A 72,089-nucleotide genomic window follows, 5' to 3' on the forward strand; every position below is an offset into this window, starting at 1 on the left:
CCTCAGGTGAACACTGTAATAAAATAATAATAATTAAAACTGTGTAAAATAAGCCATTTTCTTGTCACCTTAAATCACAAAAAGTGTAATACCAAGCGATCAAAAAGGCGTATGCCCCCCACCAATTAAACTGCCATCTCATCCCGCAAAAAATGAGACCCTACCTAAGACAATTGGTCAAAAAATAAAAAAGCTATCACTCTCAGACAATGGAGATACTAAAATATTATTTTTTTTCTTCAAAACTGCTATTATTGTGCTAAAGTAAACAAATAACAAATAAAAATAAAGTAGACATATTTGGTATCGCCACGTCTGTAAGAACCTGTTCTATAAAAATATCACATGACCTAACCCTTCAGGTGAATGCCGTAAAAAAAAACAAAAAAAAAAACGGGTTATAAAAGCAATTTTTTGTCAACTTACATCAGTAAGTGTAATACCAAGCGATCAAAAAGTCATATGCACCCTAAAATAGTACAAATCAAACCGTCATTTCATACCCCAAAAAATGAGCCCTTTAGACAGTATCCCCCCAAAAAAAAACATAAGGAGAAACAAAAAAACTACATTTTAAATGCTTTTATGTAAAACTGAAACAAACCACCAAATTGTCATATTTGGTATTGTCGCGTCCGTAACAACCTTCTCTATAAAAATAGCTCGCGATCGAACCTGTCAGATGAACGTTGAAAAAAAACAAAAAATAAAAACGTTGCCAAAACAGCTATTTTAAGTTACCTTGCCTCCCAAAAAGTGTAATATAGAGCTACCAAAAATCATAGACCCTACAAAGGGCAACTAATGATACCAACCCTACAGAGGGCACCTGTGAAAAGGCCAACTGAATCCAGGGAGGCTATAGAGGGCAAGAAACGTACAGACATCCATGGAACCTACAGAGGGCACCTCCCGGGTTGGCGGAGCATGGCACGGTACTCACTCTGTTCCTTTCCTGAATGGCCTTGCACAGGGTCGCGGGCTTGTGCTGGATCTGCTGGGAGCTCTGGGGAGCATCGCTCTGTGCTCTGTACATCTACTCCTCCATGACAGGTACATAGTTCTCCAGGGCTTTCCTGGAGAAGGCTTGCACGATGACCCTCATGTGCTTGTGCTGGCTGTCATGCAGATTGGAGAGGCAGTCAGCCCCCAGGTGTCATGCCTTCTTCTTTTCCTCCCTTGTTGAATCAGCCAGCTAAGCGCATTGAGGCCCTAAGGGTAAGACTGCATGTACACAAGACTATACATCATCATCATCATCATAATGTGGTAGTGAACTAAAAAAACAGTGTGTGCGTATATATATTATATATATATATATATATATACAGTACATACCAAAAGTTTGGACACACCTTCTTATTTAAAGAGTTTTCTTTATTTTCATGACTATGAAAATTGTAGATTCACACTGAAGGCATCAAAACTATGAATTAACACCTGTGGAATTATATACATAACAAAAAAGTGTGAAACAACTGAAAATATGTCATATTCTAGGTTATTCAAAGTAGCCACCTTTTGCTTTGATTACTGCTTTGCACACTCTTGGCATTCTCTTGATGAGCTTCAAGAGGTAGTCACCTGAAATGGTCTTCACTTCACAGGTGTGCCCTGTCAGGTGTAATAAGTGGGATTTCTTGCCTTATAAATGGGGTTGGGACCATCAGTTGTGTTGTGGAGAAGTCAGGTGGATACACAGCTGATAGTCCTACTGAATAGACTGTTAGAATTTGAATTATGGCAAGAAAAAAGCAGCTAACAGTCTATTCAGTAGGACTATCAGCTGTGTATCCACCTGACTTCTCCACAACGCAACTGATGGTCCCAACCCCATTTATAAGCCAAGAAATCCCACTTATTACACCTGACAGGGCACACCTGTGAAGTGAAAACCATTTCAGGTGACTACCTCTTGAAGCTCATCAAGAGAATGCCAAGAGTGTGCAAAGCAGTAATCAAAGCAAAAGGTGGCTACTTTGAATAACCTAGAATATGACATATTTTCAGTTGTTTCACACTTTTTTGTTATGTATATAATTCCACAGGTGTTAATTCATAGTTTTGATGCCTTCAGTGTGAATCTACAATTTTCATAGTCATGAAAATAAAGAAAACTCTTTGAATGAGAAGGTGTGTCCAAACTTTTGGTCTGTACTGTATGTGACCAAGTATCACTCACGTTGGGAGGAAATGAGGAGATCTGTGAACAGACATTGGCCTGTCCTTCTAACTGATCCAGTTCTGGGAAAATTTGTTCCCTCAAGACCCTCTATTACAGCTCATAGAGCGAATACTCTACGAGATATCTTGGTTGACCATGGTCGACCGTGTGGTAAATGCGTTGCATGCCCGAACATGGAATGGGCGTGCGGATTTGTGGATTCGTCCAGGGAACGGACATTTCAAATTAGACACAATCTCACTTGCTCTAGCTCTAGGGTGGTCTATTATGCCTCATGCCCATACAAGAAAATTTATGTAGGGCTGACGACTCGCGAGCTGAAGGTTCGGGTACGCGAACATGTGAAAGATATTATTGCAGCAGCTGATATACAGGGAAATGAAGATCAAAAACCCATAGCTAGACATTTTAAGGAATACCATGCATGCAATCCCAGTCTACTTAAAGTGAAAGGGATTGACTGTATCAAGTTAAATTTAAGAGCAGGCAACATCTCAAAAAAATTGGCCCAGAAAGAAGGCCGCTGGATATGGACACTTGGAACTTTGCGTCCAAGAGGCCTTAATGAGAATCTGGGTTTTTCGTCGTTTCTCTGATCACCAGGACCACCATTTAAATATGGTTTTTAATATGATTTTCTCTGTTTCTCCAGCCCTAGGGCATTTATCAGTGAAGCTGTTAGTTGGTGGCAGTTCATGCCCCCTGTAATTGTTCTGCGTGGGATGTCACACAAGCACACTATTGGTTCTACGTTATCTCGGACTGTTAGAGGCTATATCGCCTTACTATATATGTATATATATACTTTATGCTCTGCTTAATATTGCCTTCATGAATTTCCTATGACATTTTTATCATAATATACTATGCATTATTGGTAGGTATTTATTTATTAGTGTGGCTCTAATATGTTCTCCACTTATTTCACGTGTGTTTCTTCACATATCTTAGCATGCTAATTCACACTTTTTTGGTATATAATTCTATTTATATATTCCTACATATATTCTTTCACATCCATCTCACAACTTGTGATCACTTTGTGTTTTTTTTAGGCAATAACCATATATCTTTGTGTATTTTTCACATTTATGTTCTCTTTTAGTCCCATCATCATGGTATTGTTTTTGATAGATATTCTGATTCCTTTTTTCACTGGAATAAATTCACACACCTTGACTCACAGACGCTCACACACCTTGACTCACAGACACTCACACACCTTGACTCACAGACACTCACACACCTCGACTCACAGACATTCACACACCTTGACTCACAGACGCTCACACACCTTGTCTCACAGACACTCACACACCTTGACTCACAGACACTCACACACCTTGACTCACAGACACTCACACACCTTGACTCACAGACACTCACACACCTTGACTCACAGACGCTCACACACCTTGACTCACAGACACTCACACACCTTGACTCACAGACACTCACACACCTTGACTCACAGACGCTCACACACCTTGACTCACAGACACTCACACACCTTGACTCACAGACACTCACACACCTTGACTCACAGACACTCACACACCTTGACTCACAGACGCTCACACACCTTGACTCACAGACACTCACACACCTTGACTCACAGACACTCACACACCTTGACTCACAGACACTCACACACCTTGACTCACAGACATTCACACACCTTGACTCACAGACATTCACACACCTTGACTCACAGACACTCACACACCTTGACTCACAGACATTCACACACCTTGACTCACAGACACTCACACACCTTGACTCACAGACGCTCACACACCTTGACTCACAGACACTCACACACCTTGACTCACAGACACTCACACACCTCGACTCACAGACATTCACACACCTTGACTCACAGACACTCACACACCTTGACTCACAGACATTCACACACCTTGACTCACAGACATTCACACACCTTGACTCACAGACATTCACACACCTTGACTCACAGACACTCACACACCTTGACTCACAGACACTCACACACCTCGACTCACAGACATTCACACACCTTGACTCACAGACACTCACACACCTTGTCTCACAGACATTCACACACCTTGACTCACAGACACTCACACACCTTGACTCACAGACACTCACACACCTAGACTCACAGACACTCACACACCTTGACTCACAGAACGCTCACACACCTTGACTCACAGACACTCACACACCTTGACTCACAGACACTCACACACCTTGACTCACAGACACTCACACACCTAGACTCACAGACACTCACACACCTTGACTCACAGACGCTCACACACCTTGACTCACAGACACTCACACACCTTGACTCACAGACACTCACACACCTAGACTCACAGACACTCACACACCTTGACTCACAGACGCTCACACACCTTGACTCACAGACACTCACACACCTTGACTCACAGACGCTCACACACCTTGACTCACAGACACTCACACACCTTGACTCACAGAAACTCACACACCTTGTCTCACAGACACTCACACACCTTGACTCACAGACGCTCCCTTCTGGAGTCTCCTTAATGATTCATTTTTGTGGATGTGTTTAGTGGAGTTCTTTTTAATATAATTTTTTTTATATTAATTATTTTATGTAATTTATTGTTTACACACTGTAACAATATTATTATTATTTATATGTGTGGTACCTGGGATAACTGCGAAGTGCTACCTACTGTATGACCTGTGGAGGCATTGACCCGTACGGTCTATACAATACGTATTCGATAGTTACATCATGCAGAGTGGTATGATATATATACACTTATTTTATATAAATATATAGATATATGCAGATGTTTGATTTTAACTTATGATGGTATTATGGATATTTGACAGGTTGATCTGTATATTAATATGGGATGATTGTATGTTCCATCTGATCTGTGTAAAATTCTGTATATTGTATCTGTATACTATAATAATCAGGGCCGGCGTCATAACCCGGCATCCCCGGGCAAGTGCCGGGGCCCAATGCTCCTGGGGGGGCCCACTGAGCTGCTATGAGCACTTCCATCAATACAGATGGGAGCTCTCACTGCTGTCATTTCACTTACGCAGTACCCCCCTGGTGGGCCCTCTGAGCTGCAGAGACTCAGAACACGCCCCCTCTACACAGGACACGCCCCCTCTACACAGGACACATGCTGCCTGAGGAGAGAGACCGCAGGGCTGGAGCTGGAGCAGAGAAGTGTGAAGACAGTCTGTGAGTGAGTCTGCACTGTGACTGTCTCTTGTCTTTGGGACAGAAGGAAAGGGGGGGACTCTTCGATCTGCTGCTGCTTCATTCTATTTAGTTGTGTTACTGTTTCATTAAGCAGTTTGTCTCCATGACACCTGCCCCCCCCCCCCCTCACATATCCTGTCCTATCTCATCCTCATGGGGCCCCTGCTGTCTCCTTTCCTCCCTCATGTATCCAGAGTTCCTGTTCCACCCTCCGATCTCCTATTGCTGCCCTGCACAGACCTCCTGCCCTTACATCTTGTATGAATCCCCCTCAGAGCCCCTTCCACCTACTTGCTGTGTCCACCCCTCCTGTCCACCCAGGGCTCCTGTCTCATTCCTCTGCCTCTCATTATGGTGGCATCTGAACAGCATTCACCATAAGGACCTTCTAACGTCACAGGGTCATGTGACTGTGCCCCCCACCCCGTACTGTGCCCCTTTATACCCTGCATTGTGTCCTCTTACCACACCCTGTGCAGTGCCCATAGTCATTCCCTGTACTGTGCCCTCTTATACCCTTTTATCCGGTCACTGTATGGTGGTTTTATCATTGTATGGCGGTGTTATCACTATATGGCGGTGGTATCCAATAACTGCATGGCCATAACTGTATCCCCTTCCATGCCCACACCACTTTTTTTAGACCTGGCATGAGCGGGAAAAGATACAGATTGCGGTGTTAAGGACCTTTGCGCCACAATCTGTGTCAGAAATACGCCTAACATAGATGTATTTCTATATAATAAATGACCCCCTAATTGTATTATTATTCGGGGGTAGGGCTAATATCTTTATATTATATACATTCTAGTGTATTATACTGTGCCCTGTATTTCCCAGTAGAAAATTATCCTTGGGAAGCACAGTCCTCATCCCCGACCACCAGGACCATGTAGCTCTCTGTCAGTACATGCCGGCCTCCCCTCTCCGCCACGCTGCTCCGCTGTGTACTGGGGCTTATTCTGACCCTAGGGCTGGGTTCACATCCCATTAGTGCCATCCATTTAATGCATACCAAAAATGTATGCGTTAACAGATGCCTCAGACTGATGGCGTACAGCGGCGTCCGGTCACCATACAATCCTCAGACTGATGCCGTACAGTGGTGTCCGTTCACCATACAATCCTCAGACTGATGCCGCACAGTGGCGTCCGGTCACCATACAATCCTCAGACTGATGCCGTACAGTGGCGTCCGTTCACCATACAGTCCTCAGACTGATGCCGTACAGTGGTGTCCGTTCACCATACAATCCTCAGACTGATGCCGTACAGTGGCGTCCGTTCACCATACAATCCTCAGACTGATGCCGTACAGCGGCGTCCGTTCACCATACAATTCTCAGACTGATGCCGTACAGTGGCGTCCGGTCACCATACAATCCTCAGACTGATGCCGTACAGTGGCGTCCGGTCACCATACAATCCTCAGACTGATGCCGTACAGTGGCGTCCGGTCACCATACAATCCTCAGACTGATGCCGTACAGTGGCGTCCGGTCACCATACAATCCTCAGACTGATGCCGCTACAGTGGCGTCCGGTCACCATACAATCCTCAGACTGATGCCGTACAGTGGCGTCCGTTCACCATACAATCCTCAGACTGATGCCGTACAGTGGCGTCCGTTCACCATACAATCCTCAGACTGATGCCGTACAGTGGCGTCCGTTCACCATACAATCCTCAGACTGATGGCGTACAGTGGCGTCCGGTCACCATACAATCCTCAGACTGATGCCGTACAGTGGCGTCCGGTCACCATACAATCCTCAGACTGATGCCGTACAGTGGCGTCCGGTCACCATACAATCCTCAGACTGATGCCGTACAGTGGCGTCCGTTCACCATACAATCCTCAGACTGATGCCGTACAGTGGCGTCCGTCACCATACAAATCCTCAGACTGATGCCGTACAGTGGCGTTCCGGTCACCATACAATCCTCAGACTGATGCCGTACAGTGGCGTCCGGTCACCATACAATCCTCAGACTGATGCCGTACAGTGGCGTCCAGTCACCATACAATCCTCAGACTGATGCCGTACAGTGGCGTCCGGTCACCATACAATCCTCAGACTGATGCCGTACAGTGGCGTCCGGTCACCATACAATCCTCAGACTGATGCCGCACAGTGGCGTCCGTTCACCATACAATCCTCAGACTGATGCCGTACAGTGGCGTCCGGTCACCATACAATCCTCAGACTGATGCCGTACAGTGGCGTCCGTTCACCATACATCCTCAGACTGATGCCGTACAGTGGCGTCCGGTCACCATACAATCCTCAGACTGATGCCGTACAGTGGCGTCCGTTCACCATACAATCCTCAGACTGATGCCGTCACAGTGGCTTCCGGTCACCATACAATCCTCAGACTGATGCCGTACAGCGGCGTCCGGTCACCATACAATCCTCAGACTGATGCCGTACAGTGGCGTCCGGTCACCATACAATCCTCAGACTGATGCCGTACAGCGGCGTCCGGTCACCATACAATCCTCAGACTGATGCCGTACAGTGGCGTCCGGTCACCATACAATCCTCAGACTGATGCCGTACAGCGGCGTCCGGTCACCATACAATCCTCAGACTGATGCCGTACAGTGACGTCCGGTCACCATACAATCCTCAGACTGATGCCGTACAGTGACGTCCGGTCACCATACAATCCTCAGACTGATGCCGTACAGTGGCGTCCGTTCACCATACAATCCTCAGACTGATGCCGTACAGTGGCGTCCGGTCACCATACAATCCTCAGACTGATGCCGTACAGTGGCGTCCGTTCACCATACAATCCTCAGACTGATGCCGTACAGTGGCGTCCGGTCACCATACAATCCTCAGACTGATGCCGTACAGTGGCGCCCGTTCACCATACAATCCTCAGACTGATGCCGTACAGTGGCGTCCGGTCACCATACAATCCTCAGACTGATGCCGTACAGTGGCGTCCGTTCACCATACAATCCTTAGACTGATGCCGTACAGCGGCGTCCGGTCACCATACAATCCTCAGACTGATGCCGTACAGCGGCGTCCGGTCACCATACAATCCTCAGACTGATGCCGTACAGCGGCGTCCGGTCACCATACAATCCTCAGACTGATGCCGTACAGTGGCGTCCGGTCACCATACAATCCTCAGACTGATGCCGTACAGTGGCGTCCGGTCACCATACAATCCTCAGACTGATGCCGTACAGTGGCGTCCGGTCACCATACAATCCTCAGACTGATGCCGTACAGTGGCGTCCGTTCACCATACAATCCTCAGACTGATGCCGTACAGTGGCGTCCGGTCACCATACAATCCTCAGACTGATGCCGTACAGTGGCGTCCGGTCACCATACAATCCTCAGACTGATGCCGTACAGTGGCGTCCGTTCACCATACAATCCTCAGACTGATGCCGTACAGTGGCGTCCGGTCACCATACAATCCTCAGACTGATGCCGTACAGTGGCGTCCGGTCACCATACAGTTCCATTGTAAAAAAAACATATACGTTAACGTCTGCATTTTTTTACTTGACTCTGCAGGATACAAAAACGTGGAGTGCTGCACATTTGTATACATCAAACCGATAGGAAAAACGTGATGTGAACACACATTGGGGGGGAGGGGCGTACTAAAATTTGCTGTGGGGCCCAGTCAGTTCCAGCTACATCACTGCACATCTCCTTCTCTGCTCCAGGCCTGGCTCACTGCTGCAGCGGCCGCCGGAGAGAAGGAGCGCAGGGAGCTGCGGTTAGTGATGGGCAGGACCACCAGCTCCCCTGCTCTCCAGCAATGATAGGTATGTGAGGGGGCCACTGGGGGGTCATTCATCACACTGTGAGGGCCCCTTACATAGTATAATGACTCCCAGTGCCCCCCACTTAGTATAATGATCCCCATTGACACTCCATTTAGCATAATGACCACCAGAGCCCCCATTAAATATAATAACCCCTCGTGCCCCCTCCATACAGTATAACCCCCAGTGTGGGGGCGATTGGGGGTCATTATTCTGAATGGAGGGTCACTGTGGGGTCATTATACTGTGAGGGCCCTTTACATAGTATAATGACCCCCAGTGTCCCCCATTTAGTATAATGATCACCAATGACCCTCCATTCAGTATAATGACCCCCAGAGCCCCCTCCATACAGTATTCCCCCAGTGTGGGGGCTACTGGGGGTCATTATTCTGAATGGGGGCGACTGGGTGTTATTATTCTGAATGCAGGGCCACAGGTGGTCATTATACAGTGGGGGGGGGGAATTGGGGGTTCATTATACTGTGTGAAGGGCCACTAGTAGTCATTATACTGTATAGGGGCCACTGGGGGTCATTATACCGTGTGGGAGCCACAGGGGGACATGTCAATGTAAAAAAATGCCTCATGGGGGCCCACTGGGATTTATCGCCCAAGGGCCCACATGAACCTGGAGCCGGCTCTGATAATAATAACTGCAGCAATAGCGGCTTCCTGCTTAATATGGTTTTGGATAATTTATACATCGTTTCTATATGTACATGCCTGTTCCAGATTCCTCGACTGACATGGTGCGCGCGGAGTCGCGGGGCCGTGCTCTGTGTCCTGCCCCTGGGCGTCTTTCTACGCCGGCTTGGCGCATCACGTGACTATGTCATGTGGCTCACTGCGTCATGGCGTGACGCCCATGGGCGGGGTAACGGAGCTTCGGCCGCCGCACTCGGTGCGCCCACGGATGTTCAGGTGGGGGTAATCATTATTAAAGCATGGATTGGCCAAGGGCTGGTTAAATAGCAATCCCCACAGTGATGGTGTTACCCCCTGACGAAGGTACGCGCTTTGGGGTAACGCCATCCCAGGTATTCAGGTCGCTGTTATCTCTTGGTGAGTCCATGTTACTTCCATCCACACTCATGGCTTTTCATATATAATCGAGACATAGCTCTGGTGGTATATCTGTAAAGAATAAATCAAGGCAACTGGACGTACTGTATATTTCTTGAAAACGTTTCACTCGTTCTTCCAACGAGCTTTCTCAATTCTGAGTGATTCTACAAAAATTCTGGGAATAAATATGTAACTGAATCCACATCTGGTAATTAGACCCAGCATTGGGTCAAATGTGTTGATTCCATTATCCTAATTGGAGTCAGTAGGTGATAAAGACTTCCCAGAAAAAGGTGTCAAGACAGCATTGTATGTGGCAGACAATAGATGTCTAACCCCCCCACCTCTATTCAAGCTTGGCTTCTCCATTTTTACGTAGACGGCCTCCTTCACGCCTCGTTTGTACCAATCGGCCTCCTTATCCAAAACATGTACTTGACTGTCTTCAAAGGTGTGACCTGTTCCTTTTAGATGTAAGTACACGGCTAAATCTTGACCCGAGGTTTTGGCTCTTCTATGCTGGGCCATACGCTGATGTAGTTGTTGTTGTGTTTAGCCGATATACAGTTCTGAGCATTCCTCCTTGCACTGGACTGCGCACACAATGTTGTCCATCTTGTGTTTAGGCCTTGGGTCTTTCGGGTGAACCAGTTGTTGCCTCCGTGTGTTGCTGGGTGTAAAGCAGACAGGGATGTGATGTTTATTAAAACTCTTTATTCTTTACAGATATATACCATGACCTGGATAAATGAGAACCTTCACAGACATAGCTCCGGTGGGTTTATACAGCCGCCTTTTGTTGCGTTTTTTTGTATAACACCTTTTGGGGACATTACTTGTTATAGGTACATTGTCTGCTAGTGACGCCTTCATACTAGGACTCGCTTCTATTAATTACCGTGTATGTCATTGTTGACGTTATATATGTGGACACTGTAATGCTGGTTGGTGTTTGTGCTCCTTATCCCCTTGTTTTATGGTATTTATTATCCATTCATTTTTGTAACTAATAAAGTAAACTATTTTTCATTATTGGACGCCGATGAGCTTTAGTCCTCTAGTTTGTTTTCTGTATTCAAAAGCTTGTCTAGTTATATACAATGCTGGGAAGTCTGTCTATATAGTCGCACTATAGTAGTGTGTATTTATTTGGCTACTGACACCCATGGTTGTTTTTTTTGGGGGGGTTTTATACAAGTATAAGGGTTGAAGTAATTGTCTAATATACACAAACAGCTCAGAACCAAAACGAATAATAATAATCAAGCGCTCAAAAAAACGTGTATATTCTTATGGGCCCAATAGTTTGTCTTTTGATAATTCCACCGTATATCCTTATGATTTATGATGACTTCGATAGGTAAGTAGTCATAGTATAGCACATATAGTCACTTTAAAATGTCTGTCAGTTAATTGTTGTTCTGAGATAAATGTCCGTCATAGATGGATATATACTGCACTTATATAGTGTATATACGACACGGTGGCAAATATCTTCAGTTGATGCCCATATAATGCTTTGCTCACCAGTCACCACTTTCCATAAGGTAAGTATGTTCTCCTTCAGGCATCATTAGTTGATTTATGGTGTTTATAGTGAATAATATCACTTACTTACAGTTAGTTGATATCTGCCATAATTCGTGGCATCCCACAAAATGGATCAATAGCTATCGGTTGGTGGTTATAGTGGTTATTGGTACCTGTCTGGTAATATACCATGCGCGATCTTGCTGCGCGATCTTCCTCCAGTCTCGGCGTCCCACATGTTGCTGGCGTGTCACGTGGTCAAACGCACTGGTTTTGATCTGTCAGCCTCTTCATATGGTGCGGGTCTTACGATATTAATAGAGCGCTCCAGAATTCTTTAATAGAATGGTACTCTTGTGTGGGCTGTAGTTAGTAATCCCATCACTCCTTCCTCAGTGGCCTTCCTAAAGGAGAACATACTTACCTTATGGAAAGTGGTGACTGGTGAGCAAAGCATTAAATGGGCATCAACTGAAGATATTTGCCACCGTGTCGTATATACACTATATAAGAGCGGTATATATCCATCTATGACGGACATTTATGTCAGAACAACAATTACCTGACAGAAAGTGACTACATGTGCTATACCATGACTACTTACCTATCGAAGTTATCATAAATCATAAGGATATACAGTGGAATTATCAAAAGACAAACTATTGGGCCCATAAGAATTTACACGTTTTTTGAGCGCTTGATTATTATTTTTCGTTCTGACCTGTTTGTGTATATAAAACAATTACTTCAACACTTATCTCTTACTAGCAGAAGGAGCCGGCCTCGCCCGGGTATATTTAATCTATTTCATTTCATGTTTCCATGTGTCGTAAAAATATATCAACAGTTTCCCCATGACAGTGATCTCCACAGTGCCCACCCCTTTAACAATGACCTCAAAAGTGCCCGTGCCTTTAACAGTGATCTCCACAGTGGCCGCCCCTTTAACAGTGACCTGCACAGTGCCTTCCCCTTTAACAGTGACCGCCACAGTGCCTGCCCCTTTAACAGTGACCTCCACAGTGCCCGCCCCTTTAACAGTGCCCACCCCTTTAAAAGTGACCTCCACAGTGCCCGCCCCTTTAACATTGACCACCCCTTTAACAGTGACCTTCATACTGGCCACCCCTTTAACAGTTACCTCCACAGTGCCTGCTTCTTTAATATTGACCACTTCTTTAACAGTGACTTCCAGAGTGCCAGCCACTTTAACAGAGACCTCCACAGTGGCTGCCCCTTTAACATTGACCTCCACAGTGCCCGCCCCTTTAACAGTGATCTCCACAGTGCCCACCCCTTTAACAGTGACCGCTTTTTTAACAGTGGCCTGCACAGTGCCTGCCCCTTTGACAGTGACTTCCACAGTGCCTGCCTGTCACGGCCTTTGCTGTGTGCGCTGTGACACTTTTGCCACGCTTGCAGTTGCCCTGGGCAACGTGTTGCTGTTTCGGCATGTGGTGGCAGTGTCTCTGCTTTTGCTGTGTGCTCCGTGACATGGTTGCCACGCATGCTGTTGCCTGTGGCAACATGTTGCTGTTATGGCATGTCGTGGCAGTGTCTCGGCTTTTGCTGTGTGCGCCATGACATGGTTGCCACGCATGCTGTTGCATGTGGTAACGTGTTACTTGTTGGCTGGTGTGTGCACTTCCTCTTTTAGTGGTATCCTCCCTCTGTCTGGTGCTGGAATGGTTAACCCCCTGACTGGGTGTGACCACTAGGGTTTTATCCCCTGTGGCTCCCTGACTGGAGTCAGTTGTACTTCAGCTCCAGTCCAGGGTATTCTATCTGCCCAGTCCTTGAGGGCCACCTTGTAGGATATACTGTCACGGGGGGAGTGGGGGAAACCCCCCCACTGTACAATGTCAAGTATAAAGGGGAAGCAGCTAGGCCAGGAGCCCAGGATCAGGGAGCAGGTCACCTCCTATTGCGTCCCTGATCCTGGGCTCCTGGCCTAGCTGCTTCCCCTTTATACTTGACATTGTACAGTGGGGGGGTTTCCGTCACTCCCCACCGTGACAGTATATCCTACAAGGTGGTCCTCAAGGACTGGGCAGATAGAACACCCTGGACTGGAGCAGAGCTCCAGCACCAACGACAGCTGAAGTACAACTGACTCCAGCCAGGGAGCCACAGGGGATAAAACCCTAGTGGTTACACCCAGTCAGGGAGTTAACCCTTCCAGCACCAGACAGAGGGAGGATACCACTAAAAGGGGAAGTGTACACACCAGCCAACAAGTAACACGTTACCACAGGCAACAGCATGCGTGGCAACCATGTCACGGCACATACAGCAAAAGCCGAGACACTGCCACGACATGTCATAACAGCAACACATTGCCACAGGCAACAGCATGCGTGGCAACCATGTCACGGAGCACACAGTAAAAGCCGAGACACTGCCACCACATGCCGAAACAAGTAACACATTGCCCAGGACAACTGCAAGCGTGGCAAAAGTGTCACGGCGCACACAGCAAAGGTCGTGACACTGCCCCTTTAACAGTGACCTCCACAGTGACCTCCACAATGCATGCCCCTTAACAGTGCCTGCCCCTTTAACAGTGACCTCCACAGTGCCCACCCCTTTAACAGTGACCTCCACAGTGCCCGCCCCTTTAACAGTGTCCTTTACAGTTCTGCCCCTTTAACAGTGACCTCCACAGTGCCCACCCCTTTAACAGTGACCACTCCTTTAACAGTGATCTTCATAGTGCCCGCCCCTTTAACAGTGACCTCCACAGTGCCGGCCCCTTTAATAGTGACCTCCACAGTGTCCGCCCCCTAAACAGTGAACTCCACAGCGCCCGTCCGTTTAATAGTGGCCCCTGCCCCCCATGCATGTAGCAGTGTAGTTGTGCCGTCATATGACTGAATATTTAAGGACCTGCGAACTGCTAAAACCTGTGATCAGTTGTTATGGCAACCTGGAGTAGGACCTGTGAGCTTCTATTGGCTGATAAGTGACATGTGACTGTGTAAATGGCAGTTCGGATTTAAGTGAAAGGCTTGCTGGCTTCTATTGGCTAATGCAGGTAATTTTTGGGAATATCTCAGGAACAGTAAGTCCTAGAGAGCTGAGACCCGGTCTAAAACCTTCCAGGACACCTGATGTACCTGTGTGCCGAACTTGTTGAAGATCGGTCCAGTCGTTTGGTCGCGCATAAAGAACGTCCAGACAGACAGAGATATATATAAAAATGAGTTTCTGTCTGTCTAAACGTCTGGACAATCTTTATGCACGACCAAACAACTGGACCAATCTTCACCAAATTTGGCACACAGGTACATCAGGTTTACGGGATGGTTTTAGACCAGGTCTCAGGACTTACCGTTCCTGAGATATTCCCAAAAAATGACCTGCATTAGCCAATAGAAGCCAGCAAGCCTTTCACTTAAATCCAAATGGCCATTTACACGGACACATGTCCCTTATTAGCCAATAGAAGCTTAAACAGTGACCTTTACAGTTCCGCCCCTTTAAGAGTGACTTCCACAGTGCCCGCCCCTTTAACAGTGACTTCTACAGTGGTCACCCCTTTAACAGTGAACACCACAGTGCCCGTCCGTTTAATTGTGGCACCTGCCCCCCATGCATGTAGCAGTGTAGTTGTGCCATCATACGGGAATATCTCAGGAACGGTAAGTACTAGAGAGCTGAGACCCAAACGACTGGACCGATCTCCACCAAATCTCTAAAACCTTCCCGGACACCTGATTTACCTGTGTGCCAAATTTGGTGGAGATCGGTCCAGTCGTTTGGTAGCGCATAAAGAACGTCCAGACAAACAGAGATATATATAAAAATGAGTTTCTTTATGCGTGACCAAACGACTGGACCGATCTTCACCAATTTTGGCACACAGGTACATCAGGTGTCCGGGAAGGTTTTAGACTGGGTCTCAGCTTTCTAGGACTTAACGTTCCTGAGATATTCCCAAAAATGATCTGCATTAGCCAATAGAAGCCAGCAAGCCTTTCACTTAAATCCGAACTGCCATTTACATGGTCACATGTCCCTTATTAGCCAATAGAAGCTCACAGGTCCTACTCCAGGTTGCCATAACAACTGATCACATGTTTTAGCAGTTTTCAGGTCCTTAAATATTCAGTCGTATGACGGCACAACTACACTGCCACATGCATGGGGGCAGGGGCCACTATTAAACGGACGGGCGCTGTGGAGTTCACTTTTAAAGGGGCAGGCACTGCAGAGGACACTGTTAAAGGGGCGAGTACTGTGTAAGTCACTGTTAAAGGGGCAGGCACTGCAGAGGTCACTGTTAAAGGGGCAGGCACTGTGGAAGTCACTGTTAAAGGGGCGGGTACTGTGGAGGTCACTGTTAAAGGGGCAGCCACTATGAAGGTCATTGTAAAAGGGGTGGTCAATGTTAAAGGGGTGGGCACTGTGGAGGTCAATGTTAAAGGGGTGGTCAATGTTAAAAGGGGAGGGTGCTGTGGAGGTCACTGTGAAAGGAGAAGGTACTGTGGAGTATTAGTGAAAAGGAAACAAATAGGTTGGGTACAGCAGGCTCGTGTTAACAACCAACTGAATACAACCTGCTCCAAACTACCCAAAGCACAGCGCCAATTCACTATTTTTAGTTAGTTCAGATCATAGGGCTAATAATATAAAATCCAAATTATGGGATCACCCCATGAGTTGGGTGGAGAGGTTGACGTACCCAAAGAATCTGTAGAGAAAGATCAAGCAGTAATAAATAACAGAAGAATTGTAAATTGAACAGATAAAATATCATGGAATAAAAGAAATATAAAAAATATATATATAAAATGAATATATTGGATATAAATTATCGGCTTTTACTCACTTACTTCACGGGGACGGGGGGGTGTTTATCTGGATAAACTCAATCCACCAGTAAACCTTGAACCCCCCTGTGCCTGGATCACCTGTAGGATGTTTAAGAAGATGAAGGCAGCCAACACCATTCCAGGTTTCTGTTCAAAATTCTTTAATTTGGAATCAAAATCTGGCTCAACACGTTTCGGGACTAGGAGCAGCTTACATAAACGTACATGGACAGAACATATATACCTTATTCTTGTCAAAAAGACTGCCAAACATAGTGGGAGTGTCATCAGGTGGCCGAGGTGGGGACGCCTGTTGCGATTCAGCGTGCATGTCCCGGAAGAAGGGCGGAAGTGCTCGCTCCAGAAGATCTGGAAAAATAGCCTCCGACGGTATGCGTCCTAGCCTGGAACACACTACAGTGCGCATGTACGGAAGTTCCAGCGTGATGCGCTCCAGACTGGAGCGCACTAGGATCTAATTTGCATATCCGGAAGTGGAGTTCCGGTGCTCTGCGCTCCAACTTGGAACGCATACTGATGCGGTTGTCGGGGGACATGCGAGGCCGCTGTTACGGTTCTCGGGGCGCAGCAATATAAACCTCTGGCAAGGGAATGTATTTCTATAGGGTATATGTCTTATATATATAAAAAAAAAACGTCTGTCTGTACGTTCTTTATGCGCGACGAAACGACTGGACCGATCTTCACCAAATTTGGCACACAGGTACATCAGGTGTCCGGGAAGGTTTTAGACCGGGTCTCAGCTCTCTAGGACGTACCGTTCCTGAGATATTCCCAAAAAATGACCCACATAAGCCAATACAAGCCTGCAAGTCTTTCTCTTCAAATCCCAACTGCCATAAACACAGTTTTACTCCAGGTTTCCATAACAACCCAGACATTTTTCTTTACAAATTAAAGGGGCACTGTGGAGGTCACTGTTTTTAAAGAGGCGGGCACAGTGGAGGTCACTGTTATTAAAGGGGCGGGCGCTATGAAGGTCCCTGTTAAAGGGGCAGACAATGTGAAAGTCACTGTTAAAGGGGCGGTTACTGTTAAAGGGGCAGTCATTATGAAAGTCACTGTAAAAGGGGAGGTCACTGTGACAGTCACTGTTAAAGGGGCAGTCACTGTGAAATTCACTGTTAAAGGGGTTGTCACTGTTAATGGGGCGGACACTGAAAGTCACTGTTAAAGGGGCGGTCACTATGAAAGTCACTGTTAAAGGGGCGATCACTGTGAAAGTCACTGTTAAAGGGGCGGTCACTATGAAAGTCACTGTTAAAGGGGCGGTCACTGTGAAAGTCACTGTTATAGGGGCGGTCACTGTGAAAGTCACTAATAAAGGGGTGGTCACTGTGAAAGTCACTAATAAAGGGGTGGTCATTGTGAAAGTCACTGTTAAAGGGGCGATCACTGTGAAAGTCACTGTTAAAGAGGCGGTCACTGTGAAAGTCACTGTTAAAGGGACGGGCACTGTGGAGGTCAGTGTTAAAAGGGGGGGAACTGTGGAGGTCATTTTTTAAGGGGCGGGTACTGTAGAGGTCACTGTTATGGGGGAAACTGTCGATATCTTTTTACGACACACGGAAACATAAAATGAAATAAATGAAATATACCCGGGCGAAGACTGCTTGTTTTTATATAAATACATATATAGTGTCCTATTAAAATATGGTTACTTAAAACATCTATATATTTGTACATTTATGCATTTGCATATAAAAATCAAAAAATATGCATAAGAAAGACTGATATTTAAAACCCATCTTATCCTGATGATAGTGAATACACAGTAAAATAAGGGATATGGTTATAAAATCTTAAAAGGAACATCTGGAAACAAATAGATACGTATGACTGTAGATGTAGATCAATGGGTTTGTTGCTCAAACCCTAAAAGTCATTATTATATGCTCTATATTCGTATGCCCTAACGAGTTCAAATAAAAACATTAAGACTAGTATGTGTCGATTTGGGTATGGGGCTAACATTGGGATATGAGGCCTAGGCTCTTGTATATATCATAAAATACACCAGTACACCGTACAAATAACGTACAAATAAAATGTAAATACAACTGGTGAATGGTAAGAGATATATTTAGATTAAACTAAAAAGAATTAAGAATGGCTTCTCTAATGAAGGGAGGGTGGAACATAGATGAATCGTATGTAGACGAGCTGGGGGCGTACGAGAATGTTGGGGTGTGTTTAATAATTGACATGTTCCAACGTTTCGTTAAGGCCGTAGGGTGTGAGGGTGTTCATCTGGTAAATCCAGAACATCTCCTTCCGACATAATTGTTGGAAGGAGGATGAGATCTGTTCATGCAAAATTACCTTGAGGTCTATAGGATTTCCCTGATGTATTAGTGAAAAATGGCGTGACACACAGTGGGTGATGACCTTCCTAATAATATTAGACTGATGCTCATTCATCCAAGGGTTTGTGTAGTGCGGCCTACGTGATAAAGATGACACGGCCATTGTAGTAGGTATATTACATTGTTACTTCCACATGTCATATGTTGTTGGCATTGTATTCTCCCTATAGGGGGCGATAACGGAACTTCTCCCTGGGCTGTAGTGATCATCTTGCAGCATTTGCATTTCCGTGCGCCACATTTAAATGCAATTGTAACAGAAAACTGCAGCGCTCTCCAGCCTTGATCCTTAATGCTTCATTTCACCAAAACAAATGCGACGTTTCGATCAGTGTGATCTTTCTCAAGCAATCTAACATTGTGAACTCAAAGCCAGATACATATACCCTACTAAGTTGGTCACCTGACCTGATCAATTATGCAAATACATCATTAAAAACGACTGTGCGTACCGCCCCTTCCTCTGTTCGTCTAACAGCGGGGTTAACCCGATCCACCATTCTTAAACTTTATCTATTGTGCATACATAAAAATAAAACTCCATCAACTTACTGTGATGTATGGCGTGAACCTGAGGAATTCGCCGCTGAGGCAACTACAACTATATGTAAGGCCGATCGCCTCGCTTCCTTCGGCATTCCTCCATGTCGAATGCGCCTGCGTGTCTACCTCATGACGTCAGCCTCAGGACGCTCAACCAGTACCATGGAGACCAGGCGCCTCTCATCCACGTCACTACCAGAATAGAGCGCGCATGCGCGCCTAACCTCAGTGGCGATGAGATCTCCCGTCACTGCGTAACGCCCCTACGGCCGTTGCCATGGTAATCCAAAACATCATACCCTATATAAAGCTTACAAGCCAGGCTTCCATGTTTATTATTATATGTGTTTCTACCAATTGTGTGGGGCAAATCGGTCTATGATTATTAATACTGGGGGTTGATTAAACATAGATGTTAACTTGAGTAACCTTTTTATAAGGAGTCGTAATACAGAAACCGAATCTTCTGGGGAAATAAGTGAAGACCAACATTTTTTAGACCAAAGATCGACACAAGGCGCCAAAAACCGCCAAGAAGAGGGGGGCGCAAGCACCAAAGGCGGAGGAAACGAGGCGTCGAGAGTGACTCGCTCAAAGAAACCTCCACTGGATTACAAACATGGACAGACGGCCCAGAGACAACAAATATAGTGAATACCACAGGACCAGAGAATGTAAAGACTTTAGTGGTAAATATATCATCAGCTACACTGTCTAATGATGAAATTTCACTGTTGGAAAGGGGGTTATCCTTCTGTCCGTATTCTGATATAGATTGGTTTAAATATGAGGTAGATCTGCAGAAGTTCTACAGGCGTATTAAACTGCAGGTTTTCTTTAAGGATTCCCCTAAAATGACCATTACAACAGGTGAACAGAAAATTGTCAATACTGATATGTTGTGTTTGAAGGAGACGGGTCTATTTTTACATAGTGATTTTCAACCACCTGTCATGAAAGATGCAGTGAACACATATATTGACCTAGTTAAAAAAGGTATAGAAAGAATTAAGAACAGTAGTAGTAGACATGGTAATAAGAATAATCTGAGCCAGGGAGAAAAAAGAGCACTGAGGGAGCTCAGTAGTAGAAAGCCGATAAAGGAGGGGCCACGGTAATTATGGACACCAATAAATATTTAGCTGAGATACAGCGGCAATTGGGGGACAGTGCGGTATACCGGGCACTGGAGGCCAACCCCAAATTTGCCATTCAAAGGAGACTTAAACTATTAATAGACAATGCTTTTGCATCGGATATAATAGATGAGAAGCTCCATGAATATTTATTGGTGGACAAACCAGTAACACCACTACTTTACATACTGCCCAAAATACATAAGAATCTGTTTGATCCACCTGGGCGCCCCATAGTCTCTGGGATAGGCTCAATTTTCTCTCCTGCAGCCATGTTTCTCGACAGATATCTCCGAGACTATGCCATGTCTACTAAGTCATATGTAAAAGACACTACAGACTTCCTCAAGAAATTGCAAACTCTACAGGTTGAGGAAGGGCAATACCTGGTTTCCTTTGATGTGGTCGGCCTCTATACGAGTATCGACCACATCAAAGGATTAGATTCGGTAGAATGGACCCTCTCTAGGGGTGGGATTAAGCCAGAGATCGCTAGGTTTATCCTTTCCCTCTTGGAGATCGTCCTGACATGCAACTACTTCCTCTTTGAGGACACCTACTATGTACAGCAGCGGGGGACCGCAATGGGGTCCAACGTGGCCCCAACTTATGCAAACATATACATGAACAGATTTGAGGAATGCTCTGTATACCCATCCAGCCATTTTACTTCGGTGAAAGGCTGGATGAGGTATATAGATGACATATTTTTGGTCTGGACTGGATCCCTTGAGAACTTACTTAAGTTCCAGGAGGAAATTAATTCGGTCCACACAGAACTACAGTTTACGGCCGTGTACTCCCAAACCAACTTGCAGTTCTTGGACACAACAGTTTATTGTGTAGATGGTAGACTTCATACCGATTTGTTTGTAAAACCCACGGACAGAAACAACATGTTGCTATTCCAGAGTGATCACCCTAGGTTTATGAAAGAGTCACTGCCATATAGCCAGTTACTCAGGCTAAAAAGAATAGTCACAGATAATGTCCAATCAGAGGTAAGACTCAGTGAGATGTGCAATAAGTTTTATGAGAGAGGCTATCCGAGGCCCATGGTACAGAGGCACAAACAGAGGGTGAATCAACTTAGAAGGGAGGACCTCTTGAAGAAAAAGCAACAAGGAGAGGAAAACAAGAGGGTTCCCTTTGTGTCAACACACACAGCGGTCAGTAAACCAATAACACATGTCCTCAGGAGTAATTGGCACATCCTCACTGAGTCTTTCCCCGAAATTGAGGCCTTTCGTAATACACCCCTCATGTCGTATAGAAGACCACGTAGTGTAGGGGACAAGTTAGTTAGTGCTGATACAAAACAGCGCAATCTACCCCTAATACAGAGAAAGGGTTGTTTTCCCTGCCTGGGCTGTTGTAATTGTAATGGGATCACATCCCAGGACAGGGAAAACTTACCAGATTGGGAATTACTACACATGCAGATCTGAGTACGTGATTTATGTGCTGCAGTGCCCATGTGGACTTTTCTATGTGAGAGAAACAACCCAAGAATTTAGAAAGAGAATAAATCAACATAGGTATGACATACGTAAACTATTACGGGGAATAAGGGAGGCCGACAGTTCCAAGACAGAGTTACCAGTCCCAGAGCATTTCCTCAAATTTAATCATAATATCTCGCAACTACGCTTCCGAATTATAGATGGAGTACCACCCCAAAGAAGAGGGGGGGGGATAGGGAGAAACTCTTAAAAAGGATGGAGTTGAGGTGGATCTACGAGTTACAAACACTCGAACCCAAAGGCCTCAACAGGGAGTTTAGGATTGGCTCACTCTACTGACTATGTGGAATCTAGTTGCCTCCACACTTGTTGATTAATACTATATTCTATCTAAGTATAATCGATTTTTAAAAATAATGAAGTTAGTACCCAACCTGAGAGGGTGAGTTTTTTATAATGATTTTGTAATTTTTTATGTCTCTTATATTTACACAATTTCTCTGTCTTCTGTTTATAGATGACTGTGTATGTGGGTGTGACCTGGGGACGTGGACTGAGGTAACAGAACATAGACAACCGAATGGAGTTATTATTTTTTGTTATTATTTTTGTGTTCACCCAATGAGGGGGCAAATTTTGGATCTATTTAAACACACTGGACTATAACATACTGGTTTCACTACTTGTTCCACATATGGGAGAATGAGATATACAGTCCCTGTGGAGCAGCCATATGATATATGTGTATATAGTGGAGGGGGTTGAAGTGCTTGAGATGACCTAGCGGTCGGAATTATGGATGTATACCCGGTGACGGGGATACCTATTATCCGACTAGGCGGGTTTGAATGGTTGGACATATAGGACGGACGTCCTTCCAGGTTGGAGGGTATGCCCCCCTAAAATTGTTTGGGGTGGTCTATGGCTACATTCGTTGACCCCATGACAGGGGAGACGCGTCGCCACTATGACCACCATGATTGTATTATGGGGGTGGGCACAAGCTCACTCCAGGACAAGGGGGATATTCACCCCTAGTGAACTGGATTGAATAGTGCCACTCTATGTATATGAGTTTATGGACCCCGAATTAATTATCATGAGGCTAAACTCAACTTAGCGACTGGGTACTCTAATCTTAAGATATGGACGAGTAGTGGACACCTGGTACATATAGCCACCCATCGTCTCCTTATAAAAAGGTTACTCAAGTTAACATCTATGTTTAATCAACCCCCAGTATTAATAATCATAGACCGATTTGCCCCACATAATTGGTAGAAACACATATAATAATAAACATGGAAGCCTGGCTTGTAAGCTTTATATAGGGTATGATGTTTTGGATTACCATGGCAACGGCCGTAGGGGCGTTACGCAGTGACGGGAGACTTGACGCTGGATCCCGTCACCGCTGAGGCTAGGCGCGCGTGCGCGCTCTATTCTGGTGGTGACGTGGATGGGAGGTGCCCGGTCCCCATGGTACTGGCTGAGCGTCCTGAGGCTGACGTCATGGGGCATTCGACATGGAGGAATGGAGAAACGCCGAAGGAAGCGAGGTGATCGGCCTCCCATACAGTTGTAGTTGCCTCAGCGGCGAATTCCCCAGGTTCACGCCATACACCACAGTAAGTTGATGGAGTTTTATTTCTATGTATGCACAATAGATGAAGTTTAAGAATGGTGGATCGGGTTAACCCCGCTGTTAGACGAACAGAGGAAGGGGCGGTACGCACAGTCTTTTTTAATGATGTATTTGCATAATTGATCAGGTCAGGTGACCAACTTAGTAGGGTATATGTATCTGGCTTTGAGTTCACAATGTTAGATTGCTTGAGAAAGATCACACTGATCGAAACGTCGCATTTGTTTTGGTGAAATAAAGCATTAAGGATCAAGGCTGGAGAGCGCTGCAGTTTTCTGTTACTATTGCACCTGGATTTGGGGAAGCATAGGACTGGCTTCTGACACAGCGAGCACCACCACAGTAAGGAACAACCAATATTATAGTGCTGCTACATTTCTTCTTTTTATTGCTCCACATTTAAAGGAACCCTTTGTCTCTGATATTATTTTGGGAAGTTGTGTTTGGGGGGTTTCTTTTTAGGACACGAGGGGGCCAACATGTTTTTGAGGGTTTTAGCTCTGCGGAAGGTTAATTTGGGTTGTCTAGGTATGTCTTTGCCCAGAATGGGCAAGTGAAGTGAGTAAAAGCCGATAATATATATCCAATATATTCATTTTATATATATTTTTTATATTTTTTTTATTCCATGATATTTTATCTGTTCAATTTATAATCCCTCTTAGTTTGGAGCTGAATTGGCGCTGTACTTTGGGTAGTTTGGAGCAGGTTGTCAGGGGTGGACATACCGCCTGTGCAGCTGGTTTAGCTGCACAGGGGCCCAACAAGGGAAGGGGCCCATCCCAGTGCCAGAAGATGCGTTTATTTTTTAATCTTATCATATTTTTCATTCCCTACCTCTGCCAACAGGGTAACCTGGGCACCTGGGTGTGGAGGTCGGGAGGGGGGCGGAGTTTTTTTTTTGGGGGGGGGGCTGATGAGCACTTACTGTGAATCTGCTGCCCGTTCTACCTACACTCTATAGCTGAAGGACCTGCGATGATATCATAGTCATGTGATCTTTTCAGCAGTGGAAGTGGAGGTAGGACCTGTGATGAGGTCACCGTCATGTGACCAGTGCAGAAAGAGGCGGCGCTCAGCAGTGGAGACCTGGGATGCCATGGAATGAATGTGAGTGTCAGAGAAATGCTGGGAGATGTGGTTCTCCCCATTATACCTTCTTCCTGCTTAGTGGGAGGGAAATATGTTATTTTACTGGGACTGTATGTTAGAGGGGCTGAAGGGAGGGGAGTCAGTTACATAGGACTGTATGTTATAGAATACTATAAGAAATATATGTTTTTCACATGGGACTGTATGTTATAGAAGATTGGAGGGAGATGACTGGTGTTATTTACATGGGACTGGATATTTTAGACTGGAGGGTAAGGAGTGATGTTATTTATATGGGACTATGTGTTGGGAGGGGGGTGAAGTAGGGGATTTAAGTAATTTACATTGGACTGGTGTTATTTACATGGGACTGGATATTTTTGAAGACTGGAGGGTAAGGAGCGATGTTATTTATATGTGTTGAGGGGGGTGAAGTAGGGGATTTAAGTTATTTACATGGGACTGTATGTTATAGAGAACTCTAAGGAAGAGAAGTTATTTACATGGGACGGGAGGCAGAGGACTGGTGTTATTTACATGGGACTGCATGGTATAGAAGACTGTAAGGAAGATAGGTTATTTACATGGGACTGTATCATATAGAAGACTGGTGGGAGACGACTGGTGTTATTTACATGGGACTGCATGGTATAGAAGACTGGAGGGAGAGGACGGGCATTATAATTTATGGGGGCACTACAGAGATGGTTATAACTCTGGGGGGTATGGCAGAAGTTATTATAATTACAGGGGGCACTGCAGGGGGCATTATAAATACTGTGGGCAGTGGTAGAGGGCATTACTACTACTGAGGGCTCTATAGAAGTGTCTTATAGATTATAAGAGGTGCCCTATAGGGAGGCCTTATTAGTACTGAGGACATTGTAGGGAGCCTTATTACCACTGTGGATACTTTTTGGGGGAGGCTTCCGCCTGGCAGTGAGCCCGGTGATGTCACTGTAAAAAGGCTAGGGCAGCACTAAAGCCCCCCATCAGTGCCGGTCTGTGTTGGGCTCATGTTCATACATGCCTGCATTATTAAGAAAAAAAATGAATATTTGAATATATGCAAATGATCCTCTAGGAGCAACAGGGGCGTTACCATTACACCTAGAGGTTCTGATGTCTCTACTCTGACAGGGCCTGGCAGTGAAAATGTCATCCCACCGGGCCATGTTACAGTGCAGAGGGCGTGGCAGTTACAGAGAGGGCGGAGCCTCTAGGTGTAATGGTAACGCCCCGTTTGTATATAATAAAACTTCACTTTTCTCAGCAATGCGGGGACATAAGAACATGGGACCAACACAGACGCCTTCAGCTGCCGAGCGCACGCGGAACAGGTCAGTCCTTTAATTGTCCAAGTGTCTGAGGGAGTCCTGAGGGATAGGTAAAGGCCTAGGGAGCATTTTACCATCAGCTATGGACTTCATTGGGGGGAGAAAGCTGGCACTAAAGTGCCTTGGGCAGCATCAAATCTAAATATGGACCTGGCTCCACAGCAGCAGCAGGATGTAGTGTCACCCATCACACTGCCGGTCTGTGTATGAGGGGGAGTGGCACATATCTGACCATTACTACTGTAAGGGGGCACATATCTGACCATTACTACTGTGAGGGGGCACATATCTGACCATTACTACTGTGAGGGGGCACATATCTGACCATTACTACTGTGAAGGGGCACATATCTGACCATTACTACTGTGAGGGGGCACATATCTGACCATTACTACTGTGAAGGGGCACATATCTGACCAGTACTACTGTGAGGGGGCACATATCTGACCATTACTACTGTGAGGGGGCACATATCTGACCATGACTACTGTGAGGGGGCACATATCTGACCATTACTACTGTAAGGGGCACATATCTGACCATTACTACTGTGAAGGGGCACATATCTGACCATTACTACTGTGAGGGGGCACATATCTGACCATTACTACTGTGAGGGGGCACATATCTGACCATTACTACTGTAAGGGGGCACATATCTGACCATTACTACTGTAAGGGGGCACATATCTGACAATGACTACTGTGAGGGGGCACATATCTGACCATTACTACTGTAAGGGGGCACATATCTGACAATGACTACTGTAAGGGGGCACATATCTGACCATTACTACTGTAAGGGGCACATATCTGACCATTACTACTGTGAAGGGGCACATATCTGACCATTACTACTGTGAGGGGGCACATATCTGACCATTACTACTGTAAGGGTGCACATATCTGACCATTACTACTGTGAAGGGGCACATATCTGACCAGTACTACTGTGAGGGGGCACATATCTGACCATTACTACTGTGAGGGGGCACATATCTGACCATTACTACTGTGAGGGGGCACATATCTGACCATGACTACTGTGAGGGGGCACATATCTGACCATTACTACTGTAAGGGGCACATATCTGACCATTACTACTGTGAAGGGGCACATATCTGACCATTACTACTGTGAGGGGGCACATATCTGACCATTACTACTGTAAGGGGCACATATCTGACCATTACTACTGTGAGGGGGCACATATCTGACCATTACTACTGTAAGGGGGCACATATCTGACAATGACTACTGTGAGGGGGCACATATCTGACCATTACTACTGTAAGGGGGCACATATCTGACAATGACTACTGTAAGGGGGCACATATCTGACCATTACTACTGTGAGGGGGCACATATCTGACCATTACTACTGTGAGGGGGCACATATCTGACCATGACTACTGTGAGGGGGCACATATCTGACCATTACTACTGTAAGGGGCACATATCTGACCATTACTACTGTGAAGGGGCACATATCTGACCATTACTACTGTGAGGGGGCACATATCTGACCATTACTACTGTAAGGGGCACATATCTGACCATTACTACTGTGAGGGGACACATATCTGACCATTACTACTGTGAGGGGGCACATATCTGACCATTACTACTGTGAGGGGCACATATCTGACCATTACTACTGTGAAGGGGCACATATCTGACCAGTACTACTGTGAGGGGGCACATATCTGACCATTACTACTGTGAGGGGGCACATATCTGACCATTACTACTGTGAGGGGGCACATATCTGACCATGACTACTGTGAGGGGGCACATATCTGACCATTACTACTGTAAGGGGCACATATCTGACCATTACTACTGTGAAGGGGCACATATCTGACCATTACTACTGTGAGGGGGCACATATCTGACCATTACTACTGTGAGGGGGCACATATCTGACCATTACTACTGTAAGGGGGCACATATCTGACCATTACTACTGTAAGGGGGAACATATCTGACAATGACTACTGTGAGGGGGCACATATCTGACCATTACTACTGTAAGGGGGCACATATCTGACAATGACTACTGTAAGGGGGCACATATCTGACCATTACTACTGTAAGGGGCACATATCTGACCATTACTACTGTGAAGGGGCACATATCTGACCATTACTACTGTGAGGGGGCACATATCTGACCATTACTACTGTAAGGGTGCACATATCTGACCATTACTACTGTGAAGGGGCACATATCTGACCAGTACTACTGTGAGGGGCACATATCTGACCATTACTACTGTGAGGGGGCACATATCTGACCATTACTACTGTGAGGGGGCACATATCTGACCATGACTACTGTGAGGGGGCACATATCTGACCATTACTACTGTGAAGGGGCACATATCTGACCATTACTACTGTGAAGGGGCACATATCTGACCATTACTACTGTAAGGGGCACATATCTGACCATTACTACTGTGAGGGGGCACATATCTGACCATTACTACTGTAAGGGGGCACATATCTGACCATTACTACTGTAAGGGGGCACATATCTGACCATTACTACTGTGAAGGGGCACGTATCTGACCATTACTACTGTGAGGGGGCACATATCTGACCATTACTACTGTAAGGGTGCACATATCTGACCATTACTACTGTGAGGGGGCACATATCTGACCATTACTACTGTGAGGGGGCACATATCTGACCATTACTACTGTGAGGGGCACATATCTGACCATTACTACTGTGAAGGGGGCACATATCTGACCATTACTACTGTGAAGGGGCACATATCTGACCAGTACTACTGTGAGGGGGCACATATCTGACCATTACTACTGTGAGGGGGCAACATATCTGACCATGACTACTGTGAGGGGGCACATATCTGACCATTACTCCAGTGAAGGGGCCACATATCTGACCATTACTACTGTGAAGGGGGCACATATCTGACCATTACTACTGTGAGGGGGCACATATCTGACCCATTGACTACTGTGAGGGGGCACATATCTGACATACTACTGTGAAGGGGGCACATATCTGACCATTACTACTGTAAGGGGCACATATCTGACCATTACTACTGTGAAGGGGCACATATCTGACCATGACTACTGTGAGGGGCACATATCTGACCATTACTACTGTAAGGGGGCACATATCTGACCATTACTACTGTAAGGGGGCACATATCTGACCATTACTACTGTGAGGGGGCACATATCTGACCATTACTACTGTAAGGGGCACATATCTGACCATGACTACTGTGAGGGGGCACATATCTGACCATTACTACTGTAAGGGTGCACATATCTGACCATTACTACTGTGAAGGGGCACATATCTGACCATTACTACTGTGAGGGGGCACATATCTGACCATTACTACTGTGAGGGGCACATATCTGACCATTACTACTGTGAGGGGCACATATCTGACCAGTACTACTGTGAGGGGCACATATCTGACCATTACTACTGTGAGGGGGCACATATCTGACCATTACTACTGTGAGGGGGCACATATCTGACCATGACTACTGTGAGGGGGCACATATCTGACCATTACTACTGTAAGGGGCACATATCTGACCATTACTACTGTGAAGGGGCACATATCTGACCATTACTACTGTGAGGGGGCACATATCTGACCATTACTACTGTAAGGGGCACATATCTGACCATTACTACTGTGAGGGGGCACATATCTGACCATTACTACTGTAAGGGGGCACATATCTGACAATGACTACTGTGAGGGGGCACATATCTGACAATGACTACTGTAAGGGGGCACATATCTGACCATTACTACTGTGAGGGGCACATAATCTGACCATTACTACTGTGAGGGGGCACATATCTGACCATTACTACTGTGAGGGGGCACATATCTGACCATGACTACTGTGAGGGGGCACATATCTGACCATTACTACTGTGAGGGGCACATATCTGACCATTACTACTGTGAGGGGGCACATATCTGACCATTACTACTGTAAGGGGCACATATCTGACCAATTACTACTGTGAGGGGCACATATCTGACCATTACTACTGTGAGGGGGACACATATCTGACCATTACTACTGTGAGGGGGCACATATCTGACCATTACTACTGTGAAGGGGCACATATCTGACCAGTACTACTGTGAGGGGGCACATATCTGACCATTACTATTGTGAGGGGGCACATATCTGACCATTACTACTGTGAGGGGGCACATATCTGACATGACTACTGTGAGGGGGCACATATCTGACCATTACTACTGTAAGGGGCACATATCTGACCATTACTACTGTGAAGGGGCACATATCTGACCATTACTACTGTGAGGGGGCACATATCTGACCATTACTACTGTGAGGGGGCACATATCTGACCATTACTACTGTAAGGGGGCACATATCTGACCATTACTACTGTAAGGGGGAACATATCTGACAATGACTACTGTGAGGGGGCACATATCTGACCATTACTACTGTAAGGGGGCACATATCTGACAATGACTACTGTAAGGGGGCACATATCTGACCATTACTACTGTAAGGGGCACATATCTGACCATTACTACTGTGAAGGGGCACATATCTGACCATTACTACTGTGAGGGGGCACATATCTGACCATTACTACTGTAAGGGTGCACATATCTGACCATTACTACTGTGAAGGGGCACATATCTGACCAGTACTACTGTGAGGGGGCACATATCTGACCATTACTACTGTGAGGGGGCACATATCTGACCATTACTACTGTGAGGGGGCACATATCTGACCATGACTACTGTGAGGGGGCACATATCTGACCATTACTACTGTAAGGGGCACATATCTGACCATTACTACTGTGAAGGGGCACATATCTGACCATTACTACTGTGAGGGGGCACATATCTGACCATTACTACTGTAAGGGGCACATATCTGACCATTACTACTGTGAGGGGGCACATATCTGACCATTACTACTGTAAGGGGGCACATATCTGACCATTACTACTGTGAAGGGGCACGTATCTGACCATTACTACTGTGAGGGGGCACATATCTGACCATTACTACTGTAAGGGTGCACATATCTGACCATTACTACTGTGAGGGGGCACATATCTGACCATTACTACTGTGAGGGGCACATATCTGACCATTACTACTGTGAGGGGCACATATCTGACCATTACTACTGTGAGGGGGCACATATCTGACCATTACTACTGTGAGGGGTACATCTTTTGCACAGGGGCCCTTTGCTGCCTGTGTCCACCCCTGCAGGTTGTTATCACAAGCCTGCTGTACCCAACCTATTTGTTTCCTTTTCACTAATATTGTTTTACATGCCGATCTTGTGTCCGCATGGTCAACCCATAAGCAGCCTCTTCATTAGATCTAATACATTCTACCTGTTTTTTCTTTCCCTCCTAATATGTTCTCCTAATCCACTGGCGCCTCTAGTTTTTTCTGGTCTTCTGGGTTACCTTTCCACAAGACCTGATTAAACTTCAACTCTCTTTTTATTACATATACACTATGGATCGTTTGAGGCTGCCACCCTCACCGATCAGAGGTAAAGAGGCTGACACCGGATGGAGCTCCATAAGGAACGATATCCAAGATATGACATTAAGAGTCAAAAGTAATGTTTCCCTACTCCTGACCCCCGGGGATGCTGAGACAGTCAGAGATATCCAAATGAATACTTGGTTGAACACCAAAAACGCTCCTTTGGAGGACTTGGACAATTCCAATAATAGTAACATTATCAATGACATCAAAGACTATATCCACAACGAAATAGACTGTTTATTTCTCAGCGTCTATTCAGATTGGCACTTAAACCCACTTTCCTTAATGATCCCTGTGGCGAAACTAACCTCGCCCCTGGGTGCTGGAGAAGCCTGGTTGCCAGCCTCTTGCCCCAGGATTATGGACCCTCTCATCAGCCCATGCTGAACTTAAACCCCATGGCGATTTGACTGTGTTTGTGGCATCTGAGCGCTGTTCGGATATATTGAGCGCGCAGATCCAAGCCATCTGGGGATATGTTAAATGTCTGTGTTTACTGTAATGGTTGGTATATTGTATATTTGAATAGTGATTTCTGTCCTATTGTCGCCACGTGTGTATTGGCGATTTCCCTTTGTCCTGAGAGATAATTGAATTACTCCTCGGTTACCTCCAGGACAGAAGACATTGTGTATAACTATGCATTCTCCTGCCTGTGATAATTACATCAACCCATTGTGTAAGGTAATTGTATCACAAGCACAGGGGAGGATTTTTGTATGGGAGTGTTTTACTGTATTGTACGTGTTTATTGGTTGTCTTACAAAACCCTGTGGGTGGTACTAATGTGTAACAATGTTATATAAGAACAATAAACCCACAGCTCTAGCTGTCCACTACTTTACCCTCAACACGGAGCTTGGTCTCTTTCTTGGGGGGATTCACTGTATGCTGTTAGAGACTGATTGCTAGGAGTGTAAGCCGGTTGGGTGCGTTTCCTATTCGTCTGCTAGCAGCTATTCATGAGGTTCCGTTCGGGAGTTTGGAGCATTCCCTTGTATGCCGTTACAATTGGTGGCAAGCGGCAGGATCGTTCCCACAGCCAGAAGGACAGCTACAAAGTAACATCATTCCCTGGAATTACAATTTTAGGGCAACGCATGTCCCAGTACAGTGACCCTGACAGCAGCAGGATGGAACCAGCAGTGGCATACGATGAGGATCTGGATGGCCTGGATGCATTAAGGAAAGGCATATGGTACCAGGCCCTGGATAATGTACAATACCAGCGAGGCGAGAGTCTCCCCAGTGAAGAGCAGCGGTTGCAGAAGCAAGTGGCCCTGCGGATGTCCTTCCTGGGAGAGCAGCCCCTGGAGGAATGGGTGAAGGAACTAGAGCACCAGGTATGGCAGGAGCTATGGCTGGAGGATGCCTACCAGGCGCTCTGGTAGTATATGGCACAGTATATACCCTGGACAGCTGAGCATGACAAGCCAGAGGGAGAGGAGTTTGATGGTCCTGGCTTGTTATGGGAGTCCTTTGCAGAGCCTGACTTCGGGAGCCCTGCACAGTCCAGACTTCAGGACATTTTCTACGAGAGGGAGGCTAGGCAGGATTTGGATGACCCCCATGAGGTAGAGAAAGACCTGGCTCACCTAGCAACCCTGGAGTGAGAACTGGAGCAGGACTACCAAGATCTCTTCCACTCCATTGGGAAGGCTCAGCAGGACAGCAAGATGACAGACCCAGATCCAGACCCATTCAGCTGGGCAGATATTGTGGAGTGTTACTGGGAAGAACCCCAGGTGGCCGGTGGAGATGGGACCGAGGTCTCTCCACCAGTCCTGCAGGGAATTGGGAACCCAGTCTTCATTCCCCAGTGGCCGTGTGATTTACAGGGAATTGGGAGCCCAGTCTCCATTCCTCAGCAGCAGAGTGTCCTACAGGGAATAGAGAGCCCAGTCTCCTTTCCCCAGCAACAGGACACTGTATTGGGAGCGGAGACAGTCGGTCTCCCTCCCCAGAGGCTGAAAGTATGTATGTAAGAGGAGCTTGTTACCCCCTCTCCCTATTGGCAGTGTGAATTGCAGCGAATTGGGAGCCCAGTCTCCATTCCCGAGCAGCAGGCTGAGTTACAGGGGGCAGAGACAGTCGGTCCTGTCCCCCAGCAGCAGAGTGTTTTATTGGGAGAGAAGAGCTTTGTACTCCCACCCCAGTGGCAGAGTGTCCAGCAGGGAATAGAGAGCCCAGTGTCCCTTCCCCAGCAGCAGGACACTGTATTGGGAGCGGAGGCGGTCGGTCGCCCTCCCCAGTGGCTGGAAGTATGTATGGGAGAGAAGCTTGTTAACCCCTCTCCCCAGCGGCAGCTTAACATACCAGGGGGAGACAGTAAGCCTCAGAACAGTGCAAATGGGACCGTGGTCTCTGCACTTACAGCCCAGGGGGTAGGGACAGTCGGTCCTGTGCCCCAGAAACAGGGCTGTTTAGCCAAAGGGGAGACAGTTGGTCTCCCCCTCCAGCAGCAGAGCTGGGTATCCAAAGGGGAGACAGTCGGTCTCCCCCTCCAACAAGCAGGCTCCAACCAGGCTTCTTCTGTGGTAGTGCTGGCACCAGGGCAAAGTACCGCTGGTCTCTGCCCACTCAGCAAACCCACCAAGGCTGTCTACCAGTCCCCCACACAGCCGTAGTGAGGCACATGGACAGGTTTATCCCTTGCTCAGGTGTAGTAATCATTTATTGTGAGTGGGCTGTACTGCTGTTTCTATTTTGTGGGTGGCAGAAGGTCAGATACCCTGTTAGTCTGTTTGGAAAAGGGGAGAAATGTGGCAAAACCAACCTTGCCACTGGGTGCTGGAGAAGCCTGATTGCCAGCCTCTTGCCCCAGGATTATGGGCCCTCTTATCAGCCCATGCTAAACTTAAACCCCATGGCAATTTGACTGTTTGTGGCATCTGAGCGTTGTTTGGATATATTGAACGCTCAGATCCAAGCCATCTGGGGATGTGTTAAATGTCTATGTTTATTGTAATGGTTGGAACATTGTACAGTCGTGGCCAAAAGTTTTGAGAATGACATAAATATTGGAAATTGGATAAGTTGCTGCTTAAGTTTTTATAATAGCAATTTGCATATACTCCAGAATGTCATGAAGAGTGATCAGATGAATTGCATAGTCCTTCTTTGCCATGAAAATTAACTTAATCCCAAAAAAACCTTTCCACTGCATTTCATTGCTGTCAGTGAAGGACCTGCTGAGATCATTTCAGTAATCGTCTTGTTAACTCAGGTGAGAATGTTGACGAGCACAAGGCTGGAGATCATTATGTCAGGCTGATTGGGTTCAAATAGCAGACTTGACTTGTTAAAAGGAGGGTGATGCTTGAAATCATTGTTCTTCCATTGTTAACCATGGTGACCTGCAAAGAAACGCGCGCAGCCATCATTGCGTTGCATAAAAATGGCTTCACAGGCAAGGATATTGTGGCTACTAAGATTTCACCTCAATCAACAATTTATAGGATCATGAAGAACTTCAAGGAAAGAGGTTAAATTCTTGTTAAGAAGGCTTCAGGGCGTCCAAGAAAGTCCAGCAAGCGCCAGGATCGTCTCCTAAAGAGGATTCAGCTGCGGGATCGGAGTGCCACCAGTGCAGAGGTTGCTCAGGAATGGCAGCAGGCAGGTGTGAGCACATCTGCACGCACAGTGAGGAGAAGACATTTGGAAGATGGCCTGGTGTCAAGAAGGGCAGCAAAGAAGCCACTTCTCTCCAAAAAAAACATCAGGGACAGATTCAATAAAGAAATAAATATATCACCCGTCCGCAATAATGCTATGCAGCAGGTCTGAAAAAGTGATGTGGGTTCAATCACGTAAAAGACAGGTACAATATATGGGGTTCGGACCGTGCTTCTGGTCCAGGTCAGTATGCTAGTTCTTAATCCTTCTTACTTCCTTGTTTGCAGAGAGAGCCGAGGGCTGCAAATATCCCTCTAATAGATATCCTGCAACCAATGGATTTATAATAGTGTGAGTCCGTATGTAACAGTAACCTGCATTAAACCGGTTATACTCACAGGATGCGAAGAAAACAGGGCATGAATGTAATCCCTTCGTGGTAAATAGTTCTTGTTCTGTCGAAACAGCCACGTTCCTATTCGATCTGGTTAGATCTCCGCACGGACTCAAATGGTATATTCCTCAGACAAATCTGTGTTCCTCTTCTTCAGATTCCTGCAAATTTTCTGTGGACAAGAATGGCTTCTGCAATAGTGAAGCTCCGTGTATATTTGTTTAAAACTTTTTATTTGTCCGTACTTACAAGACAACTCTTTTAAAAAGCAATTGTTTAAAACGCATAAAATTCCCAGCGTCTGCTACTTCTGCCCTGGGCGTTTTATGCGTTTTAAACAATTGCTTTTTAAAAGAGTTGTCTTGTAAGTACGGACAAATAAAAAGTTTTAAACAAATATACACGGAGCTTCACTATTGCAGAAGCCATTCTTGTCCACAGAAAATTTGCAGGAATCTGAAGAAGAGGAACACAGATTTGTCTGAGGAATATACCATTTGAGTCCGTGCGGAGATCTAACCAGATCGAATAGGAACGTGGCTGTTTCGACAGAACAAGAACTATTTACCACGAAGGGATTACATTCATGCCCTGTTTTCTTCGCATCCTGTGAGTATAACCGGTTTAATGCAGGTTACTGTTACATACGGACTCACACTATTATAAATCCATTGGTTGCAGGATATCTATTAGAGGGATATTTGCAGCCCTCGGCTCTCTCTGCAAACAAGGAAGTAAGAAGGATTAAGAACTAGCATACTGACCTGGACCAGAAGCACGGTCCGAACCCCATATATTGTATCAGGGACAGATTGATCTTCTGCAGAAAATATGGTGTATGGACTGCTGATGATTGGGGCAAAGTCATATTCTCCGATGAAGCCTCTTCCTGATTGTTTGGTGAGCGCTACCATCAGTCCTGTGTCATGCCAACAGTAAAGCATCCTGAGACCATTCATGTGTGGGGTTGCTACTCATCCAAGGGAGTGGGCTCACTCACAATTTTGCCCAAAAACACAGCCATGAATAAAGAATGGTACTAAAACACCCTCCAACAGCAACTTCTTCCAACAATCCAACAACAGTTTGGTGAAGAACAATGCATTTTCCAGCACGATGGAGGACCGTGCCATAAGGCAAAAGTGATAACTGAGTGGCTCGGGGACCAAAACGTTGACATTTTGGGTCTATGGCCTGGAAACTCCCCAGATCTTAATCCCACTGAGAACTTGTGGTCAATCCTCAAGAGGCAGGTGGACAAACAAAAACCCACTAATTCTGACAAACTCCAAGAAGTGATTATGAAAGAATGGGTTGCTATCTGTCAGGAATTGGCCCAGAAGTTGATTGAGAGCATGCCCAGTCGGATTGCAGAGGTCCTGAAAAAGAAGGGCCAACACTGCAAATACTGACTCTTTGCATAAATGTCATGTAATTGTCGATAAAAGCCTTTGAAACGTATGAAGTGCGTGTAATTATATTTCACTACATCACAGGAACAACTGAAACAAAGATCGAAAAGCAGTTTAGCAGCAAACTTTGTGAAAACTAATATTTGTGTCATTCTCAAAACTTTTGGCCATGACTGTATATTTGAATAGTGATTTCTGCCCTATTGTCTCCACATGTGTATTGGCGATTGGCGATTTCCCGTTGTCCTGAGAGATAATTGAATTACTCCTTGGTTGTCTCCAGGACAGAAGACATTGTGTATAACTATGCATTCTCCTGCCTGTGATAATTACATCAACCCATTGTGTAAGGTAATTGTATCACAGGCAGAGGGGAGGATTTTGTATGGGAGTGTTTTACTGTATTGTACGTGTTTATTGGTTGTCTTACAAAACCCTGTGGGTGGTACTAATGTGTAACAATGTTATATAAGAACAATAAACACACAGCTCTTGCTGTCCACTTGTTTTATAAATACATTTCTTGGATGTGACTCTGATTGGTATTCCAGGCCAGGTAATATGCACTCGAACTTATCGCAAACCCATATCTGGAAATACAGTATTAAGAGCCAACAGTCATCATCCACTCCATACAATAAAGGCTATTCCAGTGGGTGAGATGATCAGAGCCAGACGCAATTGCAGTAAAGATTCTGATTTTTATGAAGAGATGCAAATAATCACTGATAGATTAAGGGAAAGAGGATACCCACTGTGGATGACTCAAAGAGCAAAAAATATAGCAGAAAGAAAAAAAAGGCAGGATTTGTTGTTTGGAACCCCCTTGACTGATAAAAAATGTAATAGAAAACAAATGGATAAGAACAAATATAGTGAAAATAGGGAAGCAAAAGAAAATGAGATTAAATCATGTTACAAAGATAAATCCTCTAATATTCCAACACTTGTACTTACTTTTAGCAATCAATTTTCTTTGATAGAGAAAGCGGTCTCCAGATGTATCCCCATCCTGTATGAGGATCCACAGTTATACAAAATACTGAGGGGAGGACATAGAGTGGTATCCAGGAGACCCATGTCACCGGCCGCCTCTCTGTCTCCAGATGTATCCCCCGTCCTGTATGAGGATCCGCAGTTATACACAATACTGAGGGGAGGACATAGAGTGGTATCAAAAAGACCCATGTCACCGGCCGCCTCTCTATCTCCATCTCTTTTTAGTCAAAAATCGGAGGGACAATTGTGAACATGTTGGCTGCGATACACAGGTTTTACACAATGCGGCAATTCCCCATTAAAGCTTGCAGTTATGTAACCCCCAAATTTTTTTTTCAAGATTCTGATGGTATTAATAAATATCCGGTCAAAACTTACATTAATTGCAACACATCGGGAATTGCCTACATCATTGAATGCAAAGCTTGTCAGTTAATATACAGGGAGTGCAGACTTATTAGGCAAATGAGTATTTTGACCACATCATCCTCTTTATGCATGTTGTCTTACTCCAAGCTGTATAGGCTCGAAAGCCTACTACCAATTAAGCATATTAGGTGATGTGCATCTCTGTAATGAGAAGGGGTGTGGTCTAATGACATCAACATCCTATATCAGGTGTGCATAATTATTAGGCAACTTCCTTTCCTTTGGCAAAATGGGTCAAAAGAAGGACTTGACAGGCTCAGAAAAGTCTAAAATAGTGAGATATCTTGCAGAGGGATGCAGCACTCTTAAAATTGCAAAGCTTCTGAAGCGTGATCATCGAACAATCAAGCGTTTCATTCAAAATAGTCAACAGGGTCGCAAGAAGCGTGTGGAAAAACCAAGGCGCAAAATAACTGCCCATGAACTGAGAAAAGTCAAGCGTGCAGCTGCCAAGATGCCACTTGCCACCAGTTTGGCCATATTTCAGAGCTGCAACATCACTGGAGTGCCCAAAAGCACAAGGTGTGCAATACTCAGAGACATGGCCAAGGTAAGAAAGGCTGAAAGACGACCACCAGTACTGGTTTGGGCTGGTATCATCAAAGATGAGCTTGTGGGGCCTTTTCGGGTTGAGGATGGAGTCAAGCTCAACTCCCAGTCCTACTGCCAGTTTCTGGAAGACACCTTCTTCAAGCAGTGGTACGGGAAGAAGTCTGCATCCTTCAAGAAAAACATGATTTTCATGCAGGACAATGCTCCATCACACGCGTCCAAGTACTCCACAGCGTGGCTGGCAAGAAAGGGTATAAAAGAAGAAAATCTAATGACATGGCCTCCTTGTTCACCTGATCTGAACCCCATTGAGAACCTGCGGTCCATCATCAAATGTGAGATTTACAAGGAGGGAAAACAGTCCACCTCTCTGAACAGTGTCTGGGAGGCTGTGGTTGCTGCTGCACGCAATGTTGATGGTGAACAAATCAAAACACTGACAGAATCCATGGATGGCAGGCTTTTGAGTGTCCTTGCAAAGAAAGGTGGCTATATTGGTCACTGATTTGTTTTTGTTTTGTTTTTGAATGTCAGAAATGTATATTTGTGAATGTTGAGATGTTATATTGGTTTCACTGGTAAAAAATAAATAATTTAAATGGGTATATATTAGTTTTTTGTTAAGTTGCCTAATAATTATGCACAGTAATAGTCACCTGCACACACAGATATCCCCCTAAAATAGCTAAAACTAAAAACAAACTAAAAACTACTTCCAAAAATATTCAGCTTTGATATTAATGAGTTTTTGGGGTTCATTGAGAACATGGTTGTTGTTCAATAATAAAATTAATCCTCAAAAATACAACCTGCCTAATAATTCTGCACTCCCTGTATGTAGGATGTTCAACCAGAAGGTTCAAAGTAAGGTTACTGGAGCACATTAATTATATAATAAATCCGGCATATGGAAACATCTCAAGTGCAGCAAAACACTTTATCATGGTCCATAATAGAAGCTTGTCATCATTCACAGCTTATGCCATAGAACGAGGGTTTCTGCCTGCAAGAGGTGGAGACCTCATAAAAATTGTAAACCAAAGAGAAGCCTTCTGGATTCTAAAATTGAAGTCCAGAAGCCCTGCAGGATTAAATTTGAGAAAAGAACTCATGTATATTTATTAGTAGCTATTAACGATCACATCATGCTACAACCTTAAGAAAATAAAAAATGTATTGTATAGTCTGAATGGTCAGAGTCAGATTGCAGCCAGCAAGTATTGAGGAGTGTTCACATGGAGCGGTTATTTTCTGCTGCTCACTTATAGTTATGTTTATTCACTTATTTATATATTTATTCACAATGCTATGTTACTCCTCAATTTCTGCTGGGTTTAATGTCCTGAAATGTCTGTTCACGGGGGCTCATGTTAGATTTTAAACTTGTTTGGTGCATTTACATTTCTGCTAGCACTTTTGATTGCAACACCTGGGATGGCTTGTACCGCCAGCTAGTTTAAGGGGGGAGGGATTTTCTATGTTCACTCCTATATATACTTCCTTAGAAATTTATTATGAAGGTCATGATTAAGAACCATCTGGTTTGAAACACGTAGACCGTATTGGGGCTTGTACCTTGAGGATTTTTCACCGCTGTATATTTGGTTTTGTGGAATAAAACATCGTTAAGCACGAAAAATCGAGGTGCTGGATTTTTTCCTTTCAAGTATGTCCACTGCTTTACCCTCAACACGGAGCTTGGTCTCGTTCTTGGGGGGATTCACTGTATGCTGTTAGAGACTGATTGCTAGGAGTGTAAGCCGCTTGGGTGCGTTTCCTGTTCGTCTGCTAGCAGCTATTTGTGAGGTTCCATTTAGGAGTTTGGAGCATTACCTTGTATGCTGTTACAATCCAGTTTTTTACAATGAGTGGTTGCGCATTAGCGACAATTGCTCGGAATTGTTTATGAAAACACTTGTAGCCAAAACATAAGAATACAGGTTTAAACCTGGCTCTTAAAAAGAACACAGCTGCCCCTACAAAAAGCCCACCTTTGGCCAAACAGAGGGAACATCTCAGAATATACGAATATAATGAAGTCAGATCAAACGGCACTAAATTATCAAGGGATCTGAAAGACTATATCACTAACTTGATAAGGGCCTGGGAAAGAAAACTCTTCCATCGACATAATAAACCAAAACCCACCAATCTCTCTACTTCTCCTTACAAGAAGGACACCACATTTACCAATACATTTACAAGAAGATGGAGCCCCCATTCTGCAGATTTGGGGAGAAACCTGAAGGGCCGACAAACCAATCACTTATGCTGAGGCAGTTAAAAAATCAACCAAAAAACCTAACAGGAAAGATAGAACGATATACAACAGTAAATATAATTTGAACCATCAGCCAACCAAAGGCACCCTTTCCAAAAAAACACGCAAAAATACACACAATATCCCCTGTCCACAGGACCAACCACCTTACGCACCCAAGTACCCCTAAACACCAGTCCCCTTGCCCTCTGTTTATTCAATACATTCAAATCTCAAGAAAACTCCAGCTGACATTGATATCGACATTTCCATTTACAATGCACCTGTGTCATCAAATATACCGAGACTTCTGACAACTGCAAACAAACTAATACATAATCCATCTCAACCAACTCCTGTCGTACCAATAGTTTCAAATATGACTATCCCATCACCTCAACCCGTCCAAGAACAAGTCAGCATCATTAATCTTCTCCTCACTAAATATCACTACCCATTCAGTTTCCTCATCTTGCCCGAGCCCCAAACATTTTTTTGAATTACCCCCCAATCTAACCGAGAGTCCTCTTCTAGAACACATCTCTTCGTTCTGCAAGACAGGACACCAGGTGCACTCACCTATACCCTTACAACTCCCACCCCAACCAAATCTATCCAGCACACAGATTCTAAATACATTAATGTCCATGCCAGGGCCTTCCCATCTGATTTCCCCAAAATCCTAAGAGCCACTGAAAATCACTTTTACAGTCCAATTCCAAACCCGAAAAAAAGACCAAACCCCACTATAGAGGATGTAGAGGGGGCCGAAAACGGAACACCAACAAACAAAAAACCCAAACTAAAGACCTCACTTTCCAAGAAACAGATACCGATAAATTAAAATAAAAAGGTATAAGTAACCTATCGAGCTATATTTTAAAAGAAAATGAGATAAAACTGTTGAGCAAGGGCTTGTCCTTTTGCCCCACCAATAAACCGGATCTTTTTGAGCTCTTTGTGGACTTAATATCAGTTTATCAGAAGATTGACACTTCAACGCCACTTCAGCATAAAAAACTCTGGGTAACAAAACCCCACAATCAGCTAATCCTCCAATAGAAAGCCCCAATGCCCCTACTTCACTAACACAAGACGAATATGCATAAAAAACCATAGACACATTAAGTATCATAAAACCACTAATAAAAAACAAATCATCTTTCTATCCTTTAGAAAGCAGGGGCCCCCATCTAGAAAGTTATTATAAAATGGTATTGGGGGACCTCAAAGAAGCTTTTCCTACCTTGAGCCAAAAATCAATACTATTCAAACCAGAATCCAATAACCTTAATTCCGAACTAAAAAAAAGCCCTAAAAAACCTTGAACAAAATAAAAATAGTTATAAAAAATGCAGACAAAGGTGGCGGAATAGTCATTCTTGACGCTAGTTACTATGAGAACGAAGCTCTGAGAATTCTCTCAGACACCGATTATTATAAGACCTCTCATGAATGACCCCACTAAAGACTTTAAGAACCAACTCCATGAATTAATAGATCATGGGTCTCTTACAGGGGTCCTTGACAAAAAAGAAAATTTGAAGGTATCACATCCCACTGTTGCATGCTACTATTTTCTCCCCAAAATACACAAGTCCCTAAGGAATCCGTCCGGTAGACCCATAATCTCTGGTATAGATTCTCTCACCTCAAATTTATAGGAATACATTGATGCAATCCTCCAAAGATATGTCAATACACTACCTTACTACCTAAGAGACTCGGCACATCTGATTCAAATCCTGGAGGATGTGGGCTGGCAAGATGACTAAGTTTGGGCAACCTTAGATGTTATGTCACTATATAGTAATATAGCACATTCAATAGGCTTAAAAGCCACTAAAGAATTCCTAGATGCGGACATTGCCATGACCCCCACACAGAAAGACTTTGGGACAGATTTATCATTAGCTCAGGTCAGAATAATGGAGTGAAAAAGTCCCCAAAAAAGTCCCAAACGCTAAAACTGCGCACAAATTTGCAACTTTTTCCTGCTCTGCACTATGCTCGCCAGTTTTCAGAAAGTGGGCGTGTTTTCTTATGTAAATGAATCTCTAGACAGATTTACTATTGGGACTATTAAAAAAGTCGCAATTTCACTCCAGTGAGGACCATGCTTATCTTATGAGACTTTTTAATAGAACATGCGACTTTTTCACAAAAACATGCGACTTTTTCATAAAGATGTGTGACTTTTGTAAAGCTGCTTACCGACGGATAAACTGCTACCGTCAAACCACTTTTATTACAGTCTTAAAGGGCCGATCATAAATCTGACTCGGCTAAAACTGACTTTAGCCATATGTTAAAGTGGAGTGAGCTGTCAGAGTCGTGATAAATCTGGCCCTTTATTCTTAAATCTATAGATTTTATTTTACGGCACAATTACTTTTCTCATAATGATACATTTTATATTCAAGTAAAAGGTACGGCAATGGGCACAAAGTTTGCGCCGTCATGTTATTCTCATCTGGCAGGGGAATAATGACGAATTAAGGGAATACATTAAGACAATAATGACTGGAATTTACACTTCACTCTAGAGTCAAACCCCAGAGAAGCCATTTTCTTACATCTCCATCGTACTAACAATATGATTTCAAGCAGTGCACATTTTAAAAATGTTGATGCGAATAGTTTTTTAGATTTTAGAAGCTGCCATTATCATAAATGGTAAACCAACATACATTTAGCCAGATGAAAAGGATCAGACGCAACTGTAGAGATGACGACACCGTGAAAAAACAAATAGATATCCTTGGCACAAGGTTCACTGATAAAGGATATCCCCCACAGCTTATCAATGAATCAAAGAATAGAACCCTACAAATAAATCAAAAACAAAGTCTCCAATCAAAAATGAGCAAAAAAAATTCAGGGAATCCATTCAGACTGGGCCTGATACGATACAACTGTAATCCTAAAATAATTAGACACAATCGTAACCAAACATTGGTCAGTATTGTTAAAAGACCCCATTCTGGGCAAAGACATACCTAGACAACCCAAATTAACCTTCCGTAGAGCTAAAACCCTCAAAAACATGTTGGCCCCCTCATGTCCTAAAAAGAAACACCCCCCAAACACAAATTCCCCAAATAAAGGGTTCCTTTAAATGTGGCGCATGGAAATGCAAATGCTGCAAGATGATCACTACAGCCCAGGGAGAAGTTCCGTTATCGCACCCCATAGGGAGAATACAATGCCAACAACATATGACATGTGGAAGTAACAATGTAATATACCTACTACAATGGCCGTGTCATCTTTATCACGTAGGCCGCACTACACAAACCCTTGGATGAATGAGCATCAGTCTAATATTATTAGGAAGGTCATCACCCACTGTGTGTCACGCCATTTTTCACTAATACACCAGGGAAATCCTATAGACCTCAAGGTAATTTTGCTTAAACAGATCTCATCCTCCTTCCAACAATTATGTCGGAAGGAGATGTTCTGGATTTACCAGATGAACACCCTCACACCCTACGGCCTTAACGAAACATTGGAACATGTCAATTATTAAACACACCCCAACATTCTCGTACGCCCCGAGCTCGTCTACATACGATTCATCTATGTTCCACCCTCCCTTCATTAGAGAAGCCATTCTTAATTCTTTTTAGTTTAATCTAAATATATCTCTTACCATTCACCAGTTGTAGTTACATTTTATTTGTACGTTAAAGGGGCAGACACTGTGGAGGTCACTGTTAAAGGAGCAGACACTGTGGAGGTCACTGTTAAAGGAGCAGACACTGTGGAGGTCACTGTTAAAGGAGCAGACACTGTGGAGGTCACTGTTAAAGGAGCAGACACTGTGGAGGTCACTGTTAAAGGAGCAGACACTGTGGAGATCACTGTTAAAGGAGCAGACACTGTGGAGGTCACTGTTAAAGGAGCAGACACTGTGGAGGTCACTGTTAAAGGGGCAGACACTGTGGAGATCACTGCTAAAGGGGCGGGCACTGTGGAGATCACTGCTAAAGGGGCGGGCACTGACAAAGTCATTGTTAAAGGGGCGTGTACTGTAGAGGTCACTGTTATGGGGGAAACTGTTGATATCTTTTTACGACACACAGAAACATAAAATGAAATAGATGAAATATCCCCGGGCGAAGAAGAGTCCTTCTGCTAGTCTCATATATTATAAAAATGAGTTTCTGTCTGTCTGGACGTTCTTTATGCGCGACCTAACGACTGGATGGATCTTCACCAAATTTGGCACACAGGTACATCAGGTGTCCTGGAAGGTTTTAGACTGGGTCTCCGCTCTCTAGGACGTACCGTTCTTGAGATATTTCCAAAACAATGACCTACATTAGCCAATACAAGCCCCAACTGCCATAGTCTCCACACACACAGAGTTTTATTCCAGGTTTCCATAACAACCCAGCCATTTTTCTTCACTGCAATAAGTCAGCTTTAGACTAGGGCTACACGACGACATGCACAGCTGTAGCTAAGATTAGATACACAGCTCAGCAGACAATATCACACAGGATAGGATTAGATACACAGCTCAGCAGACAGTATCACACAGGACAGGATTAGATACACAGCTCAGCAGACAGTATCACACAGGATAGGATTAGATACACAGCTCAGCAGACAGTATCACACAGGATAGGATTAGATACACAGCTCAGCAGACAGTATCACACAGGAGAGGATTAGATACACAGCTCAGCAGACAGTATCACACAGGACAGGATTAGATACACAGCTCAGCAGACAGTATAACACAGGATAGGATTAGATACACAGCTCAGCAGACAGTATCACACAGGATAGGATTAGATACACAGCTCAGCAGGTCATGATTAAGAACCATCTGGTTTGAAACACGTAGACCGTATTGGGGCTTGTACCTTGAGGATTTTTCACCGCTGTATATTTGGTTTTGTGGAATAAAACATCGTTAAGCACGAAAAATCGAGGTGCTGGATTTTTTCCTTTCAAGTATGTCCACTGCTTTACCCTCAACACGGAGCTTGGTCTCGTTCTTGGGGGGATTCACTGTATGCTGTTAGAGACTGATTGCTAGGAGTGTAAGCCGCTTGGGTGCGTTTCCTGTTCGTCTGCTAGCAGCTATTTGTGAGGTTCCATTTAGGAGTTTGGAGCATTACCTTGTATGCTGTTACAATCCAGTTTTTTACAATGAGTGGTTGCGCATTAGCGACAATTGCTCGGAATTGTTTATGAAAACACTTGTAGCCAAAACATAAGAATACAGGTTTAAACCTGGCTCTTAAAAAGAACACAGCTGCCCCTACAAAAAGCCCACCTTTGGCCAAACAGAGGGAACATCTCAGAATATACGAATATAATGAAGTCAGATCAAACGGCACTAAATTATCAAGGGATCTGAAAGACTATATCACTAACTTGATAAGGGCCTGGGAAAGAAAACTCTTCCATCGACATAATAAACCAAAACCCACCAATCTCTCTACTTCTCCTTACAAGAAGGACACCACATTTACCAATACATTTACAAGAAGATGGAGCCCCCATTCTGCAGATTTGGGGAGAAACCTGAAGGGCCGACAAACCAATCACTTATGCTGAGGCAGTTAAAAAATCAACCAAAAAACCTAACAGGAAAGATAGAACGATATACAACAGTAAATATAATTTGAACCATCAGCCAACCAAAGGCACCCTTTCCAAAAAAACACGCAAAAATACACACAATATCCCCTGTCCACAGGACCAACCACCTTACGCACCCAAGTACCCCTAAACACCAGTCCCCTTGCCCTCTGTTTATTCAATACATTCAAATCTCAAGAAAACTCCAGCTGACATTGATATCGACATTTCCATTTACAATGCACCTGTGTCATCAAATATACCGAGACTTCTGACAACTGCAAACAAACTAATACATAATCCATCTCAACCAACTCCTGTCGTACCAATAGTTTCAAATATGACTATCCCATCACCTCAACCCGTCCAAGAACAAGTCAGCATCATTAATCTTCTCCTCACTAAATATCACTACCCATTCAGTTTCCTCATCTTGCCCGAGCCCCAAACATTTTTTTGAATTACCCCCCAATCTAACCGAGAGTCCTCTTCTAGAACACATCTCTTCGTTCTGCAAGACAGGACACCAGGTGCACTCACCTATACCCTTACAACTCCCACCCCAACCAAATCTATCCAGCACACAGATTCTAAATACATTAATGTCCATGCCAGGGCCTTCCCATCTGATTTCCCCAAAATCCTAAGAGCCACTGAAAATCACTTTTACAGTCCAATTCCAAACCCGAAAAAAAGACCAAACCCCACTATAGAGGATGTAGAGGGGGCCGAAAACGGAACACCAACAAACAAAAAACCCAAACTAAAGACCTCACTTTCCAAGAAACAGATACCGATAAATTAAAATAAAAAGGTATAAGTAACCTATCGAGCTATATTTTAAAAGAAAATGAGATAAAACTGTTGAGCAAGGGCTTGTCCTTTTGCCCCACCAATAAACCGGATCTTTTTGAGCTCTTTGTGGACTTAATATCAGTTTATCAGAAGATTGACACTTCAACGCCACTTCAGCATAAAAAACTCTGGGTAACAAAACCCCACAATCAGCTAATCCTCCAATAGAAAGCCCCAATGCCCCTACTTCACTAACACAAGACAAATATGCATAAAAAACCATAGACACATTAAGTATCATAAAACCACTAATAAAAAACAAATCATCTTTCTATCCTTTAGAAAGCAGGGGCCCCCATCTAGAAAGTTATTATAAAATGGTATTGGGGGACCTCAAAGAAGCTTTTCCTACCTTGAGCCAAAAATCAATACTATTCAAACCAGAATCCAATAACCTTAATTCCGAACTAAAAAAAAGCCCTAAAAAACCTTGAACAAAATAAAAATAGTTATAAAAAATGCAGACAAAGGTGGCGGAATAGTCATTCTTGACGCTAGTTACTATGAGAACGAAGCTCTGAGAATTCTCTCAGACACCGATTATTATAAGACCTCTCATGAATGACCCCACTAAAGACTTTAAGAACCAACTCCATGAATTAATAGATCATGGGTCTCTTACAGGGGTCCTTGACAAAAAAGAAAATTTGAAGGTATCACATCCCACTGTTGCATGCTACTATTTTCTCCCCAAAATACACAAGTCCCTAAGGAATCCGTCCGGTAGACCCATAATCTCTGGTATAGATTCTCTCACCTCAAATTTATAGGAATACATTGATGCAATCCTCCAAAGATATGTCAATACACTACCTTACTACCTAAGAGACTCGGCACATCTGATTCAAATCCTGGAGGATGTGGGCTGGCAAGATGACTAAGTTTGGGCAACCTTAGATGTTATGTCACTATATAGTAATATAGCACATTCAATAGGCTTAAAAGCCACTAAAGAATTCCTAGATGCGGACATTGCCATGACCCCCACACAGAAAGACTTTGGGACAGATTTATCATTAGCTCAGGTCAGAATAATGGAGTGAAAAAGTCCCCAAAAAAGTCCCAAACGCTAAAACTGCGCACAAATTTGCAACTTTTTCCTGCTCTGCACTATGCTCGCCAGTTTTCAGAAAGTGGGCGTGTTTTCTTATGTAAATGAATCTCTAGACAGATTTACTATTGGGACTATTAAAAAAGTCGCAATTTCACTCCAGTGAGGACCATGCTTATCTTATGAGACTTTTTAATAGAACATGCGACTTTTTCACAAAAACATGCGACTTTTTCATAAAGATGTGTGACTTTTGTAAAGCTGCTTACCGACGGATAAACTGCTACCGTCAAACCACTTTTATTACAGTCTTAAAGGGCCGATCATAAATCTGACTCGGCTAAAACTGACTTTAGCCATATGTTAAAGTGGAGTGAGCTGTCAGAGTCGTGATAAATCTGGCCCTTTATTCTTAAATCTATAGATTTTATTTTACGGCACAATTACTTTTCTCATAATGATACATTTTATATTCAAGTAAAAGGTACGGCAATGGGCACAAAGTTTGCGCCGTCATGTTATTCTCATCTGGCAGGGGAATAATGACGAATTAAGGGAATACATTAAGACAATAATGACTGGAATTTACACTTCACTCTAGAGTCAAACCCCAGAGAAGCCATTTTCTTACATCTCCATCGTACTAACAATATGATTTCAAGCAGTGCACATTTTAAAAATGTTGATGCGAATAGTTTTTTAGATTTTAGAAGCTGCCATTATCATAAATGGTAAACCAACATACATTTAGCCAGATGAAAAGGATCAGACGCAACTGTAGAGATGACGACACCGTGAAAAAACAAATAGATATCCTTGGCACAAGGTTCACTGATAAAGGATATCCCCCACAGCTTATCAATGAATCAAAGAATAGAACCCTACAAATAAATCAAAAACAAAGTCTCCAATCAAAAATGAGCAAAAAAAATTCAGGGAATCCATTCAGACTGGGCCTGATACGATACAACTGTAATCCTAAAATAATTAGACACATCGTAACCAAACATTGGTCAGTATTGTTAAAAGACCCCATTCTGGGCAAAGACATACCTAGACAACCCAAATTAACCTTCCGTAGAGCTAAAACCCTCAAAAACATGTTGGCCCCCTCATGTCCTAAAAAGAAACACCCCCCAAACACAAATTCCCCAAATAAAGGGTTCCTTTAAATGTGGCGCATGGAAATGCAAATGCTGCAAGATGATCACTACAGCCCAGGGAGAAGTTCCGTTATCGCACCCCATAGGGAGAATACAATGCCAACAACATATGACATGTGGAAGTAACAATGTAATATACCTACTACAATGGCCGTGTCATCTTTATCACGTAGGCCGCACTACACAAACCCTTGGATGAATGAGCATCAGTCTAATATTATTAGGAAGGTCATTACCCACTGTGTGTCACGCCATTTTTCACTAATACATCAGGGAAATCCTATAGACCTCAAGGTAATTTTGCTTAAACAGATCTCATCCTCCTTCCAACAATTATGTCGGAAGGAGATGTTCTGGATTTACCAGATGAACACCCTCACACCCTACGGCCTTAACGAAACGTTGGAACATGTCAATTATTAAACACACCCCAACATTCTCGTACGCCCCGAGCTCGTCTACATACGATTCATCTATGTTCCACCCTCCCTTCATTAGAGAAGCCATTCTTAATTCTTTTTAGTTTAATCTAAATATATCTCTTACCATTCACCAGTTGTAGTTACATTTTATTTGTACGTTAAAGGGGCAGACACTGTGGAGGTCACTGTTAAAGGAGCAGACACTGTGGAGGTCACTGTTAAAGGAGCAGACACTGTGGAGGTCACTGTTAAAGGAGCAGACACTGTGGAGGTCACTGTTAAAGGAGCAGACACTGTGGAGGTCACTGTTAAAGGAGCAGACACTGTGGAGGTCACTGTTAAAGGGGCAGACACTGTGGAGATCACTGCTAAAGGGGCGGGCACTGTGGAGATCACTGCTAAAGGGGCGGGCACTGACAAAGTCATTGTTAAAGGGGCGTGTACTGTAGAGGTCACTGTTATGGGGGAAACTGTTGATATCTTTTTACGACACACAGAAACATAAAATGAAATAGATGAAATATCCCCGGGCGAAGAAGAGTCCTTCTGCTAGTCTCATATATTATAAAAATGAGTTTCTGTCTGTCTGGACGTTCTTTATGCGCGACCTAACGACTGGATGGATCTTCACCAAATTTGGCACACAGGTACATCAGGTGTCCTGGAAGGTTTTAGACTGGGTCTCCGCTCTCTAGGACGTACCGTTCTTGAGATATTTCCAAAACAATGACCTACATTAGCCAATACAAGCCCCAACTGCCATAGTCTCCACACACACAGAGTTTTATTCCAGGTTTCCATAACAACCCAGCCATTTTTCTTCACTGCAATAAGTCAGCTTTAGACTAGGGCTACACGACGACATGCACAGCTGTAGCTAAGATTAGATACACAGCTCAGCAGACAATATCACACAGGATAGGATTAGATACACAGCTCAGCAGACAGTATCACACAGGACAGGATTAGATACACAGCTCAGCAGACAGTATCACACAGGATAGGATTAGATACACAGCTCAGCAGACAGTATCACACAGGATAGGATTAGATACACAGCTCAGCAGACAGTATCACACAGGAGAGGATTAGATACACAGCTCAGCAGACAGTATCACACAGGACAGGATTAGATACACAGCTCAGCAGACAGTATAACACAGGATAGGATTAGATACACAGCTCAGCAGACAGTATCACACAGGATAGGATTAGATACACAGCTCAGCAGACAGTATCACACAGGATAGGATTAGATACACAGCTCAGCAGACAGTATCACACAGGATAGGATTAGATACACAGCTCAGCAGACAGGATCACACAGGAGAGGATTAGATACACAGCTCAGCAGACAGTATAACACAGGATAGGATTAGATACACAGCTCAGCAGACAATATCACACAGGACAGGATTAGATATACAGCTCAGCAGACAGTATCACACAGGACAGGATTAGATACACAGCTCAGCAGGCAGTATCACACAGGACAGGATTAGATACACAGCTCAGCAGACAGTATCACACAGGAGAGGATTAGATACACAGCTCAGCAGACAGTATCACACAGGATAGGATTAGATACACAGCTCAGCAGACAGTATCACACAGGATAGGATTAGATACACAGCTCAGCAGACAGTATCACACAGGATAGGATTAGATACACAGCTCAGCAGACAGTATCACACAGGATAGGATTAGATACACAGCTCAGCAGACAGTATCACACAGGACAGGATTAGATACACAGCTCAGCAGACAGTATCACACAGGATAGGCATTAGATACACAGCTCAGCAGACAGTATAACACAGGATAGGATTAGATACACAGCTCAGCAGACAGTATCACACAGGATAGGATTAGATACACAGCTCAGCAGACAGTATCACACAGGATAGGATTAGATACACAGCTCAGCAGACAATATCACACAGGACAGGATTAGATACACAGCTCAGCAGACAGTATCACACAGGACAGGATTAGATACACAGCAAAGCAGACAGTATCACACAGGATAGGATTAGATACACAGATCAGCAGACAGTATCACACAGGATAGGATTAGATACACAGCTCAGCAGACAGTATCACACAGGATAGGATTAGATACACGGCTCAGCAGGCAGTATCACACAGGACAGGATTAGATACACAGCTCAGCAGACAGTATCACACAGGACAGGATTAGATACACAGCTCAGCAGACAGTATCACACAGGATAGGATTAGATACACAGCTCAGCAGATAGTATCACACAGAATAGGATTAGATACACAGCTCAGCAGATAGTATCACACAGAATAGGATTAGATACACAGCTCAGCAGACAGTATCACACAGGAGAGGATTAGATACACAGCTCAGCAGGCAGTATCACACAGGAATAGGATTAGATACACAGCTCAGCAGACAGTATCACACAGGATAGGATTAGATACACAGCTCAGCAGACAGTATCACACAGGATAGGATTAGATACACAGCTCAGCAGACAGTATCACACAGGATAGGATTAGATACACAGCTCAGCAGACAGTATCACACAGGATAGGATTAGATACACAGCTCAGCAGACAGTATCACACAGGATAGGATTAGATACACAGCTCAGCAGACAGTATCACACAGGATAGGATTAGATACACAGCTCAGCAGACAGTATCACACAGGATAGGATTAGATACACAGCTCAGCAGACAGTATCACACAGGAATAGGATTAGATACACAGCTCAGCAGACAGTATCACACAGGACAGGATTAGATTACACAGCTCAGCAGACAGTATCACACAGGACAGGATTAGATACACAGCTCAGCAGACAGTATCACACAGGAGGATTAGTACACAGCTCAGAGACAGTATACACGGAGATAGATACACAGCTCAGCAGACAGTATCACACAGGATAGGATTAGATACACAGCTCAGCAGACAGTATCACACAGGATAGGATTAGATACACAGCTCAGCAGACAGTATCACACAGGAGAGGATTAGATACACAGCTCAGCAGACAGTATCACACAGGATAGGATTAGATACACAGCTCAGCAGACAGTATCACACAGGATAGGATTAGATACACAGCTCAGCAGACAGTATCACACAGAATAGAATTAGATACACAGCTCAGCAGACAGTATCACACAGGATAGGATTAGATACACAGCTCAGCAGACAGTATCACACAGAATAGGATTAGATACACAGCTCAGCAGACAGTATCACACAGAATAGGATTAGATACACAGCTCAGCAGACAGTGGGGCGGGGCGCTGTAGAGGTCACTGTTATGGGGGAAACTGTCAATATCTTTTAATGACACACAGAAACTTTAAATGAAATAGATGAAATATACCCGTGCAAAGCCGGATCCTTCTGCTAGTCTTTTTTGTATATAAAAATGAGTTTGTCTGTCTGTCTAGACATCTGTCTGGATGTTCTTTATGCGCGACCAAACGAAAGGACCGATCTCCACCAAATTTGGCGCACAGGTACATCAGGTGTCCGGGAAGGTTTTAGACCGGGTCTCAGCTCTCTAGGACTTACCGTTCCTGAGATATTCCCAAAAAATGACCTGCATTAGCCAATAGAAGCCAACAAGCCTTTCACTTAAATCCGAACTGCCATTTACACGGTCACATGTCCCTTATTAGCCAATAGAAGCTCACAGGTCCTACTCCAGGTTGCCATAACAACTGATCACATGTTTTAGCAGTTCGCAGGTCCTTAAATATTCAGTCATATGATGCATGACCGCACAACTACACTGCCACATGCATGGGGGCATGGGCCACTATTAAACAGATGGGCGGTGTAGAGTTCACTGTTAAAGGGGCGGGCACTGTGGAGGTCACTGTTAAAGGGGCAGGCACTGCGGAGGTGACTGTTAAAGGGGCAGGCACTGCGGAGGTCACTGTTAAAGGCACAGGCACTGTGGAGGTCTCTGTTAAAGTAGCGGGCACTGTGGAAGTCACTGTCAAAGGGGCGGGTACTGTGGAAGTCACTGTCAAAGGGGCGGGTACTGTGGAGGTCACTGTTAAAGGCACAGGCACTGTGGAGGTCTCTGTTAAAGTAGCGGGCACTGTGGAAGTCACTGTCAAAGGGGCGGGTACTGTGGAAGTCACTGTCAAAGGGGCGGGTACTGTGGAGGTCACTGTTAAAGGGGCGGCCACTAGTGATGGACGAACATCTGCCGGGACGGTTCGCGATCAAATGTTCGCGAACCACAAGCTCGCGGCAGGTCCCATTCATTTTAATAGCAGGCGAACCTGAAAAACCTTCAGCTCATATTTGCAGCCAAGAAATAATTACTAGAAGTGCACAAATAGTCCCACAACATGGACAGTGACACTAGATGTAGTATTCGAATTTGCGATCTCCATTTATAATTTTTTTCAATGCGAAATATCGGCAATATAATTTTCGCGTACGCGCATGCGCAAATGCACTATACAGTCCCCAAATGCACTATAAAGAAAGTATATTGGTATATAACACCCCGCTTCAATCAGACGACTGGTATATCACACCAGTAGAAATTATTTGTACCAATAACGCTTGTCCCTCTATATACCTGCAGTATCTCAGCAGAACCGCACACGACTGCCGCACAATACAAATGCACTATAATATACCGTCTAACATAGAAAGTATATTGTAACATTGTACACGGAAGGCAATCCATTAGAATATTCATAAAGATAAAACGTAACCTTTAATAATGTTACTATGAGGGTCCATTCACACGTCCGTAAGTTTTTTTCGGATCCGCAAAACACGGACACTGGCAATGTGCACTCCGCAATTTGCGGACCGCACATCACCGGCACTATAATAGAAAATGCCTAATCTTGTCTGCAATTGCGGACAAGAAGAGGACATGTTCTATGTTTTTGCTGAAACGGAAGCACAGATGCGGAAGTGCGGATCCGCAAATGCGGATGTGGACAGCACATTCCGACCCCAATTAACATGAATGGGTCTGCACCCATTCCGCAAAATTGCGGAATGGATGCGGACCCATTTTGCGGACGTGTGAATGGAAAAGATATCCCTCAAAATGAAAATTAATTTAATTATTAAAGTTAAAGGGGTTCTGCGCTTTGTTTTAACTGATGATCTATCCTCTGGATAGATCATCAGCATCTGATCGGCAGGGGTCCGACAACCAGGACCCCCGTCGATCAGCTGTTTGAGAAGGCAGTGGCGCTCCAGCAGCGACGCGGCCTTCTCATTGTTTATCGCTGGCCCAGTGACGTCATGACTAGTATCAACTAGCGTGGGCGGGGCTAAGCTCCATTCAAGTGAACAGAGCTTAGCCCCGCCCACGCTAGTTGATACTCGTCGTGACGTAACTGAGCCAGCAGTAAACAGACCGCTGAAGCACCGCGGCCTTCTCAAACTGCTGATCGGCGGGGGTGTCGGGTGTCGGACCCCCGCTGATCAGATAATGATGATCTATCCAGAGGATAGATCATCAGTTAAAACAAAGTGCAGAACCCCTTTAAGCAAAAAGCATAGATGTGGTCGGCAATAACAAGTGCTCGGCGGCACCAAATCAGAAACCATATGTCCTACCACAATCCGGGGGGTTCCAGTGCACATCCATGAATCCCGGAGGGAAAGCAAAAACCATCTATCCCTGGTCTAGATGATGATGTGGTATTGAAGGACAGGGTGGGCAAAGAACTGTCCCTGATATTCCCCTACAGGGGGTGCTATTCTGGCCCTGATAGCCTAATCACAGACCACACGCCCTGATAAGAGCGACCCCATCCGGAACCTTACCCTATATAAAAATGGCCCTAGTAAGCCCATAGCCCCTGGGCCCCTGACTTCCAGGTCATCACTATATAGATCTATGTGTTTTTGACTCATTATAAAAGTATAAGTATATCGCACCCCTCTGTGTATCACACCTATCGATAGCACACCTATACCAGTCCTTAAAATGACTTTTGTGGCCCTATTAGCTAGCGCTTGGTGTCCCAAACAGCCTGTCCCTGCTCCACACAGCCTCCTCTCCCTACACTGGCAAAAGACTGAATGTAAAATGGCGGCCAGATCGGGTTTATTTATAAGGTAGGGGGCGTGTCCATGTGCTGAAATGTCTCAATTGGCTATCCTGTACCACCTGATGGATGTGTCATGGTTCAAAGTTCTTCATAATGTAAAAGAATATGGCGGGCGCGAATTTCTCCATATGTTCGCATGTTCGGTAAATTGCGAACACGCAAAGTTCACTGCGAAACGACCGCCGGGCGAAGCGCAGGTCATCTCTAGCGGCCACTATGAAGGTCACTAATAAAGGGGCGGCCACTATGAAGGTCACTGTTAAAGGGGTGGGCACTGTGGAGGTCACTGTTAAAGGGGCGGGTACTGTGAAGGTCACTGTTACAGGGGTGGTCAATGTTAAAGGGACGGGCACTGTGGAGGTAATTGTTAAAGGGGTGGGCAATGTCAAGGTCACTGTTAAAGGAGCAGGCACTGTGGAGGTCACTGTTAAAGGGGCAGACACTGTGGAGGTCACTATTAAAGGGGAATTAACTATTCAAGGGACGTGCAATTTGGAGGTCACTGTTAAAGGAGCAGGCACTGTGGAGGTCACTATTAAAGCGGTAGGCAGTGCGGAGGTCATTGTTAAAGGGGCGGGCACTGTGGTAGTCACTGCTAAATGGGCGGGCACTGTGAAGGTCACTGTTAAATGGGCAGCCACTATGAAGGTAACTGTTAAAAAGGTAGTCAATGTAAAAGGGGAGGGCACTGTGGAGGTCTCTGTTAAAGGGGCAGTTACTGTAAAAGGGGTGGTCACTGTGGAGGTCACTGTCAAAGGGGCGGGCACTGTGGAGGTCACTGTTAAAGGGACAGGCACTGTGAAGGTCACTGTTAATGGGGCAGGCACTGTGCAGGTCAATGTTAAAGGGGCGGGCACTGTGGAGGTCATTGTTAAAGGGGCAGGTACTGTAGATGTCACTGTTATGGGGGTAACTGTTGATACATTTTTATGACACGGAAACATACAATAAAATAGATGAAATATGCCCGTGCGAGGTCGGGTCCTTCTGCTAGTCTCTTATATATATAAAAATTAGTTTGTTTGTCTGTCTATCTGTTCTTTATGTGCGACCAAACGACTGGACCGATCTTCACCAAATTTGCCACACAGGTACATCAGGTGTCCGGAAAGGTTTTAGACCGGGTCTCAGCTCTCTAGGACGTACCGTTACTTTAATATTTCCCAAAAATGACCTGCATTAGCCAATACAAGCCTGCAAGTATTTCTCTTCATATGCCAACTGCCATGCACACGGTCACATGTCCCTTATCAGCCAATAGTAGCTCGCAGGCTCTGAGTCTCCACATGCACGCAATTTTACTCCAGGTTTCCATAACAACCCAGCCATTTTTCTTCACTGCTGTATATCAGCTTCAGTCTAGGGCTACACGACGACAAGCACAGGTCAGCAGACAGTATCACACAATAGACTTAGATATACAGCAGACAGTATCATACATGACAGGATTAGTGTCACGGTTCCTCCCGTGACAGAGGTGAGAAGATCGGAGAGTCTTGCTGCACGTGAGGCTATCTGACAGGTCTCTCTGTTTTCCTTTTTGTATGTTGTTGTTTGGCAGGATCTCACCTCTCCTCAGGTTCTGCTCGTTATCAGTGATGAGGCTCTATTTAGGTCCGTCTCACACTGCTGACCATGCAGTTGATATTTCCTGTTGAGGTTGCTAGAGCTTGTTTGTTTTGGATCTCCTGCTTCTCCAGACTTCCCAAAGCTAAGTGCTTGTTGCCTTTTCTGTTTGTTGTTCGCTGATGTGTTTTGTTCTAGGCCTCAGGGAGACGCGGGTTCCTTCATCTGTGAAAGAACCAGCTGTCTCGTCTCCTGCTACCTATCCTAGGGCTCATTAGTTTCAGCAGGGCCTAGGTATCCGGCATATGAGCATTTCCACCATCAGGATCTGCTCATACTGGCAGGAGTTAGGGAGAGACCTAGGGATTACTAGGAGGTCACCATCTCTCTTCTTTAGCTTTTGAGGCCTAGACTGTTGTCTATTTCTTTTGTGTGCATCTGGTGTTTTCCCCTTCCCCATTACCTGTGACATTATCAACCGCCCCCAAAAAATTATCCTTTGTTTTGTCAGTGCAGCTATGGATACTGTTTCTGCACTGGTTGATCGTATGCAGGGGCTGTCTTTGGAGGTGGCTGACCTCCGCATGGCCGTTGCACAGTTTCAGTGACCACAGGTGGTGGGTTCCGGAAGCTGGAACCAGGCCTGCCCTAAACCTAAGGTCGCTCTCCCGGATAGGTTTTCCGGGGGAAGTGACAACTTTGTTCGGTTCAGGAAGTCGTGCAAATTATATTTTAGACTACATCCTAACTCTTCTGGGGACAAGAGTCAAAGAGTGGGAATTATTTCATTACTGAAAGGTGATGCTCAGTCTTGGGCTTTCTCTTTGTTCTCAAAATCCCTTATCTACGATGACCCAGACCGGGTTTCCCTGGCCGAATCTAAGTTACATGGCTTGAGGCAGGGAGAGCGTTCTGCGGACTCCTATTGCTCTGAATTTAGGAAGTGGGCAACTGATACGGAGTGGAATGACCCAGATCTCCGTAGTCAATTCTATCAAGTGCTGTCTGAGAACCTGAAGGACGCCTTGGCAATTCCCGAAAATCCTGAATCATTGGAGGCGGCCATGTCTCTAGCTGTATGTATTGATAGAGGGAGAGATCTAAAGTTTCTCTTGCCTGGGACGTACTATCATATCTGGAAGCGGGCGCTTCTGACACTCTGGGTAAAGAGACACTCGAGCTAATGTCTGGTGAGCCAATGCAATTGGGGCAGGTGACTCCTGGACCAGGTAATAAAAACTTTAGGGTCAAGAAAAGACTTTTCTTTTCTGTGGTAGAGGGGGACATTTTGTTAACGTATGTCCTTATTTTAAACATCAAGGAAAAAAAAGTCTAATGTGTTTAGTCCTCTTCTCACTCTTGGTAGTGTGGGTGGGGAATCTGAGAATGTACTTTTGTCATTTACCGGTAGTACCCGATTTCTCCTGCCCTGCAAGGTGGCACTAGACTCCAAAACTGTGGAATGGAAGTATTTATTGACAGTGGGGCAGGGGTTAACCTGGAGAATGGTCAGTTTGTCCGTATGCATGGTTTGACAACAAGCGCATTAGACAAAGATATTTCTGTTTTTGCGATTGATTCCACCCCTCTCTCTCAAAAGTGTCTTTCTCAAATGATGCAGGACATTCGCCTTAAGGTGGGAGATTCTCATATTGAATCCATTTCATGTTTTGTGCTGGAGGGTTTGCCTGCTCTTCTGGTGCTAGGTTTACCATGGTCAACCAAACATAACCCTACCATTGATTAGCAAGTGAGACAGATTCTCTATTGGAGTGATTACTGCCTTGACAACTGTCTTAGCACGTTGCTTTCTGTTGTAACTACTAAAATGTTACCTTCTTTCCTTTCAGATTTTTCTGATGTTTTCTCTGAGGTTGGAGACCAGGAGTTGCCTCCTCATCGGGAGTATGATTGCCCCGTCAAACTTTTTCCTAGAGCTAGATTGCCAAAGTCTCGGTTGTATAATCTTTCTGAACCCGAAAGAGTAGCCATGCGAGAGTATATCACCGAGAGTTTGGCTAAAGGTCATATTAGACCATCCAAATCACCAATGGCTGCAGGCTTCTTCTTTGTAAAAAAAAAGGATGGAACTCTTAGACCATGTTTGTAGTTCCGTGAGCTTAATCGCATCACTGTTCGTGATCCCTATCCCCTTCTTTTGATCCCAGATTTATTCAATCAGATTGTCAGCGCCAAGGTGTTCTCTAAGTTGGATTTGAGGGGGCATATAATCTGGTAAGAATCAAGGAAGGGGATGAATGGAAAACGGCCTTTAATACTCCTGAGGGTCATTTTGAGAATCTGGTCATGCCTTTTGGTTTGACCAATGCTCCTGCTGTTTTTCAACACTTCATCAATGGCATCTTTTATCATCTGGTGGGCAGGTTTGTGGTGGTTTATCTGGATAATATTTTAATTTATTCCCCTGATATGGAGATGCATGAGGATCACGTGAGACAGGTCTTACAGATCCTAAGAGAGAATAAATTGTATGCTAAGATGGAGAAGTGTGTGTTTGCGGTCCCGGAAGTGCAATTTCCGGGTTACCTACTCTCATCTTCGGGTTTTCATATGGATTCGGAATAAGTCCGTGCTGTATTGGACTGGGATCGACCCAAAGATCTGAAGGCACTCATGCGATTTTTGGGGTTCACCAACTACTACCGTAAATTTATCTTGAATTACTCAATTGTTGTTAAACCATTAACTGATACAGTCCTGATCAAAAGTTTAAGACCACTTGAAAAATGGCAAAAAATCTTATTTAGCATGGCTGGATCTTAACAAGGTTCCAAGTAGAGCTTCAACATGCAACAAGAAGAAATGGGAGTGAGACAAAACATCTTTTGAGCATTCAATTTAATGAAAACAACAAATAAACTGTAACAGGCTGTTTTTCAGCTGATCAAAAGTTTAGGACCATACCTCCAAAAAAAAAAACGAAACCCCCCCAAAACAGAAATCCAACTCCAAACATGAACTCAGTAATGAGTAGCTCCGCCGTTATTGTTTATCACTTCAAAAATTTGTTTCGGCATGCTTGATGCAAGCGTTTCCATGAGGTGAGTGGGAACATTTCTCCAAGTGGTGAATACGGCCACACGAAGGCCATCTACTGTCTGGAACTGTTGTCCATTTTTGTAAACTTCCCTTGCCACCCATCCCCAAAGGTTCTCAATTGGATTTAGATCAGGGAAACACGCAGGATGGGCCAAAAGAGTGATGTTATTCTCCTGGAAGAAGTCCCTGGTCCTGCTGGCATTGTGTACTGTAGCGTTGTCCTGTTAAAAACCCAGTTGTTACCACACAGACGAGCGCCCTCAGTCATGAGGAATGCTCTCTGCAACATTTGGACATAGCCAGCGGCCGTTTGACGCCCCTGCACTTCCTGAAGCTCCATTGTTCCACTGAAGGAAAAAGCACCCCAGACCATTATGGTGCCCCCTCCACTGTGGCGCGTAGAAAACATCTCAGGTTGGATCTGCTTGTCATGCCAGTAACTTTGGAAACCATCAGGACCATCAAGGTTACATTTTTTCTCATCAGAGAATAAACTTTCTTCCACCTTTGAATGTCCCATGTTTGGTGCTCTCTTGCAAAGTCCAAACAGCAGTTCTGTGGCGTTCAAGGAGACAAGGTCTTTGAAGACGTTTTTTGTTTTTGAAGCTCTTCAGTCTCAGATGCCGTCTGATGGTTATGGGGCTGCAGTCAGCACCAGTAAGGGCCTTAATTTGGGTCGAGGATCGTCCAGTGTCTTGACGGACAGCCAATTGGATCCTCCGGCTCAGTGCTGATGAATTTTTTTTGGGTCTTCCACTTGACTTTTTTGTTCCATAACCCTCAGGATCATTTAAGAATTTAAGAAATTCCAAATGACTGTCTTACTGCGTCCCACCTCAGCAGCGATGGCGCGCTGTGAGAGACCCTGCTTATGCAGTTCAACAACCCGACCACGTTCAAAAAGGGAGAGTTTTTTTGCCTTTGCCATCACAACGTGTGACTACCTGATAGAAAATGACAATGAATCCACATCTTTGCACCGATTTGGCCTTTTAAAGGCATGTGGTCCTAAACTTTTCAGTTTATTCGTTGTTTTCATTAAATTGAATGCTCACAACAAAAAAATGTTTTGTCTCACTCCCATTTCTTCTTGTTGCATGTTGAAGCTCTACTTGGAACCTTGTTAAGATCCAGCCATGCTAAAAATGTTTTTTTGCCATTTTTCAAGTGGTCTTAAACTTTTGATCAGGACTGTATCAGTTAATGGTTTAACAACAGGTGAGTAATTCAAGATAAATTTACGGTAGTAGTTGGTGAACCCCAAAAATCGCATGAGTGCCTTCAGATCTTTGGGTCGATCCCAGTCCAATACAGCACGGACTTATTCCGGATCCATATGAAAACCCGAAGATGAGAGTAGGTACCCGGTAACTATCTACTGCCGAAAGACATTATGATGTAGGTAATAGAGAGTTGCTGGCCATTAAGTTGGCTTTTGAGGAATGGCATCATTGGTTGGAAGGAGTGATTCATCCAATTATGGTAATTACTGATCAAAAAAATCTGACTTACCTGGAGTCGGCTAAACGTCTGGAACCAAGGCAGGCCAGATGGTCGTTGTTTTTTACTAGATTTAATTTCACTGTCACTTATCGCCCGGGGATTAAAAACATCAAAGCGGATGCCTTGCTGCGTGCTTTCCCGGGGGGTGGGGGGGTGATTCGGAAGATCCTGGTCTGATATTGGCTGATGGGGTGGTTGTATCTGCCCTTTATCCAGAAGTTGAGACAGAGGCGTTGGAGGCCCAGAGAGAGGCACTTGATTCCTGTCCTTCAGGGAAGTTTTTTGTCCCTTCTGAACTACGGCACAAGGTGTTTAAGGAACATCACGGCACTGTTCTTACGGGACACCCTGGGAGCAGATCCACTGTGGATCTCATTTCCCTGAGATTCTGGTGGCCAGGGTTACGTAAATGTGTTGAGGGCTATGTGGCAGCTTGTGAGACTTGTGTGCGTGCGAAGGTGGCTCATACTCGGCCTTTAGTATCTCTACTTCCCTTGTCTATCCCATCCCAACCCTGGACTCATTTGTCCATGGGCTTTATCACAGATTTGTCTAATTCCTCAGGGAAAACTGTGATTCTGGTGGTTGTTGACCGCTTCAGCAAGATGGCGCACTTTATACCATTATAAGGTTTACCTAATGCCAAAACTCTCGCTCAAGTGTTTATCGATAACATCGTGAAACTACATGGCATTCCCTCTGATGTGGTGTCTGATAGAGGGACTCAATTTGTTTCCAGATTCTGGAAGGCGTTCTGTACTCGCCTGTGGGTACAATTGTCCTTCTCTTCGGCATTTCATCCTCAGTCGAATGGACAGACTCAGCATACTAACCAGAATCTGGAGACTTATTTGAGATGTTTTGTCTCTGAGAATCAGGAAGAGTGGTCTTCATTTTTGTTGTTGGCCGAGTTTGCCATAAATAACCGTAGACAGGAGTCCACTGATAAGTCGTCGTTTTTTGGTGCATATGGCTTCCATCCGCAGTTTGGCAAATTTTCTGGTACTGAGATGTCTGGTATACCTGAAAAGAAAAGATTCTCCTCTTCATTGTAATCTATTTGGCGGAAGATTCAAAACAACTTAAAAAAATGGGCAAAAAGAATAAACGTATGGCTGACAAGAGATGTGGTCCGGACCTGAGAGCGGGTGATTCTGTGTGGTTGTGTCACGCCCTGCCCTGTCGGTGTTCTGAGACGATCTGTCAGAGTTGCTGCACGTGACTCTATCTGACAGTTTGTTTTGTTTTGGGTTTGGTTGATCGCATGCAGGGATTGTCTTTGGAGGTAACTGACCTCCGCAATTCGGTTGCACCGTGTCAGAGTACTTTGGCGTCTGGCGCCGCCGGGGAAAACCAAGTCTGCATGGAACCTAAGGTCGCTCTCCCTGATAGGTTTTCCGGGGGAAGTGATAACTTTGTCCGGTTCAGGGAGTCCTGTAAATTGTATTTTCGTCTGCGTCTGATTTCATCTGGAGACGAAAACCAGAGAGTTGGGATTATTATTTCTCTGTTAAAAGGTGATGCTCAGTCCTGGGCTTTTTCTCTGCCGGCCGCTTCACAGTCCCTCCGGTTGGTGGATGAATTTTTCAGAGTCCTGGCTCTGATTTATGATGACCCTGACGGGGTCTCCATGGCTGAATCTAAGTTGCGCAGCTTGTGCCAGGGAGAATGTACTGCTGAGTCATATTGTGCTGAATTTAGAAGATGGGTGACTGATTCGGAATGGAATGATCCTGCACTTTGTAGTCAGTTCTGTAAGGGGCTATCTGAGAGATTAAAAGATGCCCTTGCGTTTCATGAAAAACCTGATTCTTTGGAGGCGGCCTCATGTCTTTGGCTGTACGGATTGATAGACGTCTTAGGGAGAGATGCAAGGTTCCCTTCGGGCAGGGGGTGCTGTCTGGTGGGGAATCAGTCCCTCCTGTCCCTTGGGGTACTCTGACACCTGAATTAGGGGCTGGAGAGGAGCCTATGCAATTGAGTCACGTTACTTCTTGCTCTGGTAATAGAAATTTTAGGAAGCTGAATAGACTGTGTTTCTTCTGTGGTAAAGAAGGTCATTTCGTTAATGTGTGCCCTTTTATTAAACCTCGAAGTGGTAATAAAAAACAAATAGGGGATCCCTTCAAAGGAAAAAAAAACTCCCTTACTCTTGGTAGTGTGAATGGGGAGACAGAGCAGGCATATTTGTATCCTACCTGCAGTACCCAATTCCTCCTGCCAGCCATGGTGGTGCTAGACTCTGGAAATTTTGAGTTAAAGGTATCTGTTGACAGTGGCACAGGGGTTAATCTTATTGATTTTCAGTTTGTTCAGAGTCATGGTTTTAAAACTACCGCAATAAGCAAAGAGATACCTGTGTTTGTTATAGATTCCACCCCCCTCTCGCAAAGATGTCTAGCTCATATTGTTCAGGATATTCATTTGATGGTGGGTGATTCTCATGTTGAGTTAATTTCTTGTTTTGTTATGAAAGGTTTGCCTGCTCCAATGGTTCTGGGTTTACCATAGTTGATAAAACATAACCCTACCATCGACTAGCAAACAAGACAAATCTGGAATTGGAGTGAATTTTGTATGAACAACTGTCTTAGTGCCTCTATTTCGGGGTGGTCACTAAGGTGTTTTTTTGGACGTATTCTCAGAGGGCGGAGCTCAGGAGCTGCCCCCTCACCGGGAGTATGATTGTCCGGTCAAATTTATCCCCGGAGCAAAATTGCCCAAATCTCTGTTATATAATCTTTCTCAACCCGAAAGAGTAGCTATGTGGGAGTACACTTTGCGGAGAGTTTGGCAAAGGGACATATTAGACCATCTAAGTCTCCTATGGCCGCTGGCTTCTTTTTCATAAAGAAGAAGGACGGATCCCTAAGACCGTGCCTACAGTCCGTGATCCTTATCCTCCTTCCCTTGATTCCAGATCTTTTTGATCAGATTGTTGGTGCTAAGGTATTTTCTAAGTTGAATTTAAGAGAAGCTTATAATCTGATCAGAATCAGGGAAGGAGATGAGTGGAAAACGGCCTTCAATACCTCCGAAGGTCACTTTGAGAACCTAGTCACGCCCTTTGGTTTAACTAATGCTCCAGCAGTCTTTCAGCGCTTTATCGATGACATTTTTCATCATTTGGTGGGGGAGGTTTGTGGTTATTTACCTCGATGACATACTAATTTACTCTCCCGATATGAATACCTACAGGTCCTTCTAAAAAAATTTGCATATTGTCATAAAGTTCATTATTTTCTGTAATGTACTGATAAACATTAGACTTTCATATATTTTAGATTCATTACACACCAACTGAAGTAGTTCAAGCCTTTTATTGTTTTAATATTGATGATTTTGGCATACAGCTCATGAAAACCCAAAATTCCTATCTAAAAAAATTAGCATATCATGAAAAGGTTCTCTAAACGAGCTATTAACCTAATCATCTGAATCAACTAATTAACTCTAAACACCTGCAAAAGATTCCTGAGGCTTTTAAAAACTCCCAGCCTGGTTCATTACTCAAAACCGCAATCATGGGTAAGACTGCCGACCTGACTGCTGTCCAGAAGGCCATCATTGACACCCTCAAGCAAGAGGGTAAGACACAGAAAGACATGTCTGAAGGAATAGGCTGTTCCCAGAGTGCTGCATCAAGGCCCCTCAGTGGGAAGTCTGTGGGAAGGAAAAAGTGTGGCAGAAAATGCTGCACAACGAGAAGAGGTGACCGGACCCTGAGCAAGATTGTGGAGAAGGACCGATTCCAGACCTTGGAGGACCTGCGGAAGCAGTGGACTGAGTCTGGAGTAGAAACATCCAGAGCCACCGTGTACAGGCGTGTGCAGGAAATGGGCTACAGGTGCCGCATTCCCCAGGTCAAGCCACTTTTGAACCAGAAACAGCGGCAGAAGCGCCTGACCTGGGCTACAGAGAAGCAGCACTGGACTGTTGCTCAGTGGTCCAAAGTACTTTTTTCGAATGAAAGCTAATTTTGCATGTCATTCGGAAATCAAGGTGCCAGAGTCTGGAGGAAGACTGGGGAGAGGGAAATGCCAAAATGCCTGAAGTCCAGTGTCAAGTACCCACAGTCAGTGATGGTCTGGGGTGCCTTGTCAGCTGCTGGTGTTGGTCCACTGTGTTTTATCAAGGGCAGGGTCAATGCAGCTAGCTATCAGGAGATTTTGGAGCACTTCATGCTTCCATCTGCTGAAAAGCTTTATGGAGATGAAGATTTCATTTTTCAGCACGACCTGGCACCTGCCCAAAGTGCTAAAACCACTGGTAAATAGTTTACTGACCATGGTATTACTGTGCTCAATTGGCCTGCCAACTCTCCTGACCTGAACCCCACAGAGAATCTGTGGGATATTGGGAAGAGAAAGTTGAGAGACGCAAGACCCAACACTCTGGATGAGCTTAAGGCCGCTATCGAAGCATCCTGGGCCTCCATAACCCCTCAGCAGTGCCACAGGCTGATTGCCTCCATGCCACGCCGCATTGAAGCATCCTGGGCCTCCATAACACCTCAGCAGTGCCACAGGCTGATTGCCTCCATGCCACGCCGCATTGAAGCATCCTGGGCCTCCATAACACCTCAGCAGTGTCACAGGCTGATTGCCTCCATGCCACGCCACATTGAAGCAGTCATTTCTGCAAAAGGATTCCCGACCAAGTATTGAGTGCATAACTGAACATAATTATTTGAAGGTTGCCTTTTTTTGTATTAAAAACACTTTTCTTTTATTGGTCGGATGAAATATGCAAATTTTTTTAGATAGGAAATTTGGGTTTTCATGAGCTGTATGCCAAAATCATCAATATTAAAACAATAAAAGGCTTGAACTACTTCAGTTGGTGTGTAATGAATCTAAAATATATGAAAGTCTAATGTTTATCAGTACATTACAGAAAATAATGAACTTTATCACAATATGCAAATTTTTTTAGAAGGACCTGTATAAGAATCATTTGAGACAAGTGTTATTGATCCTTCGGGAGAATAAATTGTATGCCAAGTTGGAAAAATGTGTGTTTACTGTTCAGGAGCTGCCGTTTTTGGGGTACTTGCTTTCTGCCTCCGGTTTTCGTATGGATCCCGAAAAGGTCCATGCGGTACTGGAATGGGATCACCCGGAGAATCAGAAAGCCCTGATGCAGTTTTTAGGATTTACTAATTACTACAGAAAGTTCATCCCGAATTATTCCACCATTGTCAAACCTTTGACAGATATGACTAGGAAGGGCGCTGACTTCTCTGTCTGGTCGGATGAGGCATTACAGGCTTATTTTACTATTAGGAAATGTTTTGCTTCTGCGCCCATTCTGATGCAACCTGATGTGTCTCAACCCTTCATTGTGGAGGTTGACGCGTCAGAAGTGGGAGCCGGAGCAGTCTTGTGGCAGGGTCCCTCTCCTAGAAAATGGCGCCTGTGTGCTTTTTTCTCCAAGAAACTCTCGGCCACCGAGAGAAATTATGAAGTTGGGAATAGAGAGTTGTTGGCCATCAAATTGGTCTTTGAAGAGTGGCGCCATTGGCTAGAAGGGGCTACCTATCTGATTACGGTATTAACTGACCATAAGAATCTGGCCAACCTGCAATCTGCAAAGCGTTTAAATCCTAGGCAAGCTAGATGGTCATTGTTTTTACCAGGTTAAATTTAGTGGTCAACTATCGCCCTGGGATTAAAAACGTCAAAGCGTATGCGTTGCCACGTAGCTTTCCAGGGGGGGGGATTCGTAGGATCCCGCTTCCGATTTTGGCTGATGGGGTTGTGGTTTCTGCTCTTTACCCCGAGCTGGAGATGGAAGTGTTGGGGGCTCAAGAGGAGGCTCCTGATTCTTGTCCTCCAGGGAAGTTGTTTGTTCCTTCTGAACTGCGATACAAAGTGTTCAAGGAACATCATGATATTGTCCTTGCGGGACATCCTTTTGAAGTAGATCCACCGTAGATCTTATTTCCCAGAGATGATGGTGGCCTGGGTTGTGTAAAAGTGTTGAGAGTTATGTAGCAGCTTGTGAGACCTGTGCACGCGCGAAGGTGGCGCACACTCGGCCATCAGGATCTCTTCTTCCTTTGTCCATCCTATCTCATCCTTGGACGCATTTGTCCATGGACTTCATTGCTGATTTGCCGAGTTCCTCTGGGAAAATTGTGGTTTTGGTGGTAGTGGACCGCTTCAGCAAGATGACTCAATTTGTACCATTATCAGGTTTGCCCAATGCGAAAACTCTCGCTCAGGTTTTTATTGATAACATTGTGAAATTACATGGCATTCCCTCTGATGTGGTGTCTGATAGGGGGACGCAATTTGTTTCCAGGTTTTGGAGGGTGTTTTGTTCTCATCTGGGTATTCAGTTGTCTTTCTCTTCAGCTTTCTATCCTCAGTCGAATCGTCGTACTGAGCACACTAACCAAAACCTGGAGACCTATTTGAGGTGTTTTGTCACTGAGAATCAGGATGAGTGGTCCTCGTTCTTGTCTTTAGCTGAGTTTGCCTTGAACAACCGTAGGCAGGTGTCACCATTTTTTGGCGCATATGGTTTTCACCCTCAGTTTGGTACTTTTTTTCGGACCAAATCTTCTGGGATACCAGAAGAGGAGACATTATCTTCCACTTTGTCATCTATCTGGCGGAAAGATTCAAGTTAATTTGAAAAAAATGGGTCAAATATAAACGGATGGCTGACAAGAGACGTATGACTGGTCCGGACCTGTGTGTGGGTGATTTGGTGTGGTTGTCCACTAAAAACATTAAGCTGAAGGTACCCTCTTGGAAATTGGGTCCAAGATTTATGGACCCTTACAAAATCTTGGCCATTGTCAAACCGGTGGCGTTTCATCTGGAACTTCCGCAGGCCTGGAAGATCCATAATGTGTTTCACAGGTCCTTGTTGAAGAAATATGTGGAACCTGCGGAACCATCTCCTTTGCCTCATCCTCCTATTTTGGTTGATGGTAATCTGGAGTTTCAGATCTCGAGAATTCTCAACTCACGTGTTCTTCGGGGTTCCCTTCAGTACCTGATGCATTGGAGGGGATACAGTCCGAGGAAAGAATGTAGGTTCTCGCTACCGATGTTAACCCTAGCCGCCATGTTAATGCCTTTCACAGGGCACACCCGGATAAAGTTGGGCCTGGGTGTCCAGAGGTCACAGGGGGGGGTACTGTCACGCCCTGCCCTGTGGGTGTTCTGAGACGATCTGTTGCTGCACGTGACTCTATCTGACAGTTTGTTTTGTTTTGGGTTTGAACAGAATCCCACCTCCTATCAGGTGTGGTTTGTTTGGTCATTGGGGAGGCTATTTATTCCTCCCTCTCCCTATAGCCTTTGAGGGTTATAGTTCTTCCTTTTTTGAGCGCTAAAAGTTTTGGTGGATCGTCTGCTCCAACTCATCTATAGATAAGTCCTTTTCCCTTTTTCCTTCTGTGTCTGTTGTTACTAGCCCGCTAGAGTAACGCTAGCTCCTTCGGTGGTTGAAGGAGCTGGTAGTCTCTTTCCCTTTTCCCTACTGCTGAGGGTTTTGTCCAGTGTGTTACAGCTTTAGGTACGTGGGTATGTGCATATCTACCATCGAGCTAGGAGGTGACCCCTTTGTTCCCTAGCTTTTGAGGCCTAGTCAGTTGTTTTGTTTGCTTTGCCGTTTCCTGTTTCCTTCCCTTATCTTACCTACCGTGACAGACTGTCTATAAGAAACATTAAGTTGAAGGTACCTTCTTGGAAGTTGGGGCCAAGGTTTATTGGCCATACAAGATTTTCGTCTTGAGCTTCCGCAGGCTTTGAAAATTCATAATGTGTTTCACAAGTCATTGCTGAAAAGATATGTTGAACCTGCTGATCCGTCCTCCCTGCCACCCCCTCCCGTCACGGTGGATGGCAATCTTGAGTTTCAGATTGCCAGGATAGTGAACTCCCGTATTCTTCGTAGATCTTTTCAGTATCTCGTGCACTGGAAGGGTTACGATCCAGAGGAAAGAATTGTGGGTTCCTGCAACCGACGTGAATGCCAGTTGCCTTGTGAAGGCCTTTCACAGGGCACATCCTATTAAGGTCGGTCCGGGGGGGTCCAGAGGTCACCCGTAGAAGCAGGGATACTGTCACGGTTCCTCCCGTGACAGAGGTGAGAAGATCGGATAGACTTGCTGCACATGAGGCTATCTGACAGGTCTCTCTGCGTTCCTCTTTGTATGTTGTTGTTTGGCAGGATCTCACCTCTCCTCATGTTCTGCTCGTTATCAGTGATTAGGCTCTATTTAGGTCCACCTCACACTGCTGACCATGCGGTTGATTTTTTCTGTTGAAGTTGCTAGAGCTTGTTTGCCTTGGATCTCCTGCTTCTCCAGACTTCCCAAAGCTAAGTGCTTGTTGCCTTTTCTGTTTGTTGTTCGCTGGTGTGTTTTTTTCTAGGCTTTAGGGAGACGCGGGTTCCTTCATCTGGGAAAGAACCAGCTGTCTCATCTCCTGCTACCTATCCTAGGGCTCGTCAGTTTCAGCAGGGCCTAGGTATACGGCGTATGAGCATTTCCACCATCAGGATCTGCTCATACTGGCAGGAGTTAGGGAAAGCCCTAGGGATTACTAGGAGGTCACCCCTTCCCTATTACCCGTGACAATTAGATACACAGCTCAGCAGACAGTATCACACAGGATAGGATTAGATACACAGCTCAGCAGACAGTATCACACAGGATAGGATTAGATACACAGCTCAGCACACAGTATAACACAGAATTAGATACACAACTCAGTAGATAGTATCACACAGGATAGGATTAGATACACAGCTCAGCAGATGGTATCACACAGGATAGGATATTAGATACACAGCTCAGCAGACAGTATCACACAGGATAGGATTAGATACACAGCTCAGCAGACAGTATCACACTTGGTAGGATTAGATACACAGCTCAGCAGACAGTATCACACAGGATAGGATTAGATACACAGCTTAGCAGACAGTGGGTTGGGGTGCTGTAGAGGTCACTGTTAAAGGTCGGGCACTGTGGAGGTCACTGTTAAGGGGGCAGAGGACACTATTAAATGGGCAACTGCTGGGGAGGTCACTGTTAAAGCAGCGGAGTACTGTGGAGGACACTGTTAAGGGGCGGGCCCCTGAGGAGGTCACTGTCAAGGGGGTAGGGTGTAGTGAAACTCACTTTTAAAGGGGCAGACTGCTGTGATGGTCAAAGTTAAGGGGATAGGCTGCTGTGGAGGTCCCATTTTAACCACTTCAGCCCCGCTAGCTGAAACCCCCTTCATGACCAGGCCACTT

This window comes from Bufo gargarizans, unplaced genomic scaffold (genome assembly GCF_014858855.1).
Source record: "Bufo gargarizans isolate SCDJY-AF-19 unplaced genomic scaffold, ASM1485885v1 fragScaff_scaffold_79_pilon, whole genome shotgun sequence".
NCBI lineage: Eukaryota > Metazoa > Chordata > Amphibia > Anura > Bufonidae > Bufo > Bufo gargarizans.